Genomic DNA, 72,089 nt, shown 5'->3' on the forward strand with positions numbered 1-72,089 from the left:
ATGTCTCCACATAAATCACTCTGGTGGCAGTTTTGTACTAGAACTTACACAAGTATTTTCAATATTTGAGCAATAGCCACAGAAGGATATTTAGCCGAGAAGATGTGAATACCAAGATTCCTATATTTACTTTGTGCTGACAAATGGCAAAACATGAATGCCAAGCTTTAATTACTTGGAGAGGTTTTGGCACGTAACTTCCCTGCCACCTCTGCCGCCCAGGTTTAAAGTAGCCATTACATACTTTATCTCAATATGTTGCTATCGAATGTGTGTTTATATATGCTATGGGTTGAAATTCCTCTCATGCCTGCTTCCTTCTAGGTTTCTGAAAGACATATACACTGGTCACTAGTCAAATGGTCAGCAAGTATCCAAATTCCAAAAGTGTGGTAAAAGTGTATTACAGAACACTCCTTCTTCCTTCCTTCCAAGTTTAAAACCTGGGGGCCTCAGGCATCCATGCATTAAGGAAGTGAAAGAGAATGACTGATGGTACCATAGCAGGGAGCAGAAGAGGGGTTAGGGAGCATTTGCATGAGCTCCAAATTTGAACATGAGACCCTTTCCATGGGGTCCCATGTCCCCCCCAAGTACATGGTGCACACATTAGTAACTTCTCTGTAGGGGAGATAGAAGCACACAGGTATACAAGGTCAAAGGTGACCCTTCCAGCACCATGGGGAGAGGAGAAGAGCAAGTCCTTGAAAGAGAAACCTGTGCTTCCTCTTTGCTCAAGAAAAATCCCTAGGGAAAGGTGAAAAGTGGACTCTGAGTATTTGAGTACTTGTAGTCCAACTTATCAAGTCCAAGTTTCATGTATCACTTAGGATGAGACAATATCTTGACACATGGGCTCTGAAAAGACAAACCCTGCCTTGGCTTCCTGCAAGTTCTTAAAAAATATATACCCCCATTGAACAACAGCAAATCATCTTTCCTTGAGAGCAGATCTACTCTTTGATATTAGCAGTGGCTGTGGCCCCAGACCCCAACACTGTACTTGGATTGGCTGGAAGGAAGGTTACTTGGGCTAGTGTCAGGTTCTTGCTGACTGTCCAGAAATAAGGTGGGGTTCAGGCACCTCACAATGACAGCTGGGAGAGTCTGTGTCTTAGAAGAAAAACTGAGGGTGGAACTTCTTCCAGGTCCCTTTGCAAGTCATGAAACTTCCCTCAAAATTTCTATCCCTCAAAAACAACCAAGGTACTCTAAAAATGGGATACAAGTTGAAAACGGGGTTTGTTTGGGCAAGAACTGACTTAAGGAAAGGAGACAAAATGTGGGATATAGGAAAAAGTGAAGCTCTCTTCAGTTCCAAAACCATCTCAGTTTAAGCTGCCATCGGAAGATCAGTTAGTTCCAGGTCACAGAGTTCTTCTCTCTGCCCTTCCAAGATCTATAGTCACTTGCTTTCTTCTCCCTTTTTCCATCTCCATAAGGAGGCAAAAGATCATTAAAAGTGAGTCTTCCAGAAAGCTCTCCAACCATCCAAAAATTCTCAGTGGAAGAGAGGAACAGGTGCATGTGCCTGACAGGTCCTGATACCTTTGGCCCCTGGTATTAGGAGACCTCCTGAAAAATGAATGAAAAAAATTCTTATTGAGAAATTATATAGTGATGTGGAAAATCACTGGGCCTGATATTTCTTGTTCTCTCCCATGAACATAATCCCAAGAGACTCAAGGCCGTTCTTTCCCTTTTCCTTCAATACATGGATATTCGTTGGCATATAAAATAGGCAGCCATACTCATGAGTACTAGTGTTCGCATTGACAAGCACCCTCTGTGTGTGAGCATAGGCTTGTTGGGCCTCCTGTGCATGCATGGGTAACCAGATGCATACATGCTTGCATGTACGCCTTGCAAGTACTCAGCTACATGTATGCACATATGTGCATCAGTGATTGTGAGCATGAGCATGTAGGACTTTTGTGCTTATCTTGTATATGATTCTGCATGTGTACACATCCATGTGTGTTGAGCATGATCTGAAAAGCATGTCACATGTGTGCACAGGTACACATGTAAGCTCTATGTCTGCATGTTTGTATGAGTCTGGGTTCTCCAGCCCTACCACCAGGCTGTTTGCAGCCAATGTTGAGCCGCTAATGATTTTAATGAGAGTGCCTTCTGGATTCATATTTTTTTCATAAAATACATCACACTAAAACCAAATCAATGAGAAACATTAATTAGGGCCTTTGTAGATGCCTTCTGTGGTGGTGTTTTTCTTTTGAGAAGCACCAGACGAAGAATGCTGGGCTTTATTTAAGCTAAGTTGTTTGACATTTAGATGAGAGAAAAAAGGGGAAGAAACTAGCCAGCCCAGGAACCGTTTTTGACAGCTCTTTGTCATGCAAGGGAGAAAAAAGGCGCCGGCTGTGAGAGTCTACTTTGAAGCCCTGGAAATTTGTAATGAAAAATTTAAGATACAAGAGAGGCAGAAAGATGAGCTATTCACGGGGCTCTGCATATATTAACACTTGTAATGCAAACTAAAGGTTTGCTATGTGTTTTTATAATTTGGCCGCTAATAAATATCTTCCAGAAGTGCTTTGATTTTCTAAGCTTGGGTATAGAGTTCGAATCCATTAAAAAGTAAAAGAAACAATTGGCATTGGACTCTAGTCCCTGATTAGGGAATTGTGCACATCAATTATTACAGACAGACCACTGACTGATTTCAAAGGATGCTGGAAGCCCTTCACACTTGGAGGAAGACATGTATTTGTGGACAACTCCTCCATTGTGACCATCCTCCAGGTTGACCCAATCTGAGCACTTGATTCTTCCTCTTCCTTGACCTCCTGGACATAATTACTAACCATTCCCCAGATGCCAGGGATTCACTGCAGAAGTTCCCCCACTGCACCATCTTCACTATTGAAAGGGCAGTGTTTCTGTGATGTCAAAACAACTTGTGCAAATTTGTGATACTGAGGCAAATCAATTCCATTCTCATAGTTCCTTGTGAGGCTTGATCACGCTCCTCCTGCCAGCTCTACTAATTTACTGATCTGCCTGCCATACCAGCACAAGACATCTTCCTTTGCTTCCTACATTTCCCAATGTCTTCCTCTTCCCCATGCCTTTCTTCTGTGTGTCTGCGCTTGTATTCCCTGATTAACAAAAACCCAATATCTATATGCTCTCCTAAAATTCTCTCCTTTTTGTCCAATGATTAGACATGCTGCTTCTGTAGATGGAGGGCAGCTCCGCAGATACTGAGCTCAGCAGATACGTGTTCTTCTGCTTCTCTAAGTGACTTCAGATGAGACTTCTAAACTTTTTGACCCTCATTCTCTTCATTTGCATAAAATGAGAGTCCACTATCTCATGATTGTAGTCAAGATTAGAATTAGTATCTGTCCCAGTGACTTGGGAGGCTAAAGCAGGAGGATTGCAAGTTCAAGACCAGCCTTAGCAACTTAGAGAGGCCCTAAGAAACTTAGTAAGACCCTGTCTCAAAATAAAAAAAATAAAAGCGAGGTGACTCAGTGACTCAGTGGTTAAGAGCCCCTAGGTTTGATCCCCAGTATCAAAAAAAAAAAAAAAAAAAAAAAAAGAAACCAGTATCTGCAAATGTTTCACAGTATACATGCACAAAACAAACAGAAAGTGGTAGCAAGTATTAATATAACAGATACTTGGCCTTCCTGTGAGAAGACCACTTTCTCTACGACCTTTGAATTTAAGTTCTTTCTTCCACCTCACATATCTGTGTAGCCAGGAGGTGTTTAAACATTCCTCCAGATCCTCACAGACACAAATTACTCCACAATCTTCACACAAAACCCTGATGCCCTGGAGCTCATGCCATCAGACTACATTTCTGTCCCTTTGTCATTACCATTATCCATTAACCGCTTTGGCTCCTGGGTTGCCCAAGTGGCTCCAATGTCCCTGTGGCTTTCCAAGTCCAAGTCATAACTTCACAGCCTCTTGACTGCCTCAGTTACTCTTGCGCTTCAATAAGCCTTATCTCCACTCTTGTCAACTGCTTTGACTGTAATCATGCAGCCCTACAACTGCTCCCTCTCCTCAAAATACCTTAAAATACCAAAGTCTAGTTTTTTATCCCAATCTCCCTCCTTCCACTTCATGAGATGTTTGGACTCAGTTACTTCAGACTCTTGAATGCTCTACTTTCTCTCGGCCCCTTGGTGATGTTATAGCCACCATCGAACCAAACACACTGGGCCAGGCACTACCACTCCTTATAACATGGGAAATATAATTATCATGCCCTTTTTTCAAAATAGAAGACTGAGGCTCATTAAGGTTAAGGAATTTGCCAAAAGTCATTAAGGTAGTCTGTTAGAGAAATAGGAGTCCAAGAGTTTCTGAATCTGATACTCTTTCAACCTCTGAACTTGCTGCTTGCTTTGATACTTCTTTTTGTAGCTTGAACCTTGCAGATATTCATGTGAGCTGTTCTCTTTGCCTTCCTCCTTTCCTCCATACCTGCCTTACAAATCATCCTTTCTGGATAGTTTCCCCAAATAACAAGATCTCCCCTAAACCACCTTCATTTACAAGGTGGTATAAAGGCTTTAATGACGACCTATTTAAGTGATTACTGCATCATCTCTTTCACCAAGGGAAGAATAGATCATGTTCAGTTGGGAAAATACACCCTTTCCACAGGCAGAAGTGACGATGGAAGTTGTACCTGCCAGAAGCAGCCCAGCATCCTCTGGTAGGGCGAGCAACTTACATGTATAGTAAAGAGGGAAATTTTGCCTTCAAGAAATCCAAGGAAGCTGTCAAAGCCACCTACATGATAAGAAATTGCCTTCATGGCAATCCTTCCCTCCCTTAAGGGCCATTATGATTGTCTAACTACAAAGCACCTATCAATTTCCCACTCGTTCCAGAAAATGTCTGGCTACAGAAAATTCCCCCATTCCTAACATCAAATGATCCTTCCTCTTTTGAAATATCCCCCAAATCTTTGCTTTCCCTCTTTCAGCCAACCAAAGACAGCTAAATGTACCTAAAGATGAATTAGAAGATCTTCATTGCTTTCAAAATTTCCATTTTAATAGGATGCTTACCAATCAGAGACCATCTCAGCCTTTCTTTTTACTCTGTGAGACTTACTTTCCTTTCTAACACTAACCCTGTGCTGAAATTAAAATTACCATAAATGAACTCCTTTCCCACAAGTATATAAACATCCTTGACTCACTTTTGTCTTTGACAATGGATAAGAAAGGTATGCTTCTAGGTAACCCTGCAGGAAAAGACTAATGATTTTTGGTGAAGATGCAGAAAATTATTGTTATCCTGGGGGCTAAGTCCAAGATATCTACAGTTCCAGAAACGGTAAGCCAGTCTTGTTCATCCTCATGAGAAAGGACATATGAAATTTGCAGAGAGACACTCTCACTTCTTATGTGCAATGTGTCCACAACAGCTGGCAATAAGAAGCAGATCCAAACTATGAGTCTAATAGGTGCCTCCTTCCCCAATCCAAATGCTTTCATCTTCTAAAACACAAATAAATAAAAATGAAGGATCCGGTGCATAGAAACCAAGGGGTATGGGAGGAGCAGACAGCAGGTTCCAACTGGGCTCTAAGCTTTGGTCCCCACACCAATGCAGCTCTGGGTACCATTGGCATTCAATGACCAGGGCCTCAGGTCTGAGGTTCAGTGCCACTCCCGTGTACTCCTTCTGGCCTCTCTTAGGAAAATGTCCACCTTGAATACCTGAAGTCCCTGAACATTACAGATCAATTCCAGAAGATACTCCCATAGATTTCTTCTGATCCCTCAGGCAAAAACAACACACTGTCAGGGTTTCTCAACCTCTGCTGTATTTATATTTAGGGTCAGATGTTTCTTTGCAGCAAGGGACTCTCCAGTGCATTGTATGATGTTGGGCAGCATCCCTGGTCTCTTCCCCATGGATGCCAATGCCATAGCTACCAGGTTGGGTCAATCAAAAATGTCTCCAGACATTGCCATTTATCCCAATACCATTGAGAAAACTGAACTAGATAATTCTCTGAACACTTGTGAGAAAAAAATGCAAGTGAAATTCTTCATAGAATTGCATAAAATGTGAGTTACTATGATTCTCCCTAATTTGATTAGCTAATTAAGACTTAAAAATCAGGCACTGGTATTCTAGCCTCACAACTCTAAATGCTCAAGGGGTGCCCATCTCCAGAAGATCAGTAGGTATGGGGGCCTCCTCTCTATGTATGACATTGGCTAACTTTTTTCATCTTGCCAAAATGTACACCACCAAGTGAATGGCAGGCCCAACTGACTCTTCCCATGAGACCCAATGTGGGGGACCAGGCAATGTCCCTCCTAACCTTAGTCATGGTTTGTGAGGCTGAAGAGAAACTCCCACAGGGGATAAACTGGAAAGAGGTGTCTGTCAGGGACCTGGAAGCAAGGCAAGCAAAATTGAACTGGCAATTTAAGGAGAGTTTAACAAAATAACTACTTAAAAGGATATGAGTGGTTCTTTTGTTCTTTAACAAAAGGTTTAAGGAAAGAAGATAAAGGAATTCTCTAGGCCTAAGAAGAGCTGAGCTTTACTATTCACCCCAGGCCAGAAAGGGAAGGGAGAGATTAATCAGCAAGTATGGCTGTGGGAGAGAAGATTAGGAGAAGAGCTATGAAAAGCAGCCAGCCCATAGCTATCCAAAGGGAGTGAGCAAGGAATAAATCCCCTGATCCCACTCTTTTCTGGACTCCATTCATTCTCCCAGAGCAGAGTGGGGGAGAAGTGGGTAGGTCGAGAGGTCACCAAAAAATCTCAGTGCAGGTGAAAAGAAGAAGAGGAAAGGTGTCCAACAGATGATTTCTGGGCTGCTACTATGGCCAGGGCACAATCAAGCACATAGAAGAACAATGAGAGGCAATGTCCAGAGCCATAGAGGACAGGGATGAGGAACCAGCCAGGTGAGCAGTAAAAAGTGACCTGGGCAAATTTAAAAATTTGAAAATGGTAGTTTTGTACTGACTGCAAAGCTCTGTTCTGAAAGGATAAGTTTGGTTCAAGAAGTCAGAATAGAGGAAGGACACATCCAATCAAAATTCCTGGACTGTTGACTCACTTTTCTGATACTATTTTATAACTCAGGCCCAAACAGCATTTCCTTAGGTTATGCACCACTTCAGGACAGATATCTCTTCTCATTTGTCTAGGTAGCTTCTTCAGTGCCTAACATGGGGCAATTAAATGAACTTCTGTGTGTAAATCTGAATCTGTGAGCTCTGGGGTTCTCTTATCTGCTGTACATAGTCCTGTGATGCCCAAGTATGAAAAGAGATCCCAAGAATCACTGTCAAAGGGTCTTATATTCTTTTACTCCAGCAGAGGCGAGAATCCTTCCCACAAAGTGTGCTTGGTTTAAGCAAAGCCTCAGCTACCTACCCAACCATCAGCTGGTACACAGGGCCCCTGGGAGGAGAGCAGTGAGCACAAACTTGGGGTTACATTGCTTCTTATCCCCCAAGCTGGACAGACTTTCACCCAAGCCCTGGTCAGGAAAAGTCACTCTGCAGAAGCAGGTCTAAGAATCTTCATTGATTCAGCTGGTAGAATGGTAGACACAGATGTCCCTCCACGTGGTTACAGCCCCTCAATTCTCAAACACATAGCCAGCTCTATGCTACAAGTCACTCAACTGTCAGAGAGTAACAAACATCCTACAAGCCTGACCCAACTACCCCAGTCTCCTGGGTGGGACGCTTGCAAGTGGTCCCGAGACCACTGCCTCAGGATTCCCCTCTCCATGTTTTCTTTTCCTCGGCAGGCAGCTAGGGCTCTAGTATGAATTGCCTCTACAAAATCTTTGGGTGTGTCTGGAATCCTAGATTAAATAAGCTTCTACCCTGAGCTTGTATGATGTTGGTCACTGAGAAGCCTTAGAAACAATGCATCACTCCAAAAGAATTATAGTCCAGCAGGATTGTTTTTTAAGCATTTAAGTTGATCCAAAGTAGACAGGAATCAATGTTGATAGTGCAGAAGAGAGACATCCCTTGCTGCAATGACATGAAGGGTGATGTGGGCAGATCGGGGAAGGACGTAGGGAAGGGGCCACTTAAGCTATCATTGCCTTACAAGTGGAGGCTAGTGCATCAGCTGGGATGGCCACATCTTTTTAGTCCTTTCTAATGTGTAAGAGTTTCCTCACTTTCTTCTTGCTGTCTCTCCTTCTATTTGTAATCACTGGAACAATTTTAGGAAGGAGAAGATGTTCTGGCAATGTTGGTTAAATAACTCTGTCTCTGTTTCTCTGTTTGAAGCCAACTTCTTAATTATGCACCATTTCCTGGACATAAATGCATTTATGTATATTAATTTTTGCTCCACTTAGCAGAGTGGTCACTTAATTAAATGTCTTCAGTTGTTTTATTGGGGAAAAAAATAACCCATCCTCCGCCCCCCCCCCACCCAGCGTCCCTCCTTCCCACTTAGCTCCTCTGTTGTGCTGTGATTTTAAACATACTGTTTGTTGCTTTCGACTCCATCCATTTGTAACCCCAATGCCACTGCATTTATAGGAACTGATATTAAAAAGTAATATCCAAGACTAAAGTCGCTAGACTGTTTAGTAGATTTTTAAATTGAAACCAAAATTATACAGATTTTTCATTCTGATAATTCCACCAATTCACTAATTCTTTAATCTTTACAGGTCATTGAACAGTTCCACATTAATGAGATGTAGTTAAGAACAAATTTTACACTTTTTCCTTTTTTTTCTTGAAAAATGTTTCCTATCATTTGTAAATTAGAAAGAACTTGTTCCATTTATGGTCCATTTATTTAAAATAATCGAATGCATGGGATCTGACTGAACACTGTGTGTAATGATGCTTTTAAACAAATTACCATTTATTTATAAGCAAGAAATAGACTTTTAAAAAGCACCCAGACTTGGTTGCATTATTAATGGTATTCTCCAGGCCCAACAGCTCTGGGGTGTGTGTGTGTTCAGCGCTAGTGTGCATATGCATACACACATGCAGATGTGGATTTAATTCCAGCAAGAAAGTTGAGAATCTGGGAGTAGAACAAAAAATGCTTCTTGGAAAGCAGCATATTTTCCATTTTCAGAGTTTCAAATGGAAGTGAAATCTAGTCATGATGAGCCATCCATCCCTAAATCTCCACTGTCAATACACGGCTCTGCCATCACCAAGCACCCCAAGCTAAAAGCAGTCAGCTCTAACACAGTCTGCTTCACGTGTCAGGCTGAAGACATGAAACAAACAGAAAGAGTCCATCCCAGCTTCAGCAGAAACACGTGCAAGCGTGCAAAGCCCACCTCTTCCACCAGCCGCCCTGAGTTCCTACTTAGAGAATAATTGCATTTTCATGAAATGCTGGAGAGTTAATTGCTTGGATTCAAGTATTGTAAATTACTATTATTCTTACCACACTCTACCGCAGGGAGGAAAATGTTTATCCTGTTAAGTGTTTTTTAAAGAGCATGAGTGTAGAGGACCAAGGGGGATGGCTGACTATGCTAGAAATTAACAGTGAGAGATTATTCTAGCTTCATCAGCTTTGGTTCTGTCCATTTATAAAACAGTCCCCATTGTCTTTCTCCTGTCCCTTTGACCCACTGAAGAATATTTTGTAAGTGCTGCTTGGACTTCCAATATTCAAGCCCAGTCCCATGGCCCTCCATTTCCAAAAAGTGTCAATCCTCAGCCATCACTTCCAACACCAGAAAAGTCAAATGAATTCATTCTGCTCACCCATTTATTTATTTTTCTTTGAGAATGGACTCTCCAAGCCTGGAAGGAATTAATGAAGGGAGAAAAATAGAGAGAAAGGAGAAAGGATGAAAGAGGTAGAAAGTGATGGGAGCAAAATAAAGCTCTAATGCCACAGGAATCAAATCTCCTAATCTGAGTAGTGAGTAAGTCTCCAGACCTGACCGAAAAGAATATGTGTTACACTAGGACTCAATGTAACTAGTGTGGCATGGGTCACAGAGTTGGGAGTCGTGTGTACATACATGCTGCTCAAATACAAAGCAAGTGATTAGTTGGAGGAACGGACACTCTTTTCAACTTTTTCATTTTCCACCTTAGTTAGTACATTTCTATGTAATAATAAATACAATCAAATACCAGATCATATAAGAATCTCATACAGCAATTCATATTTCACCAAAATCAAAGATAAGCAAAATCTCAGGAAAAAGATCATTTTACTTTAACTGACAAGTAAAAATTATATATGCTTATGCTTTCTAACATGGTATCTTGATAAATGTATATTTAGTGGAATAACTAAATTGAGCTATTCAATATATGTGTTACCTCTCAGATTTATCATTTTTGGTAAAAACTTAAAATGTAGTCTTAGCAATTTTCAAGTATAAATACACTGTTATTAACTGCCTTGATGTACAATAGATCTATTGAACTTATTCCTCCTATCTGAAATTTGGGGTTCTTTGACCAAAATCTTCCCAATTCTCCTGCTCTCAGACTCTGGTAATCACTATTTTATTCTGTTTCTATAAGTTAAAAGTTTTTAGATTCCATGTATGAGAGAGATCATGCATTATTTGTGTTTCTGTGCCTTGCTTATTTCATTAAGCATAATGTCCTTCAAATTAATTCATGTTATCTTAAAAGACAAGATTTCTTTCTTTTTTAAGGCTTAATGGTACTCCATTAAGTGTGTGTGTGTGTGTGTGTGTGTGCGCGTGCACGCGCGCGCACATATACATACTCGATTTTCTATCCATTCATCTGTTGATGGAAATTTAGTCTGATCCCTTATCTTGGTTATTATGAATAACACTACAATGAATGTGGAACACAGATATCTGACATACTGATTTCAAAACCTTTGGCTATATGCCTAATGATGGCATTGCTGGATAATTTAGTAATTTCATTTTTAATTATTTTGGGAACATCAATCCTGTTTCCATAATGGCTATATCAATTTACACTACCACAACACTATTATTTTTGATAATAGGCATTGCAACAGATAAAAGGTGATTGCTCATTGTGGTTTTCATTTGCATTTCCCAGATTAATGATGCTGAGCATTTTTTCATATACCTGTTGGCCATCTTTATGTCTATTGACAAATGCCTATCCAGGTCTTGGAAGATAATATTTTTTATTAAATAACTTTCCATTAAGAAGAATACTTTTCCCACTTTTCTAATTTTGTCAAGAGGTAGAAACTCCCTCATAGCCAACACTAGTATCCAGACTACTGGGACAGGCAATATTAATCAGGGTATCAAGGCCACTCAGCAGTGTCATTCATGAAGCTACAATAAAAATGACAGGCCATCCAGAAAAGATAAGTCTTGTTTTTACAGGGGTTCCCCCTCTGCTGACACCAAATCAGGTTTTACAAAATTCTTTCCTTCAATTTATTTATTTATTTACTTACTTACTTACTTATTATTTAATGTTTCAGTCTTCAACAAAGAAAAGAATTAATTTCATGCCTTGTCAGACATTTAGAACAAAGAATGGTGTAAGTCAGAAAAAAAATACAAATGTAAAATGGAAATATTTTATAAAAATTATTGACAGATAATCCCAACATTTAACCCTGTACAATTTATTAAAAAAACTACTCGTCCATGACTAGGAAAGTCATTCTTATATACTAAATTATTCTATATGCTTAGATGTATATCTGGAATTCTATTCGATCTACTTAAAACTACATAAGAATAAAACCATTGAAATTATTATGACATTATAACACTTATTAATGGTTGGAAATGAAAGTCCACCATTGTCATTCACGCTTTGCAAAATCTTCCAAATGAACTATAAATTAATTTGGTCAAGTTTCTGAAAGAAAACCCTTCCTTTTTGTATTTTAATTGAAACTACTTTAAACTTACAGATGAATTTGGAAAGAGTTGGCATTTTTTCCTATTAAATCTTCCCATCTAGGAACTAGATCTTTCACTTCCATGTACTCCAGCCTTCTTACATGTAGCTCCTCAATAATGTTTTGTAGTTTTATTCACAACATCTGCAAAATTATTTTTGTTAATATTAGTCTTTGGCTTTTCAAGATGTTCTTGATCTTCTGAACAATATTTCTTTTCACTACATTTTTATCTGGCATATAAGAAACCCATTTTTATTGTTTTATATCTAGTCTTTTATTGAAACTTTGTATTGAATAGGTTTGTTTTAGTTGATTCACATGAGTTTTCCAAGAATGTGCATTTTCAATTATTTGTTAATATTTATATTCATTTTTCTTCTCATACTCCATCAGCTAGAACAATGTGGAATAAGAGTGATGGGAATGGAGGTTATTTTAGCATCTCTAATTCATTGGGATAATTGCAGTGTTTCTCGGTCATTAGGCATAACCCTTAGGAGGCTGTGTAACAAACCCCTTGGGTGAGGGACATGGAACTATCTCTCTCTCTCTCTCTCTCTCTCTCTCTCTCTCTCTCTCTCTCTCTCTCTCTCTCTCTCTCTCTCTCTTTCTCTGATTTTGATAAGCTCCTCTCAAAGCTCTGTCACTTAGTGTCATTACATACATGTTCCACTATCAGTAAGTTTTGTTGTATTCTTCAAGGTGTATCTGAACAGAAAGAAAATGTGAGAAGATAAAAAATTTGTATCGATACTTCACAGTCCATGTGATGTTTGATGTTCATTTAGGGTAAACACTCTGTAGAAAGGTATCATTGCATACCTATATTACTAAGAGGACTTTATCTTAGCTTGAAATGGATATGAATTTTCATGCAATGTGTGTTGGAAATCTAATACAAATGTACAATAAATTTCCAAATGTTTAAAGAGAAGGTAATATCTTCACTCTGCTATTGATCACCAATTGCCAACATTTTCTTCAGATGTTTTGTAGCTTTATTCACCTTTACACCCTTATCACCAGTCCCTTCTTGTATCCTAAGCTTCCATCAATCCGACCTGGAATTTACCTGCTTTTCAATCTCTGTGCCTTGACTCATGCTTCCTGTCATTTCTTCCTTCTTCATTTCCACACACCTAAACCCAAGTCAAATGCCACTTCTTCCATGAAGCCTGCCTGATATGATCTCCTCCCCCTTCTTACCTTTCCTTGTTTCTGCACATCCCTAATGACCCTGATTCTGTTATCAATGTCAATTCCTCTTACCTCTGCTGCTAGATGGCAATCTTCTTGAAGGCTCTATGCCAGATTCACCTTTGTATTCCCTTCTTATTTTAAGATGGTGTAGATAAGTGCCCTGTGAGAACCTGGACTCAGGAATCAGGTTACCTGGCCTCCCTCCCCACTTGTCCATTTCTAGCCAGGTGAGCTTGGGAATATCATTTAACTTTCCTTATCTTCAGTTTCCTCTTTAACATGGAGGTGTCAAGTCTGCCTACCATGGGGCAGAGAGTCGTGAAGATAATGAGGAAATTTATGCAAAGCACTTGGATTGTGGCTCACACAAACTTAGCCCCCAATATGTTTATTTCTTATAACTACTAGAATATAAGCTTCCTGTGGGCATGTGCTTCCTCTGTCTTGTCACCTGCTGATTCTTATCATTTAGCACATGGTAAGCACTAATAAGGATTAAATGAATGAATAGATGCAAGGATCAAATGAGCCCAGGGGGTTGAGTTCTCAAGTTGGTTTTAGCTTCCTAATACTTCACACAGAGAAAATAGATCCCATGTGTCACAGAACCCACAAAGCTCCAACCCGGAATTTCCCTTTCCCTGAAAGCTAGATGCTTGCCTGATATAAATATGCAACTGGGACAGGAGAAAGGAGTGGGGGAGCAAAGCTGGGACCTGCCTTCCAGCTGACAAACTGCAACAGCTTTTATAATGGAGGTCACCAGGAATAAATTCCCTTATTTTAAAGTATTATGTGGTCTAGGTTTGTTTGTTTATTTGTTCGTTTTGCTTTCTTTGAAGGATAAAAGTAAAGGCACAGAAGTAATAAGTCAAATACCAGGAACAGAACATAACCCACTAATAGTAAGGTAGTGATTAGGAAGAACCTTTCATCAGAGACCATCTTACTAGTCTGAACAGCTATGTCATGAGTTATTTCAGAATACCAGCACATAGAGTTGCTCAAAAAATACTTAATTATACAAATGGTAAATCCAAAATTCAGAGAGTTCAAGTAACACATCTAATAACACAATAATTAGAATGGGTAGTACTTGGTTTATTGGGGTATAAAAGCTTTTTAAATGGTATCTTTATATATTCCTTTCCCTAAAAATATTGATTCTCCTCTATCACAGAAGGTCACTGCTGTGGGTCATAAGAGTGGGTTTGAAAAGGATGTACCCAGAATGGGAAGACAGGGACTCACTGAGTTGCTTAGCACCTCAATTTTACTGAGGTGCTATGATTTGATTCTATTTTCTTGTTTCTGTATTTCCATGTTAGAATTAAAACAACAGTCACTAAAATCAGATTATCCTTAGATCAAATCACAGGTAATCTTAGAAGAGTAACTTCAACCCTATGAGCTTCAGTTTCCTCATAGAATTATTGAAGTGATAAGATTAATCCAATCCTGGCCCAGACTTAGGCACACAACAGGTGTTCCCTAAATGGCAAACATCACTCGTTTCCACCACTGTCACATTTTACCTGAGTGGCATATATGTGTGTTTCATGAATTTCCTTTCTATTGCTGAACAAGAAAAAGAAAAGAAAATAGGGAAGGAAAAAAAACCACACTTAATGCCTACCTCTTACCAAACACAAAATGTTGACGTGAAATGAATTGTAGTTATAAACGTTAAAACTGTAAAACTTTTAAAAGAAAAACTGCAAGAAACATTTGTAACCTTGGGGTTCTAAGACACAAAAAGGACAAAACATAAGAAGAAATGATAAATTATATTTCATCAACTTTAAAAACGTTTGCTTTCAAGAGGCAGTATAAAAAAAGTTAAAATGTAATTCACTTCACAGACTTAGAGAAAACAAGTCCACATCATATATCTTGATAAAGGACTTAGATAAAGAACCCTCAAAGGTAATAATAAGGAACTAGCAATCTATAAAATAATGGGCAAAATATTTGAACAGACACTTTGCCAGAGAAGATACATGAGTGGCAAAGAAAGACATGAAGATGCGCACAAAGTCGTTAGGGAAATGTAAACTAAAAGAGAAATGACACACAAGTTATGTCCACTAGCTTGACTAAAGTTAGAAAGACATTCTAAGCATCAGTTGTCACAAATATAACTCTCACAACTGGCAGGAATGCTAAAAGATACAGATACTTAGGGAAAAAATTGGCAGCTTCTTTTCAAACTAAACATACAATGTTCAGCAATACTACTTCTTGTATTTCTCAGAGAAATGAAAATATAGGTCCACACAAAAACTTGACCATTAATGCCCATAGAAGCTTTATTCAAAATAGCCTGAAATAGCCCTAAAATCATCAACTGTAAACAGCTAAGCAAATTGTAGGATATCCATACAATGACACACTTCTCAGCAATAAAAAGAGCTAACAGCTCATAATACACCAATATGGGTGAATCTCAAGTTTACCATGCTATGTGGAAAAAGTCATGCACAAAGACTGTTTCATATGATTTAATTTATGTGAAATTCTAGAAAAGGTAAAATTACAGTTATTTAAGGTAGATCTGTGGTTGCTTGAGCCTAGGAGTGGGATCAAGGATTGATTGCAAAAGAGGCAAAAGGAAGTTTTGTGAGGTATTGAAAATATTCTACATATTGATCATGTTGGTGTTCACAACCATATATATCAAAGTTTCTCATACTGTTATACTTAAAATGGGTGAGTTTTATAAAATATTAAAGCTGATTATCAATTAATCACTAATTATAAGTTAGTTCATATCCACATGCTCAAAGTCCTCCAGTATCTTTCCATTATGCTTACAAAAAATTTTTTTAAATCCTCCTTATAGCCTACATTGCTGCCCATAACCTGCACAGGATCTGGCTCTTACATACCTCGCCAGCCTTCTCCTGCTACTCCCACTAAATCTTTTCTGCTCACACTGTCCTCCTGGGGACCCTAGAACACACCAATGTGTGTCCTGTATCATGTGTGTTCCTGTGTCAGATCATATGTGCATGCCAAATCCTTTGCCTGGGACATTTCTTCCTCCCATGTGAATTTCTCACCTCTGCATTGTCATTTAACTCCCAGGTTACCCAAAAGACCTTTCCTCAACACCCTTTATATCCACCTTTTCTCCATCACTCTTCCTCTTCTGCTTTATTTTCTTCACAGCCCTAGCACTACCTGGCATCATTTTATTGACCTACTCATTTTCTTTTCCCTATTGGAATTAACTCCATGGAGGTAGAAGTTTCTAGGGGCCATTTCTCCAACCATGAGTACAGTGTGTGGCACATAGTAGCCCTCAATAAATATAGATTATTCAATGACAGAACAATGCACATAGAAAGACTCAGTCATAAGAATGTATTATTAAGTAAGAGTGAAACAAAATGAATTAAGCACTGAATTGAAGAAATTAAAAACAAAATAAAATAATCCTAAGGAAACCAGAGTGAATGAATTAATAAAATAAAAACAGAAAGCAATAAATTAGAAAATAGACTAGAAATTGAAGTAACAAATAAACCCAAGAGCTATTTCCTTAGGGAAAAATAATAAAATGGGTAAACTACTGACTTATTTACTCCTAAATAAAAGGAATAAGACAGATCATATAAATACACAAAATTAGAAATGAAAATCAGGGAACTTAGAATATCTAGAAGTGAATTGTTTAATTATAAGAAAAAGATTTCCTCCATAGCATGCAAACATATTTAAAAACATAATTTCTTGCATCCCCAAACCTTAACTTGGTTTCGTTTTCTTCAGACCCTTTTCTAATGACTGCCCCTCAGTGACTTCATCCATCATGGTCCCTGGGCCGTCTCTGCAATATGACCCTTGGGAGAGCAGGAAAGCAGTTGCCCTTGGTTAGGGATGCCTGATCTGAGGATGCCAGTATAGCAAAGTGGTTCAGAGTTCAGACTCTTCATTCAGACCATCCAAATTAAGAACCACCAAAGGAAGAAGGAGCTTAATTGCAAATTAGGAACCATCAGAGGTAGAAGGAACTTTTGGAAGCATCTCTCTCAGGCTCCTTATTTTATTCCAAGAAGGCTAGGGCCAGAGGAAGGACCTCTGCGAGGTGTCCTGTAGGTCAGAGACAGAACCAGAATGAAAAAGTAGCTGTTCCCATCCTAGAATGGCTCTTTCCAACTGCACCACACCACAGGCCTGCATCGACAGCTCAAAAGCTGCAAATTGTGAATTCAAATTATCCGAATCCCTTGGGAACTTGTGGGTACCACATGTTTTTGCTTGTGTCCAAATGTGTTCAACTTGTTAGAGGAAGGACTCAGGAGATTTGGTGATAAAGTGCCTTTTAGGTGAAAGGAATGTGAACTGGGTGGATTTGATAGTCTATGAATTTCAGAAGGTTATTTTCGTGGAGAAGTCAGGCAGTTGCTAGGTTGCCTCCAACTTTTTCTTACTTCCCTGTCGCCACCTCCCTGATGACAGCCACTGTCATCTAGTCTTGGTTTCTTATGGATACCCCACAACCCTTCTCCCTAGACTTTCTACAGTTGATTTCTAATACAGTAATCAGAGTAGTTCTTTTCTAATATAACCAATTTATACCTTCTCTGGTCATGTATTCTGGCAGTGAACATGCACCCTTGCTGGGTTTTATAGCACCTAATTCCATTCCCTTTTATATTGACAGTTTGTGTATAAACTCCAGAGGTCTTCTTAGCCTGGACTGGTGGATTCATCTCCTTCACCTTTCCTCATGATCATTACCTGATGTCTAAGCAGCCCAGACAGAGGCTACCTTCACAGAGTTGAATGGAAATGGAAAGACTGGGATCTTTGCTTTTACAACGACTGGAACCCATGACACCTACAGAATGTGGAACAGGGTGGAGGGACATTCAGATACACCAAACCCATAGCTTATCTTCTGCCTAAAAATCTAGGATAACTTATGAAGCTCCACTGCCTCAGTGCAGAGAATCAGAAAGAGAAACCCAGGCCCACACTCAAGCCCACTTTGAGTGTGAGTGGAAGGGAGGGAAGAGCAGAGACATTCTTAAGGTAAAAACAGGCATTTTTCAGGAGGGCCACCAAAAAGAGCAGATATACTTGAAATTCCAATGTTGCATGAATCTGTGCAACAGAACAATTCGGAAGAAGGCTAGCCACCACAACTGGGAACTGTAATCTGGATATAAATCAGGTTCTTGAAGGGAAAAGAACTGAGAATGATCTACATTAATAGTCATTTCTGCTACAATGAAACAACAAATCCAGGCTGTTTAGTAGAAGACTTAGAACAGGAAGGGGCTTTAAGAGAGGCAGGTAAAAGTAGAGGGCACATGTGGTGACAGAGCAGGGTTATGTTACTTTACCCACAATTTGGTTCCATCAATCCATAAAGAGGAGGGACTGATGGCAAAACCTGAACTGCTTTAAACTTCAGTAGCTCCTTAATAAGCCATGGTCCTTCAACCTTAAAGTTCCACTGGAGATATAGGATGAAATGTAGTTTCTAGATTCTGACCATTCCAACCAAATCAGTGCGTCTACTACAATCTGTATTGTTACCAAATAAACCAGGTGTTTCAGAGGAAGTTGGGCTACATGTCACTAGAAGACCTTACCTTGAACACCTTGGCCCTTTCATATGTAGTCTGATAGACAAACAATGTGACCCTGCGTATTAATATACAGGCTTTCATCAATAATTGCTTTGGGGAAAATAACCACCAAATTCAGTGGTTGACATTGGGAAGATGGGATTATGGGTGAAGTGGGAAATGGCAGCACTTTAATGATTTCTGCTTAATTTAGCTTTTCCAACTTTATTTATATGTAACTTATATGGGGGTAGTAAGGGATACTGAACAGGGAACTTAAGGACTCATTGTTTTGTTTTCTCTTTATACTTTAAAAATGCAACTTTTAGATGTAATATTCATTCATTCAGAAATATTCATTGAGTGTCCATATGTGCCAGGCATTGTTCTTAGTTGGTATTCAGTGTTTGTAGAACAAATATACAATTGGATCTAGACTATCTGTTTTGTAAATCAAATGTAATTCAACCTTCATACCTGATCAGTTGTCAATGGTTTTACTTTCTTTATAGGGTTCCAAGTTTGAAGAACTCCTCTAGGTATGTCAATTAAGTCATTAGGCTGGAGTGAGGTCAATCGACAAGTATAATCATGACCAATGAGCCAAAGATACTCAGTCCAGGTGTGAGACAACTTTTCCCACACTGCCTTAAACAGTGAGGTATGAATAGGGCTTGTTCTTTCCTGCTGTGCAGCACGTTATTTATATAATAGAATCATGCCTGAAGAATAGGAGTTCTTGACTTTCAGCATTGAAACTTACTGAACAAGATAAAGGTAAAAAGAGGGTAAAAAAGTGAAATTGAGATGAAATACTAAGCAAGTAGCTTGAGGTGCAAGAGTCTAAATTTTTCTTCTTTCTGCTCCAGGTTAGGGATCAGTCATTTAATTTTCTTCAGGGAGAAGAACCAGTGATAGAAGGTGAATGGAAAAGTTCCTATTTGCAAAAGTTCCCCTCTCCCCAGGAGCACACCCATCTTCAAAATCATGTATCAAATTCCTCTAAACAAGTTGATTTTGTAATGTATGTATTAAAATTTAAAGAGTCTGCTTCAATAATGCTATACTGTGTCCCCCACAAATGTTTTAAATTAAAATATGAATTAATAGAGCTCCCAGAAATATTCTTTATTACTATCACTAATAATATTACAATTAACATTTAAGTGTTAAACATGTGCAAGGTGTTATAATAAGTGCATATAGCAAGTTATTCAACCCTTTAAATATTAAAAGTATTATCATTCTCATCTTTTAGTGAAGGAAACTGAAACAGAAGTTCAATCTAAGACTACACAAGATACTCATTATCAACCCAACTACTTACCTCCAAAATCTGCCTTCTTACCCACTCACCCTCTGAACCAAATATCCTCTGTTGTAATGAATCTAAACCATCCATTAATGTATGTACCATTGGCAAAAAAGAGAGGTGATGAGGTTAGGCACAGTGGCACATGCCTGTAATTCGAGCAGGGCAGGAGGCTAAGGCAGGAGGATCGTGAGTTCAAAGCCAGCCTCAGCAATTTAGCAAGGCCCTAAGCAACTTAGCAAGATCCTGTCTCTAAATAAAATATTTTAAAAAGGGCTGGTGATCTGGTTCAGTGGTTAAGTGTCCCTAGGTTCAATCCCCAGTTATATATATATATATATATATATATATATACACACACATACATATTGAGAGAGAGAGAGGTTATTACCCTACAAAAAGAGAGGAAAGATCCAACCATCAACATCTCCTGTTCACAGCCAATTGAGCAGAGAAAGTTTTCAAGCAAGCCTTTACAAGACAAAGACCCTCTGTGGACAAATACCATCATTAGGTTCCATAAGAAGCTTTCAGCTGTCAGTCATCTGCTAGCATAGTAAATTGACACATTTTCCATTTCAACTGGTTATATTTTTCTCTCTCTCTTCTCCTGTCTCTTTTTCTCTTTCTCTCCCTTTCTCCCCCTCTACTCTCTTCCATCTTCTCCATTCTTCTTGTATTCAAGGGTCAAAGAATATAAGTAACAAAAAATGTTATAGGTCTCGGAGTCCGCCATTCTCTGGATCCACTTGTGGCTTTTCCTCCTGCCCCAGGTTTCTGTGGGACATGGGGAAGGAGAGACTCACAGGGAGAAGGTGGGGCAGAGTAAAGACCAGGAATGGTTCAATTCATGAATGCCATGATGTAGTATTGTGGAAAATGAAACTTTCTACCACCACAAGGAGTAGATGATATTTTTCCCAACTAATGAGCAGACAACATACTATATATAAGTCATGTCACAAGAATGCATTGAGGAGATCCAAGATGGCGGACCAGAGGGAGGCTGCATTCCTTGTCGCTCCGTAACTTCGATTTCAAGCAGAGGATATCTGTTTCTTGGTGAGGCAGTTTTTGATGCTTAGCAATCCCCTGCTGTTTACCCCATTTGTCTGCTGTGCTCACCTGCACAGCAGTCTGCAGTCTGCCAGCATATCAACACCTATTTTGGGTGCAGATTGCTCACTGTCAGGCACCTATCATCTGCCATTTGCCTGTCTCTCACCTGTGCATCGCCTGCCTTACACCTATCCATCACCCAACACACATGGTTCACCTCCCAATCGTCCCACAACAGTCAACAAACTGATCGCCGACTGCCAGTAGAGCACCAGCTGCCTGCTGTTGCCTGGAAGTTCACTGTTACACTACCTGCAGGTTTGATTACATGTGGCTGCCACCATTTTGAGACAACAGCCAGGTCCCGTAGGACCCCTGACCGGACTGACTGAGCCCCATCTCCAGGATCCCTCACCCCAACCAATCACTCCCTGCCTCTGGGACCCTCACATCGACTGACTGCTCCCTGCTGTCAGGACCCCCAGACCAACTGACTGCGCCCTATCGCTGGGACCCCAGACCAACTGCACCCAGCCTCCAGGATCCCGCAACCACACCAAACACACCTAACCTCCAGTACCCCTGCCTGACCAACTGCACCCTGCCTCCAGGACCTCCAGCTGACCACGTCCACACCCTGAGCTGCAGCTCCCCATTTGCCAACACATTTGGAAGCCAGAGCAGCCATCTTGGATAATCCTGGAAGCTGTACCTCCAATCATTAAGTGGGGCAAATCCCACCCTGAGACGCCTGCTGAAGACTTGAAGCTCAATGTCAGGTACCTCTCATGCATCAGGCAACTGACCACTGGGAGGTTTCATTACTATATGACTGTTATACTGTCGATTTTCTTTTTACTCCTCACTGAAAAATTTTAAGTTTTTGTTTCTTTACTTTTCTTGCTCTATTTTCCTTTGTGTATCTATTCCCTCAGAGTCTCCTTCTCCCTTTTTTGCATGCTAACATCCAATTTCTTTTGATTACACTCTCACATTTTCTATTATCTAGAACTTCCGTATATTCTTTTCTTATCCCATTAACAGCCACATTCTACATCCCTCTGCATCCTCTTTGTCCTCCATTAGAAACTGCAGACCTTATTACAACTCTGTTTTACTGAAGATAATATTTGAACTCATTCTGTTTATTATGACAATTTTTTTATTGTCCTCATAGGAGCTATTTGGTCTAGAATTGCATAGTGTCTGAATTGAGAACTGCTAATATTGATCTCCCCTTAAAGAAAAGGTTTTGGAAACCTATAGGGCCACTATAAGCCTATAGGGGGAAATCTGCAATACCCCAGATCTGCACTGCTAGAGGGGTAGATACATGAACAACATGGAAAAACAATGGAAGAAAATGATCCAAACAAATCTAGATTCTATATTAATAGAATCCAATGACAGTATGTTAGAAGAAATGTAAGAAAAGGACTTCAGATTACACATGATTAAGATGATTTGTGAAGCAAAGGATGAGATAAGAGAACAAATGCCGGCAATGAATGATAATGCCAATAAGGTGACAGAGCAACTTCAGGAAGCAAAAGATCATTTCAACAAATTAGATAGAGATTCTCAAAAAAAAAAAAAAAAAAAAAAACAAATGGAAATCCTTGAAATGACAGAAACAATAAGCCAAATAAAAGCTCACTGGAAAGCATCACCAAAAGACTAGACCACTTGGAAGACAGAACCTCAGACAATGAAGGCAAAATATTTAATCTTGAAAATAAAGTCGCCCAAACAGAGAAGATGGTAAGAAATCATGAACAGAATCTCCAAGAACTATGGGACATCATGAAAAGACCAAATTTAAGAATTATTGGGATTGAGGAAGGCACAGAGATACAAACCAAAGGAATGAACAACCTATTCAATGAAATCATATCAGAAAATTTCCCAAACCTGAAGAATGAAATGGAAAATCAAATACAAGAGGCTTACAGAACACCAAATGCACAGAATCACAACAGATCCACACCAAGGCACATTATAATGAAAATGCCTAAAATTCAAAATAAAGATAGGATTTTGAAGGCCGCAAGAGAAAAGCATAAGATTACATATGGGGGGGGGGGACCAATACGGATAGCAGCCGACTTCCCAACCCAGACTCTAAAAGCTAGAAGGGCCTAGAACAACATATTTCAAGCTCTGAAAGAACATGGTTGCCAACCAAGAATCCTATACCCAGCAAAACTAACCTTCAGATTTGAAGATGAAGTAAAATCCTTCCATGATAAACAAAAGGTAAAAGAATTTACAAATAGAAAGCCTGCACTACAGAATGTTCTCAACAAAATATTCCATGAGGAGGAAATGAAAAACAACAATGGAGGTCAGTAAAGAGAGGAACTACCTTAGAGAAAAAACCACTCAAAGGAGAAAACAAGCCAAATTAAAAACCAAAAATAAGCCCAAAAGACTGGGAATACAAATCATATCTCGATAATAACCCTGAATGTTAATGGCCTAAACTCATCAATCAAAAGACATAAACTGGCAGAATGGATTAAAAAGAAAGACCCAACAATATGCTGCCTGCAAGAGACTCATCTCATAGAAAAAGACACCCACAGACTAAAGGTGAAAGGATGGGAAAAAACCTACCACGCACATGAACTCAGTAAAAATGCAGGGGTTTCCATCCTTATTTCAGATAAAGCGGACTTCAAGCCAAAGTTAGTCAGAAGGGATAAAGAAGGACATTTCATACTGCTTAAGGGAACCATAAATCAGGAAGACATAATGATTGTAAATATTTATGCCCCAAACAATGGTGCATCCCTGTACATCAAACAAATCCTTCTCAATTTCATGAATCACATAGACCACAACACAATAATTCTGGATGACTTAAACACACCACTGTCACCACTAATAGATCTTCCAAACAAAAATCAACCAAAGAAACCATAGAACCTAATAACACAATCAATAATGGATTCTCAGCTGGATTCTACAAGACTTAATAGACATATATAGAATATTCCATCCATCAAAGAGTGGATTCACTTTCTTCTCAGCAGCACATGGAACCTTCTCAAAAATAGACCATGTTTTATGCCACAAAGCAGCCCTTATGAAATGCAAAAAAATAGAGATACTGCCTTGTGTTCTATCAGATCATAATGGACTGAGAGTAGAAATCAATGATGAAATAAAATACAGAAATTAATCCAACACCTGGATACTAAATAATATGCTATTGAATGAAATGGATAACAGAAAACATCAGGGAGGAGATAAAAAAATTCTTAGAGGTCAGTGAGAATGATGATACAACATATCAAAATCTCTGAGACACTATGAACACGATACTAAGAGGAAAATTCATTGCATGGAGCACATTCCTGAAAAGAATGAAAAGTAAACAACTAAATGACCTAACATTAAAGCTCAAAGCCCTAGAAAAACAAGAAGAGAATAACACCAAAAGTACTAGAAGACAGGATATAATTAAAATCAGAGCTGAAATGAATGAAATTGAAACAAAAGAAACAATTCAAAAAATTGACAAAACAAAAAGCTCGTTCTTTGAGAAAGTCAACAAAATAGACAAACCCTTAGCCACCCTAACAAAGAGAAGGAGAGAGAAAAATCAAATTACTAAAATCATGATGAAAAAAAAAAATATCACAACAGACACCACTGAGATACATAACATAATGAGAACCTACTTCAAAAATCTGTATTCCAGCAAAATAGAAACTACCGAAGACATTGACAAATTTCTAGAGACATATGCTCCTCCCAAATTGAACCAGGAGGACATACACAATTTAAACAGATCAATATCAAGCTATGAAATAGAAGAAGCCATTAAAAACCTACCATCCAAGAAAAGCCCAGAACCAGACGGATTCTCAGCCGAGTTCTACAAGACCTTCAGAGAAGAACTCATTCCAATACTTCTCAAAGTATTCCAGGAAATAGAAAAGGAAGGTACCCTACCAAATTCATTCTGTGAAGCTAATATCACCCTCATACCCAAACCAGGAAAAGACACGTCAAGGAAAGAAAATTTTAGACCAATATCCTTGATGAATATAGATGCAAAGATCCTTAACAAAATATTGGCAAACTGTATCCATAAACATATTAAGAAAATTGTGCACCACGATCAAGTGTTCACCCCTGCAATGCAAGGATAGTTTAACATCCGTAAATCAATAAATGTAATCCATCATGTCAATAGACTTAAGGATAAGAATCATATGGTTATTTCAATTGACGCAGAAAAAGCGTTTGACAAAATACAACACCCCTTCATGCTCAAAACACTAGAAAAAATAGGGATAGTAAGAATATACCCGAACATTGTACAGGCTATTTATGCTAAGCCCATGGCCAACATTTTTTTTTTTTTTTTTTTTTTTTTTTTTTTTTTTTTTTTATTTATTTATTTTTTTATTTTTTTTTTTTATTGTAAACAAATGGGATACATGTTGTTTCTCTGTTTGTACATGGCGTAAAGGCATACCATTTGTGTAATCATACATTTACATAGAGCAATGTTGTTTGATTCATTCTGTTATTTTTTTCCCTTCCCCCACCCCTCCCACCCCTCTTTACCCTCTATACAGTAGTTCCTTCCTCCATACTTGCCCCCCTCCCTAACCCTAACTCTAACCCTTCCCTCCCCCCCATTATGTGTCAACCTCCACTTATTAGCGATATCATTCGTCCTTTGGCTTTTTGAGATTGGCTTATCTCACTTAGCATGATATTCTCCAATTTCATCCATTTGCCTGCAAATGTCATAATTTTATCATTCTTTATGGCTGAGTAATATTCCATAGTATATATATACCACAGTTTCTTTATCCACTCATCAATTGAAGGGCATCTAGGTTGGTTCCACAGTCTGGCTATTGTGAATTGAGCAGCTATGAACATTGATGTGGCTGTATTTCTGTAGTATGCAGATTTTAAGTCCTTTGGGTATAGGCCAAGGAGTGGGATAGCTGGGTCAAATGGTGGTTCCATTCCAAGTTTTCTAAGGAATCTCCACACTGCTTTCCATAGCGGCTGCACTAATTTGCAGCCCCACCAGCAGTGTATGAGTGTACCTTTCTCCCCACATCCTCGCCAACACCTGTTGTTGCTCGTCTTCTTGATAATCGCCATTCTAATTGGGGTGAGATGGAACCTTAGGGTGGTTTTGATTTGCATTTCTCTTATTACTAGAGATGTTGAACATTTTTCCATATGTTTGTTGATTGCTTATAGATCTTCTTCTGTGAAGTGTCTATTCATTTCCTTATCCCATTTGTTGACTGGACTGTTTGAATTCTTGGAGTAGAGTTTTTTGAGTTCTTTATAGATTCTGGAGATTAGTGCTCTATCTGAAGTATGATTGGCAAAGATATTCTCCCACTCTGTAGGCTCTTTCTTAGCTTTGCTGATAGTTTCCTTTGCTGAGAGAAAGCTTTTTAGTTTGAATCTATCCCAGTGGTTGATTCTAGCTTTTATTTCTTGTGCTATGGGAGTCCTGTTAAGGAAGTCTGGTCCTAGACCAACAAGATGAAGATTTGGACCTACTTTTTCTTCTATAATCTGCAGGGTCTCTGGTCTGATTCCGAGGTCCTTAATCCATTTTGAGTTTAGTTTCGTGCATGGTGAGAGATATGGGTTTAGTTTCATTCTGTTGCATATGGATTTCCAATTCTCCCAGCACCATTTGTTGAAGAGGCTATCTTTTCTCCATTGCATATTTTTGGCCCCTTTGTCTAGTATGAGAAAATTGTATTTATTTGGGTTTGTGTCCGTGTCCTCTATTCTGTACCATTGATCTACCTTTCTATTTTGGTACCAATACCATGCCGTTTTTGTTACTATTGCTTTGTAGTAGAGTTGAAGATCTGGTATTGCAATACCCCCTGTTTCACTCTTCCTGCTAAGGATTGCTTTAGCTATTCTGGGTTTCTTATTCTTCCAGATGAATTTCATAATTGCCTGCTCTATTTCTGTAAGGTACGTCATTGGGAGTTTAATTGGAATTGCATTGAATTTGTATAGCACTTTAGGTAGTATGGCCATTTTGACAATATTAATTCTTCCTATCCAAGAACATGGAAGATCTTTCCATCTTCTAAGGTGTTCTTTAATTTCTTTCTTTAGTGTTGTATAGTTCTCATTGTAGAGGTCTTTCACCTCTTTTGTGAGATTGATTCCCAAGTATTTTATTTTTTTCGAGGCTATTGTGAATGGGGTAGTTTTCCTAATTTCTCTTTCTGAAGATTCATCACTTACGTATAAAAATGCGTTGGATTTATGGGCATTGATCTTGTAACCTGCTACTTTACTGAAATCACTTATGAGTTCTAAGAGTTTTCTGGTGGAATTTCCAGGTTCCTCTAAATATATAATCATGTCATCAGCGAACAGGGATAGTTTGAGTTCTTCTTTTCCAATTCGTATCCCTTTAATTTCTTTGGTTTGTCTAATTGCTCTGGCCAGAGTCTCAAGAACGATGTTGAATAGAAGTGGTGAAAGAGGGCATCCCTGCCTTGTTCCAGTTTTTAGGGGGAATGCTTTCAGTTTTTCACCATTTAGAATGATATTAGCCATGGGCTTAGCATAAATGGCCTTTACAATATTAAGGAATGTTCCCACTATCCCTATTTTTTCTAGTGTTTTGAGCATGAAGGGGTGCTGTATTTTATCAAATGCTTTTTCTGCATCTATTGAAATAATCATGTGATTCTTGACTTTAAGTCTATTAATATGGTGAATTACGTTTATTGATTTCCTGATGTTGAACCAACCTTGCATCCCTGGGATGAAACCCACTTGATCATGGTGCACTATCTTTTTAATATGTTTTTGTATGCGATTTGCTAAAATTTTGTTGAGAATTTTTGCGTCGATGTTCATTAAGGATATTGGTCTGAAATTTTCTTTCCTTGATGAGTCTCTGTCTGGTTTAGGTATCAGTGTGATATTGGCTTCATAGAATGAGTTTGGGAGGGTTCCCTCCTCTTCTATTTTATGGAATACTTTGAGAAGTATTGGAATGAGCTCTTCCTTAAAGGTTTTGTAGAACTCGGCTGAGAACCCATCTGGTCCCGGACTTTTCTTTGTTGGTAGGCTTTTGATGACTTCTTCTATTTCAGTACTTGAAATTGGTCTATTTAAATTGTTTATGTCCTCCTCATTCAGTTTAGGCAATTCATATGTCTCTAGAAACCTGTTGATGTCTTCGAAATTTTCTATTTTGTTGGAGTATAGATTTTCAAAATAGCTTCTAATTATGTTTTGTATTTCCATCCTGTCTGTAATGATATTTCCTTGTTCATTCCGAATTTTAGTGATTTGGGTTTTCTCTCGTCTTCTCTTTGTTAGTGTGGCTAAAGGTTTATCAATTTTGTTTATTTTTTCGAAGAACCAACTATTTATTTTGTCAATTTTTTGTATTGTTTCTTTTGTTTCAATTTCATTGATTTCAGCTCTGAGTTTAACAATTTCCTGTCTTCTACTACTTTTGGTGCTGTTCTGTTCTTCTTTTTCTAAGGCTTTGAGCTGTAGTGTTAGGTTGTTTATTTGTTGAGTTTTACTTCTTTTATTAAATGCGCTCCATGAAATAAATTTCCCTCTAAGTACTGCTTTCATAGTGTCCCAGAGGTTTTGATATGATGTTTCTTTGTTCTCATTTACCTCTAAGAATTTTTTAGTTTCCTTCCTAATATCTTCTGTTATCCATTCATCATATAATAGCATATTGTTTAATCTCCAGATGTTGGAATAGTTTCTGTGTTTTACTCTTTCATTTATTTCCAACTTCAATCCATTATGATCTGATAGAATACATGCTAGTGTCTCTATCTTCTTGTATTTGCTAACATTAGCTTTGTGGCATAATATATGGTCTATTTTAGAGAAGGATCCATGTGCTGCTGAGAAGAAAGTGTATTCACTCTTGGTTGGATGGAATATTCTATAAATGTCCGTTAAGTCTAAATTATTGATTGTGTTGTTGAGATCTATGGTTTCTTTGCTCAATTTTTGTCTGGAAGATCTGTCCAGTGGTGAGAGCGGCGTGTTAAAATCAGCAGATTTTTCAATCCAGACCCTAAAAGCTAGAAGGGCCTGGAACAACATTTTTCAAGCCCTGAAAGAAAATGGATGCCAACCAAGAATCTTATACCCAGCAAAACTTACCTTCAAATTTGACGATGAAATAAAATCCTTCCATGATAAACAAAAGCTAAAAGAATTTACAAAAAGAAAGCCAGCATTACAGAACATTCTCAACAAAATATTCCATGAGGAAGAGATGAAAAACAAAGAAGCAAATCAGCAAAGGGAGGAATTATCCTAAAGGAATTGTCAAATAAAGGAGGAAACAAGTTGTGTCAAACAAATAAATAAACAAAATTTTAAAAATGAACCAAATGACCGGGAAACCAAATCATTTCTCTATAATAACCCTGAACGTTAATGGCCTGAATTCATCAATCAAAAGACATAGACTGGCAGACTGGATTAAAAAGAAAGATCCAACAATATGTTGCCTGCAAGAGACTCACCTCATAGAAAAAGATACCCATAGATTAAAGGTGAAAGGATGGGGAAAAACATACCATGCACATGGACTCAGCAAAAAAGCTGGAGTATCCATCCTCATTTCCGATAATGTGGACTTCAAGCCAAAGTTAGTCAGAAGGGATAAAGAAGGTCATTTCATACTGCTTAAGGGAAGCATAAATCAGCAAGATATAACAATCATAAACATCTATGCCCCAAACAGTGGCTCATCTATGTATGTCAAACAAATCCTTCTCAATTTCAGAAACCAAATAGACCACAACCCAACATCATTCTTAATGGAGAAAAACTGAAACCATTCCCTTTAAAAACGGGAACAAGATAGGGATGTCCTCTTTCACCACTTCTATTCAACATTGTCCCCGAAACTCTAGCCAGAGCAATTTGGCAGACTAAAGAAATTAAAGGGATATGAATAGGAAAAGAGGAACTTAAGCTGTCACTATTTGCTGATGACATGATTCTATATTTAGAGGATCCAAAAAACTCCTCCAGAAAACTTCTAGACCTCATCAATGAATTCAGCAAAAAAGCAGGCTATAAAATCAACATGCATAAATCTAAAGCATTTTTATACGCAAGTGATGAAACATCTGAAAGGGAAATGAGGAAAACAACTCCATTTGCAATAGCCTAAAAAAAAATAAATAAAATACTTGGGAATCAATCTAACCAAACAGGTAAAAGATCTCTACAATGAAAACTACAAAACATTGAAGAAAGAAATTCAGGAAGACCTTAGAAGATGGAAAGATCTCCCATGTTTTTGGATAGGCAGAATTAATATTGTCAAAATGGCCATACTACCAAAAGTGCTATACAGATTCAATGCAATTCCAATTAAAATCCCAATGATGTACCTTACAGAAATAGAGCAAGCAATTATGAAATTCATCTGGAAGAATAAGAAACTCAGAATAGCTAAAGCAATCCTTAGCAGGAAGAATGAAACAGGGGTTATTGCAATACCAGAACTTCAACTATACTACAAAGCAATAGTAACAAAAACAGCATGGTATTGGCACCAAAATAGAAAGGTAGATCAATGTTACAGAATAGAGGACACGGGCACAAACCCAAATAAGTACAATTTTCTCATACTAGACAAAGGTGCCAAAAATATGCAATGGAGAAAAGATAGCCTCTTCAACAAATGGTGCTGGGAAAACTGGAAATCCATATGCAACAGAATGAAACTAAACCCCTATCTCTCACCCTGCACAACAATCAACTCAAAATGGATCAAGGACCTCGAAATCAGACCAGAGGCCTTGCATCTTATAGAAGAGAAAGTAGGTCCAAATCTTCAACTTGTTGGCTTTGGATCAGACTTCCTTAACAGGACTCCCATAGTACAAGAAACAAAAGCAAGAATCAATAACTGGGATAGATTCAAACTAAATAGCTTTCTCTCAGCAAAGGAAACTATCAGCAATGCAAAGAGGGAGCCTACAGAGTGGGAGAAAATCTTTGCCAATCATACTTCAGATAAAGCACTAATTTCCAGAATATATAAAGAACTCAAAAAACTCTACACCAAGAATACAAATAACCCAATCAACAAATGGGCTAAGGATATGAACAGACGCTTCACAGAAGAAGATCTATAAGCAATCAACAAACATATGAAAAAATGTTCAACCTCTTTAGTAATAAGAGAAATGCAAATCAAAACTACACTAAGATTCCATCTCACCCCAATTAGAATGGTGATTATCAAGAATACAAGCAACAATAGGTGTTGGAGAGGGTGTGGGGAAAAAGGTACACTCATACATTGCTGGTGGGGCTACAAATTAGTGCAGCCACTCTTGAAAGCAGTGTGGAGATTCCTTAGAAAACTTGTAATGGACCCACCATTTGACCCAGCTATCCCACTCCTTGGCCTATACCCAAAGGACTTAAAAGTATGGCATTTGCAGGCAAATGGATGAAATTGGAGAATATCATGCTAAGTGAGATAAGCCAATCTCAAAAAACCAAAGGACGAATGATCTCGCTGATAAGCAGATGATGACACATAATGCGGGGTGGGAGGGGGGCAAGAATGGAGGAAGGAAGGACTGTATAGAGGGAAAAGAGGGGTGGGAGGGGTGGGGGTGAAGGAAAAAATAACGGAATGAGTCAAACATCATTACCCTACATAAACGTATGATTACGCAAATGGTATGCTGTTACTCCATGTACAAACAGAAACAACATGCATCCCATTTGTTTACAATAAAAATAAATTTTTAAAAAAGTTATAAAGGAACTTAAGTGGCAGATTTAACGTTTTCAGGTGAAGAATACCATCAGCATTCCTTTTTGCTTAAGAATTTTTACACATTCTCTTAATTTAATTACTACTTCCCAAACTATCTTTTATAGATCATCATTCTAACAGACATGAATAGATACATCATGGGGTGACCCATGGTCAAATAACTTTGAGAAGAAAAGATGCCATTTACAGTGGTTACTAATATCTCACTCAAAAGTAAATATATTGGTGTACCTATGTGCTAGCCTGTTTTTAGATGCTGGAGATGCAGTGGTAAATAAGACAAGCACCCCCCAACACTTATTTTTTTTTTATTTTTATACAGAGCTTCTATTACAGTCAATGTAACTCAATAGTGTACTAAACATTGTGACAGTACCTTAGAAAGTATGTCCCTTAGGTCACCTGTTTTGGAAAAGCCTTTCTACACATGTGTATGAGTTATGTAATTTGAGTTTTACTTTTTTGTGGTAATGCTTATATGGAGAAGGGTATCCATATATAAAAGAAATATTTTTGGTCCTGGACATTTCCAGGAGATTTTTTTCTGTGCTTATTAAAGGTAATGTATTTCACAAAATGCAAAATTTACAAAAGGAAAACAACATCTAATAGGACCTCAATGAAGAAAAATCTTCAAATTAAGGATTATAAAAAAAATGACATTGGCAGACTTTTTTGTCTTTCCTAATAACTCCCCCCTCAGATATTATAGAGGCATCTTACATAAACCAAAGTTTCTCTTTGGAGTAAGACATAACATCGTGTTTTTACACTACGATTGCTACAGTCTTCCTGAGATCAATAACATTTCCTAAGAACCTTGGGATTTTTTTGACTTCAGTCTATATCTCTGTCACCCTTATCTGGAAAGGTCTTCAGTTTCTAGGTTGAATAGCAGTGGAACACTTTTCTCTCTGTTCTGATTGGTGAGAAGAGGTCAATCTGGGGCTTTGATCAGGGGAAGGTGAGTGCAGTGCAGTTAATTGTCTTTGGCAGTCAGAAATAAAAGAAGGTCACTGTTCAGAAGGATAGCCATGAAGGACGAGAAGTTGACCAAAGGGGCAGCACGTGCCCTTTTTCACCTACCTGATAGTAACACCTGTGCAATCTCCACAGCCCAAGGCTGATGTTCCCATGTTCTCCAACCAGGGCTAAACAGGAGTTTTTCACCATTGCACATGCTTTCAAGAAAGACCTCAGGCTCTCCTTCAGGAAAAGGTTAATGCAGCACAGTGGAAGTAGAGTGAAGAGAGGCAGGAGTATTTTAGAGAAACAATTAGAGGGCTGATGTGCTAAAGGGGACTGTGAGGACAACCCCTATGCCCGTGGCAATCATTCATTCAGTTTTATACTGACATAAAACTGGCGACTGTCCCATGAGTATCTCTTTCAATAAAGTCCCTGAAATCCCAGTCTCCAACTTGAGGATGAGATAACTCTGTGTGTGTTTGTGTGTGTGTGTGTCTGCGCGTGCACACATGTACACCTGCACACTAGAGAACGAATCCAGGTCTTCACACATGGCAAGCAAACGATCTGCCATTGTATAATTCAGCTTCCTGACTTGAAAATGCTACTGACCAGATCCATTCTGTCCTTGCTGGAGTCTGGTTTCCAAGCTGGGCAGCATTTCGTCTCACTTGATGAGCCAGTTGTTAGCTTCACCTGAAGTTTTATGAGAATCCCCAAAGAAAAACTAGAGTAGGAAGAGCACAGGAGCTGGAGGTGGCAGCTGAGCTCTATATCCAGTCATTCAGTCACAGTCATTCAAAGACGGGAGCAGGGTAGAGCCCAGTGCCCTGCAGAGGCTGGAAAACAGTGGTGGAAGAGGTTCCTGAGACCCTTCTGTCCGATAGCTTACCGTGAGGGAAGACCGACATTTAGCCAATGAACTAACAAGACAGTTTGGGAGGGTGATTAATACTTTGATGAAAATCTAAGAAGCAAAAGTGAGACTGTGAGTTGCTGGGTGGCTTCTGAAAGGAGGGCACATGTGTAGGCAGCAGGCCCACTAGGCGCAAGAGCTCTAAGAAAGCAGGGCTCTGTGCTTGGGACCAGGAGGGCAGTGAGCCTGCAGAGATGAGGCGGCTTAAGACGGGCCACATCCCGTAGGGCCTGGCTAGGGCCATGGTGAGGCTCAGGTTTAATATTCATTCTAAGTACAGCGGATGTCATCATCGGATTTTTAAAGAAAGATATGATGTAATCTGTTTTACATTTTAAAAATACCACTCTGGTTGCTTTGAGGACAGGGGATAGTAGTAAGGGTATAAATGTAAGAAAAGTCAGAAGTTCAATTTTTTAATTCTCTAAGATTCTGTAACAAGATGGAGGTTGCCCTGAAAGTGAAATTTTTAATAATAATATTAATGATAAGACTTTCAAAACACATACATTTCACACACAAACAACATAACGCAACTCTCATAATATACCCTTAAAGGGAAGAAAATCTCTATTTGCTCCAAAGTGTGTTTTCTTGTGTATCTGTAGAGCTGACAAAAGGCGTCATTAATCTACCTTTTCCCCTAGGATCTTTCATGAATACTTCACTGGTAATTGCTTAGGTCCCTTCTCAACAGGAAGAGGATTACCCAGCATGATATCCATTGCTGACAGGAACACACAAATTGCTGATATTGAAGAGATAAATGGGGTAAAAATTACTCCCACCACCTCCTGCTCTGAGGGCTGGCTGGACTGCCCAATGGTGAGGGCAAAGATAGGAGGTCGAAACACCCTGGCCTTCAGGAGAGCCTTAAGAACTCTAGGCCATGGTAGGGGGGCCAGAGCTTTGAGCTCCCATATTTCACTGACCACACCTAATATTGGGGATCCTATTCTGTACTCCAGGCACAACTGGAATCACAGAGGCTGGTAAGACAAACGTAATATTATTTCTTCCACGATCTTTGAGGAACTTCAGACTAGGATAACCAAAGCTTGCCTGGCATAGGTCCTTTGAAAGCCCGTTTTAATGAATAGAGATTACATCTAATATGTTCACTAATTGGATTTAATTATTTCCTCTCTCTTTTAAAACAAGAATTTAAGGTGGCTTACAGTATTTTGTTTGTTTAAATGAAAAAGCACCTTTGAAAATGGCAGGATTGAATCATCTTAATGTGACTCACATGTTTCTTGACTCTTTTTACTGTCTTTAATTCATTTGGCCAGTCTTCAGAAACCATCCATATGCAAAATTCTGCATGATTATAGGGTAAGTTCATCCTCATCCTGAACTTTTAAATCCAAATTAATAAGGCATGCCAATAGTTACACTGGTATTGTTACATAGATATCCCATAGATGAAGGGTCAGAATTGCTGGAATGTTTATTAAGCATTAATTTAAGTGTAATGAGGCTGACATACAATCCAGAAGGAAGACCTTCCCAAATCCTTGAGGGACCAATGCCCAGTGAGGAGGACTTTGATCCTCAGAAAGTCAGAAAGGGAAACATGCCCATGTTCCATGGTGCTCTTGGTTACCTTTCTCCCTCACAGAGTCAAGAGGAAACTCAAACATCATAAAATCCAAAGTTGGTCTCTTAGAATTTGAGAATAGAATGAGGGTTGGGTAGGGGAGGAGGGATGGGGAAAGGATGATCCATGTGCACTAAATTATATTTAGCTAGGAGAAGGAAGTGCAGGTATTCTGTTGGACACAGGCATAGGGACACAATTAGTTCTATAACCAGGGTCTCTTGACCCTGGGGACATTTCATGGCACTGCCTTTTCTTCGTAGTTCTTCAGGTTTCACACCCTGGCTCTGCCTAAAACTGTCCCATCTTACAGAAGTTAGAACCCTCTAGGGATCCTTTGAGCAGAGGTGACAAGAGATAACTACAGACCGAAAGCACATGGGAGGCCCTAGCAGAGAACCTGAGATAGAAAGTTTGATACGTCCCAACCCACAGATTCACATGGAACTCCCCTGAGTTCTAGTCACTCCCTATTGCCCTTCATGAAGGCTCACTGTGGGTGCAATTCTGCCCTGAGTACTTCTTTTTGTTTAACATATTTTTTAATTTGTTCTAATTAGTTATACATGATAGCAGAATGTACTTTTATAAATCATTACGTCATATATAGATGGAGTATAATTTCTCATTCTTCTGGTTGTATATGATGTAGAATCCCACAGATCATATAGTTATATATGTACGTAGGGTAATAATGTCTGATTCATTCTCCTGTTCTTCCTACACCATACCCCCTCCCCTCCATTCACTCCCTTCTACCTAATCTAAAGTAACTCTATTCTTCCCTAGCTCCCCACCATCTGCTTATTGTGAATCAGCACCTGCATATCTGAGAAAACATTCAGCCTTTGGTTTTTTTTTGGAATTGGCTTATTGCCCTTAGCTGGGTAATAACCCATCATGTAACAAAATGAAATTAAACCCCTATCTCTTACCCTGTGTGAAACTCAACTCACAGTATATACATATATATACATCACATTTTTCTTTATCCATTTATCTGTTGAAGGGTACTTAGGCTGGTTCCATAGTCAGCTATTGTGAGTTGAGCTGCTATAAACATTAATGTGTCTGTATCACTGTAATATGTTGATTTTAAGTCCTTTGGGTATAACAAGGGGTAGGGTTCATCCCAGGGATTCAAGATCGTCTCAACATATGGAAATCAATCAACATAATTCATCACATCAATAGAATTAAAAGCAAGAATCATATGATCATCTCAATAGATGCAGAAATAACATTTGACAAAATACAGTGCCCCTTCATGTTCAAAACACTAGAAAAACTAGGGATAGTAGGAATATACCTCAACATCTTAAAAACTATATATGCTAAACCCAAGACCAACATAATTCTAAATGGAGAAAAATTGAAAGCATTCCCCACTAAAAACTGGATCAAGACAAGGATACCCTCTTTTACCACTTCTGTTCAACATTGTCCTTGAAATCTAGCCAGAGTAATTGGACAGGAGAAAGAAATTAAAGGAACACGGATAGGAAAAGAAGAACCCAGACTATCACTATTTGCCGATGACATGATTCTATATTTAGAAGGTCAAAAAAATTCCACCAGAAAACTTCTAGAGCTAATAAATGAATTCAGCAAAGTAGCAGGTTATAAAATCAACACCCATAAATCAAACCTGTTCCTATATACATCAGTGATGAATCTACTGAAAGAGAAATTAGAAAAGCTACCCATTCACAATAGACTCAAAAAATAAAAAGTACTTGGGAATCAATCTAATAAAAGTGGTGAAAAGTCTGTATAATGAAAACTGCAGAACACTAAAGAAAGAGATTGAAGAAGACCTTAAAAGATGGAAAGATCTCCCATGCTCCTGGATAGGCAGAGTTAATATTGTCAAAATGGCCATACTACCAAAAGTGTTATACAGATTTAATGCAATTCCTATTGAAAACCCAATAACATTCTTCATAGAACTAGAAAAAGCAATCATGAAATTCATTTGGAAAAATAAGAGGCCCAGAATAGCTAAAGTAATCCTTAGCAAGAAAAGTGAAGCAGGAGGCATCACAATACCAGACCTTAAACTATAACTACAGAGTAATATAGCAACAAAAAGAGCATGGTATTGGCACCAAAACAGACACATAGACCAATGGTACAGAATAGAAGACAGAGACAAACCCACATAAATATAGTTATCTCATACTAGACAAAGTTGACAAAAACATTCCCTGTAGAAAAGATAGCCTATTCAACAAAAAGTGCTGGGAATATTGGAAATCCACATGTAACAAAATGAAATTAAACCCCTATCTCTTACCCTGAATGAAACTCAACTCACAGTGAATCAAAGACCTGGGCACTGGAACAGAGGTCCTGTACCTACTAGAAGAAAAAGTAGGCCCAAATCTTCACCATGTGGGCCTAGGGTCTGACTTCCTTAACAGGACCCCTAAAGTGCAAGAAGTAAAATCAACAATCAAAATGAGATGGATTCAAACTCAAAAGCTGCTTCTCAGCAAAGGAAACAATCAATAATGTGAAGACAGCCTGTAGAATGGGAGAAAGTCTTTACCACATGCACTTCAGATAGAGCACTAATCACCAGGATATATAAAGAACTCAAAAAACTTCACACACACACACACACACACACACACACACACACACACACACACACACACAGAATAACCCAATCAATAAATGGGCTAAGGAACTGAACAGACACTTCACAGAAGAAATACAATTGATCAACAAATATATGAAAAAAAATGTTCTTTAGCAATTAGAGAGATACAAAACTAAGATTTCATCTCACCCCAGTCAGAATAGCAATTATCGAGAATACATATAACAATAAATGTTGGCGAAGATGTGGAGGAAAAGGTACACTCACACATTGCTGGTGGAAATGCAAATTTGTACAACCATTATGGAAAGCAGTATGGAGATTCCTCAGAAAACCTGGAATGGAACCACCATTTGACACAACTATCCCACCCTTCCGTTTATGCCCCAAGTACTTTTGATACAGTATCTAGCTAAAACTTCATAGAGCTCCTACCAAGTCAGGTGGGCAATTACTGGAGTGGTTAAGAGGTGAGCTCCAGAGCCAGCCAGCTTGCATTTGAACTCCATCTGCCCTGCTTAATAGCTCTATGAACTTATCTCCTCCATGTCTCAGTTTCCTTTCTGTAAAATGGGAACAATACAGCTAATCCAAAGGGTTATTATGACAATGTATGTGAGTTCATGTGAAGTACTGAGAAAAGTGCCTGTCACAATGGTAAGTGCTCAATAAATGCTACAGTTATTATGACCTGTTTTAGAGATGAAAAATAAGACCAATGGAGAGCAACGGAACTTTAGATTACATAGAGGGAAATGGATTAATAGTGGGTTTGAAAAATGGTGGAATGAGACAGACATCATTACCCCATGCACATGTATGATTATACAAATGGTATGAATCATGCACAACCACAGAAACAAAGTGATGTACCACATTTGTGTACAATGAATCAAAATGTAGTCTGTAAAAAACAAAATAATAATAATTAAACTTCAAAAAAAATCACATAGCATGTGGAAGAGTTGCATCTGCATGCACTCTCAACCATCTTTTTTTGTGGTGCTGGGGATTGAACCCAGGACCTTGTACATGCTAGGTAAGCACTCTACCAACTGAGCTATATCCCCAGCCCCTGAATGCACTCTCTTTAATACCAAAACCCGGGTTATTGGCCACGCTTCTAGGCCAGCTTCCCTTTGGAGACATGAATATAATTTTTCTCTGGATCTGTAGTTGGCACTCTATAGCAACCAGCAAGAATGGATCTGGAGGGGATTCCAGGGCACTGGAACTGCCCTCCTTATCTTGCTCAACCCATATTCCCAATTTTTCCTCATGGTAGTGCCCAGCCTTGGTCAAAAGGCAATGACTGTGCCTTTCTCTCAGGGGATTCCCTCTGCCTGGAATTCATTATCCACTTTCTCCACATATGAAACCTCTCATTTATCCCACTTCCTCTTACAAGCTGCATCTGTACCCTCTCCACTCTGAACAGAATTAGTCACCCGCTAAGCACAGACAGATTGGCAATAAGAAGACAGTTCCTGGGATCAGCAAGACCAAGGTTCAAGCCCCATTTCTGATACTTCCAAGGTTGGTAATTTAAGAAAAGCAACTCTCTTCTCATAGATACAGTTGTAGCATTTATAAAGTGGCATCTTCCTGGCTAAATTCAGTGGAGATTAACCAATATAATACACACAAAACTGCCCAGAATATGATCGTTTCTCAAGAAGTAAAAAGCATTGTGGTCATGTGTCCTGTGGAATCTTGTCCAAATGTCTATTAGAGATTTAACATGCAGTTCAATTATGTCTTCACACCTGTTTCACACACTAGATGGAACTTCTGAAGGTCAGGTTAATGGCACCTCCAGGACGTAGCACATGCCTGGCATAGAATGGATACTCCATACATGTTAATTAAATTGATTTATACCATCACCTGGTTCATTCATAGAACAAGATTATAAGAAAAGTAATCCCAGTGATTTAGGGGGCTGAGGTAGGAGGATCATGTATTCAAAGTCAGCCTCAGTCAAAGAAAGACACTAAGCAACTCAGTGAGACGCTGTGTCTAAATAAAGTATAAAATAGTGCTGGGAATGTGGCTCAGTGGTTGAGTGCCCCCGAGTTCAATCCCCAGTACCCACCCCCCCACAAAGAAAACACAGGTAATGGTTGCAATGAGACTTGTTTGCCTATAAAAAATTAGAGTGGACATGCAGTTATTTATTAAGTATTCCCTTACCTCAGTGGTTTTTGAACTTTAGCAGATATCAAAATCCCCTGCAGGGTTTGTTAGAGTTTCTGATTCAGTGGGTCTAGAATGGGGCTTAAAATTTAAATTTCTAACAAGTTCCCGGGTGATGTGACTGGTCTAGGGACCACACTGTGTGAACCACTGCCTGGTTGGCACATCCAGTGACATCCTTAAGCATCATCTGACAAAAGCAATTCAGTTCAGCTCAATTGAACCAAGTTTCCCTGAGAACCTAAAACACGCAGGCAGGATGCAAAAGGCAGCCTTCAAGATTTTACTAGTCCAGTAAGAAGAGTGAGTCAATTTTTATTTGCATTTCCCTAATTGCTAATGATGTTAAACATATTTTCATGTATTTGTTGGCCATATGTATTTCTTCTTTTGAGAAGTATCTGTTTAGGTCATTTGCCCATTTATAGCAGCACAATTCTCACTAACCAAATTATGAAACCAGCCAAGGTGTCCAGCAAGGATGAATGGATTTTTTAAATGTGGTATATAGGCATAATGGAGTTTTATTCAGCCACAAAGAGAAATGAAAGTATGGCATTTGCAGAAAAATGGATGGAACCAGAGACCATTATGTTAAGCGAAATAAGTCAAACTCAGAAGGTCGAGGGTCACATGTTTTCTCTCATATGCAGAAGCTAGAAAGGAAAAAGGAAAAGAAAGGTGGAGGTGGATCTCCTTAAAATCCAAGGGAGATCAGTAGAGGACAGGGACCAAGGAGAGGGAGGCAGGGAGGGAAAGGGGAAGTACTGGGGAGTTATATTGGCCAAATTACATTGTTATATTGTGGGCATGTACAAATATGTAACAACAAATCCCATCCGTATGTGCAACTATAAAGCACCAATAAAAAATGAGAAAATAAAATAGACGTCAAAACATAAATGATGTTAACACCATAATTTCCAAAGGCCCTTCTTGAAATTAAAGATCACAGTTCAAACACTACCCTGGTAATAACTGCTGCAGGCAAGATCCACTGATAAATGCTAAAATTAGTGGAAGAAACATTGAGTATCTCCTCCAAATATTTATTTATTGTTGGTTTTTTTTTGGTTTGTTTGTTTCTTCTGCACTGCTGGGGACTGAATTGAGGGCCTTGTACACCCTTGGCAAGCCCTCTAACACTGAGCTACACCACCAACCCCTCTGGGGTGGTTTTAAAATTTGTTCAGAAATTGTTTGATAACCCTACTTCTAGGAAGTGGGGTTAATTTCCCTCCCCCAAGTATGATCTGAACTTGACAAGTCACTTTTAACAAATGGCATATAAGAAAGGAAACAAGAGTAACTTCATATTGGAGAAATGTGGAAAAACCTGATCCACTCTAATCAAGATATCAAGACAAGAAGAGAGAGTGACAAGTTAGGTTGGGATCATGTACCTCCTGGTATGATGTGATGAGGGCACTTTACCTCTGGGGAGTCCTTTCTGAAGAATCCATAAATGCAGTGTGATCAAGAGAGAATATAAAAACCAACCCAATTTGAGGGAAGTTCTATAAAATAACTTGCCAGGACCCTCTAAAATTTCAAGATCCAGGACAAAAGAAGACAAAGAAAATATCACAAATTAGAAACAGGAAAATATGACAACTAAATGTGATGTGATATCCTGGATTGAATTCTGGCATAGAAAAGGGACATTAGTAGAAAAACTGATAAAATCCAAAGAGTCTATAACTTAGTTAATAGTACTTGTTCCAAAGTTAATTCCCTAGTTTTGATAATTGACTATGGTCTTGTAAGATGTTAGCATTAGGGCAGAATTGACTAAAATTATAAAGATTTCAAGATGGTAACAATAGAGAATAAACCAAGTGCAGACCCTTCCAAGCATGAGGCCCAGTGAAACCACACAGGTACATGGTTATGAAGTTGGTCCTGCATTTGGGGAAGCTGGATTAACGGAGTAGAGCTGAGCTGGGAGACAGAGCTGTTGTAAGCTGTCGGCTATTGAAGTAACCAATTAAAGTAACAAACCACAAATAAAAATAGCCAAGAATTTGTCTTAGCAGCTATGGCTATAACAAAATACCTGAAGATGGGTAATGTATAAGCAAAAGAAATTCACATTTCTGGAGGTCCAATAGCATGACACCAGTTTCTTCTTGGCTCTGGTGAGGACTGTGTGGCCCATGAAATGACAGTGGTAGGAACACATGTGGAAGAGAACATTTGGTGATGTAGAAAGCCAAAGATTTATTAGCCAGGCTTAACCTTTTATAACAACCCACTCTATCTCTTCTATCCTTTAGAACCGGTGTTCCCTATGCCCTAACCCCTCTCTCGGCCCCATCTCTTAAATGTTGCACCAATTTAACACATCACCTCACTAGGGACCAAGCTTCCAACACACAAGCCCTTGGAGGCACACTCAAACATATCCAGACCAGAGCAATTTTAAATCACTTACTGGGGTGGTGAAAGCAAAGACTGAAACTAGAGAAAATAGTTATTGCCCCAGAGTCCTGTCCCACCACTGCAAATGGGCAAGAGTCAAGTGGAGCAGCACAGAGGCGGGATCTTCTCCCTGTTGAGGGAGCCCTCAATGGTTGTATGCCCTCTGGGGTCCAGGGGAGGATGAAACAAATAGGAGCGGAAGAGTCCTGGGTATTGGGGAAGTGTCTAAGTCTCCCTTACCACATAAACAGATTTAACAGAGGTGCCTGAAGACCTTGGTGGAAAGCCTCAGATAGAGACGTAGGAATTCCTCATATCTGGGCTAGGAATGTGAATGAGTGGAAGATTAGACCAAAGGGGGCTGGAGGCCTTGACTAAAGCTCCTTGCAGAGACTACAATGCAGTCTACACATTAGATTGGCTGAACACCAAGTCTGGTAGGCAGTTCCTTATGGAGTCTGCCAGGTAGAGCTTTGTAATAACCTGTCGTCGGGCCAGCAGTCCACACACAGGTTTTTAACCAAGAGCTGGACTCTGCAGTATATGGAAACTTTTGTACTTCTGCAATTCTTCTATAAATCTAAATTTAGGTCAAAATTAAAAGGTTAAAAATAAGAAAAAATTCTTCTCCCCATTCCCTCATTCTTCATCTCTCAGGCCTACAAACACTGCTGCTAATAACTGAGCCTCATAAACCAGTATCTTTGTCCCTCTTTTCGTAGGTCTTGGACATGAATGCCTGGGTCTACACCAGGGACCTTGGCAGACTTTGCCCTGTCTCCCTAAAGGCAGACTCCTTTCCCAAATGCGGACTCCAGAGTCCCTGCTTTTAACCACTGTGCCATCTGACAAATGTGACGTATGCATTTGTGGAGATTGTATCAAGTATTATGAAATATAAAATTTTGGTTTCTGCTAAGATAGTTGCCTCAATTTCCTCTCCTTCCATCAAAATCAACACTGAAAAACCTGTGGAAGAGGAAAACATGGATTAGTTCTCAGAGATAATGACAACATGTGAGCCCCCTGAGGACAATGCCTGGCATGTGTCAGGAAGAGGGGGGCTGCACAGAGCTCAGCCACTGGAGATGGTAGCAGCCAAGGTGTGGGAGAGAAGCTCCGACGTTCTGTTCTCCCCTTGCTGTATGCTACCTTGGACACACCATCACCTGCCCCTCCGAAGTCTGGCCAGACCAACACCAGGCAAAGGGAAAGCTGTGCGGGGAAGGAATTGATGAAAACAGGTTGGATCTGCTCCAACGTCTTAGGCTCTCACACCTCCACCCCGGCCCTTCCCAAGCCCAGGGCTGATGGGCACAACCTAAGGGAACACCACCTCCCCAACTTCACCCTGCAAGTTTAAATGTGAAACACCAACTAATGGATCTGGGGCCTTGGACTTTCTCCCTTGGGGCTTGATCCCCTTTCTCTATCAATCAGTGAGGATAGGCACCTGACCTTGACCTTTGCCCCATTACACATTATCAAAGTAGTTGATTGATAGCCTCAGGGAAACACCACTTCATAAACCCAAATAGCTAGCTTTGAGTATATAATTACTGTAAAGAGAGATAACAAATAGAACAACTCCCTGAAGTAGAATTACTGAAAGAAATGATCCAAAAATGTAAAATAAACATGCAGAATACATTTAAGAAGAATACACTTAAGAATTGTTAGCAATATGAACTAAGTACAAGAAATCAATAAACAATGCTAAGTGGAAATATTACAGGTAAAATTATAAACAGTCAAAGTAAATGTCACAATCAATGAAATCAATAATAAGATAAATTTGATGGAAGAAAAATGAATTAGTAGGTTGGACTGAGGAAATGATAGAAAATATAAAGAAAAACTAAGATATTAAAGATAGAATTTAGTAGAAAAGTACTGTGTGGGTTTGAAGAAGAGAGTCTCTGACTCCAGAAAATCAAAAAAGAAATAAATAAATAAAGTTCTTTTTTTGTACCAGGAATTGAACCCGGGGGTGCTTAACCACTGAGTCATCCCCACCCCTTTTTATTTTGAGACAGGGTCTTGCTAAGTTGCTCAGAGCCTCACTAAGTTGGTGAGGCTGGCTTTGAACTTGCAAGCCTCCTGCCTCAGCCTCAGAGGCAGCTGGGACAGGCATGTGCCACTGCACCTAGCTAAAGCTAAGTCTTGATCAGGGACACAGATAGTAGGGGCTTGCCAGGTGGCTATGGAAAGGAAACACATTTCAAAGAGAGGAAACTGATCCATGCATATGCATAGAAGCATGAATAAAAATGACAACTGGGATCTGAGAACGCCGCAGAGTTTCAGGTGTCTGGGGCAAAGGCTCTGAGAAGGAAATTCATACAGGTTAATGTAGAAAGGCAAACAAAGTTCAGATGAGGACATATCTTGGGAGGAATGTAGTATCATTTCCCCCATTTTAAATATAGGGAAACTAAGTCAAGCTCAGACAGTTAAATGAGCTACTCAGGACAGGGCTTCCCATAAGACAGCTCTGACTCTTTCCTGCACCCCTTCTCTTCCCAGTCAATGTTGCTCTATGGTTACTTAGCTTGGAGGTCTTGGTGTTTGGCAAAGTCAAAATTTTTTAAAGTAAATGAATTCAAGATCAGGTGGGTTTTTCTGAAGCAGAGTCAGGGGTCATCTAGTTGGCAATTGGTAGTTCAAGGTTAAAATAAAGAAGAACACAGCTAAAGATAGAAATGTAGGAACCATCAGTATATAGGGGTAGGTACAGTCATGGGCTTGTGATAGTACCTACCCCTCACCCCCTGCTGCCATATAACATTGAAAAACATTTTCCTAGGATAGAAACCCAAATCAAGAGGAGGTACCTTAAATTCCAGGTACCCAAAGAAGAGTCCTTTTATCCAGGAGGTAGCTGTTATCAAACCTTACAGACCTTAAGTGACTTATCCAAGGTCACATAGGTAGTAAAGCCCGGAACTGGAATTCACAGGAAAATTAGGTTGGCTCCAGAGCATAGGAGATGGAATGCTGAGTACCCAGCAATGATTTTCACTCCTGCTTTCTCAAAGCTTAGTATTCAGAGTGGTTTGGCAGATGAAATCCATGTTCTTGGTCCTAAGAAGCAAGAGACTGGAACTGAGCATTTGATGGGGAACAGCAATCCTGGACTTCAAGTCAGAAAAACTAAGTCCCTGCCTGAGTTTTGTCACACTTGCTACATGACTGGGAAGGAATCCTTTCCCCTCCAAGGTCTCCATCCTTTCTGCACATGGGGGACTCTGGGATCCAGATCTCTATGCCTCTCAGGGGGGCTTCCCGTAGACCTCAAGCTCCACCCACCAGAGCTGGAAGCATCCATTTCTCTCCTCTCGATGCCTTTCCTCCCCTGCATTCATACCAGCCATTCCAACTTGGGCTTCCCAGCTGAGGGCCGGGTGTGGATTGTTTGAAAAGACATATGGCATCCCAGTGCAGCCGAGAGTCCAATCTCGAGGGGAAACCATTGTTCATTCATCTGGACCAAGTGACATTCTTTATGCAAGAATAACTCTTGATTAAAGGGTGAGTTTTAATGGAAACTAATTAGGCAAACTCTTTAGCCTGGGCATAATGATCAAATGAGCTGTCACACCATACCTGATACAATGATCTCACTCGCTACAAGATTTTATTCCTTAGCAATTACACTCCCACATGGCACTGCGTGCCGTTATTGCCTGGAGCACACATGTCAAATTAAAGAGCAACTTATGCACCTGATATTTAATTATTGCCTAGTACTACAGACACCCGGGGAATGTCAAAGTGAGCAGTCCTGCTTGGGAGAGACGAAAACTGAAATCTTCTTCTGCAAGGGAATGAAAAAAATAGGGATAAAATATGTATAGGCAACTATAGTTTCTTATTCAGCCATCTTACAATTCACGGTTACAAAACCTCCTCTCCCCAACCTTGAATAATTCACCATTTTTTTTTTTCTTCATCCAGAAAAGTCAGCAGAAGGAGAGATGCAGGTGAAGGCGCTGGGGCCCTACTGGTATTTGTTTACTTCCGTGATTGATGTGCTCTGGATCTGGTCAAACTGAGCTCTTTGTGCAAGTGATTCTTTGCCTAACAGGGTCTGACAGGAAAGAGGGTGCCATGTAGCCTCGTTAGCCCAGAGGGAAATGTTTGCCCTCAAGGCTGAGTGCTCAGAAAGCCCCATCTTGTGTGCTTCAGGCGTACTTGGCAACAAATTTAAAAGTTGACCAAAGTTTCTCTCCAAGGCACTGTCCAAAAGCTGAGAAGGTAGGAAGCCATCGAGATGTCAGGATAAATCTCAACTTCGGCTATGAAGTTAAATTATCTGGAAAACTTTTCAAACACACTGATGTTTGGAGTACTATTGCAAATTAAGTAAGCTACAGTCTGGCAGCAGGGGGAGTCTAGGTAATTTTTAAAAGCTTCTCAGGTGGTTCCATTGTTCATGTGTTGTTGAGAACCACTGGTCTGGATAGCAACAAGTCACAGAGGGTTGCCTAGTGTCATGGGAACTGCTTTATGTCCTCCAAATGACAGACTTCTGTGCCTCTGTGCCTTTGTACATGCTATTCTGTCCCCTGGAATGCACTTCCCCATCCCTCTTTCTACCTGGAAAAACTCCATCTGTCCTCCAACATCAGTGTTGCTTTCCCTAGAGTGTCTCCCCTGATTTCCTCAGGAAGACTTCCTTCAGCATTGATTAGGAGCCAAATCCAAGGCTTGCTGCTCCAAGGACCATCAAACCAAAGTGCCCTCCTCTGTGGGAGTTCAGGAAGGGAATCCCTGTGTCTCTAGCAACCATCTGTGTCCCCCAGCTGAGCAAATTCTAAGACTGTCTTGGTCCCTTTTGCTCCAGATAAAGAAATTCAATTACCAGTTATCAGAATTGCACCGCCTAATACTAAAAGGCCTTAATAAGAGTGCTTTGTATTTAGTAAACTGCACAGCTTGTGAAAACCCCCTCCAAACATCTGGCAGGAGGCCCAGCAGAGGTAAGGCTGGAACCTCTAATGATGGCAACATGTAAACAAGTGTTTTGTTTCAACTGATAGTCATTAACTTCCAGTGTCAGCCTTATCCCCAGAGGTCTGACTCCTCAGTCTTTCAAAGAAAGGTTTCTGGGAAACAACAGGGGTGGGGCCTGTGTACACCCAAGGGTGGGGAGGGAAGGTGAGGCAGGATGCATCTGATGAAGGACAGAAATCTACACTCCTTTCAGGCACTTTGATGCTGGGTGAGGGTTTATTCTCCATGCCTCTGGCTGGTTGAGTGACCTGGGGCAGCAAGCCTTAGTTTCTCTGTCTGTCAAATGGAGTCCACAAAGTTTTCTATTTCCCAGGCAGCTGTGAGAAACTGCCCCAGCAAGCCTTCTGACATAGCTTTGCTTCACAGAAGGCCCTCAACAGAGGAAATTTCTTTCTCCATTCTGCCCTTCACATGTTCCTAACTGGGACCTGGACCAGTTAGAGGATAACTTTGGCTGGCTCGTGTGTGGAATCTCCTGGACCCCGTGCTTCCCAGGCTGAAGTTTGTGGTGTTTGTGCAGATGAACGCTTCAAGGAAAACCCACAGGGAACAGCTGGGTCTTCATTCTCTCTGACCACTAACAAACACTGACCCAGACATACTGTCCCATACTCAAACTCAAATTCAAAAGCAATCCATTCCTTAAGCACTAACTGACTATGTGTTGTGTCACACTAATGTACTGTGCACACTAGGATGATCTAGAAGCATGTCTGCAGATTGAGTGCCCCGGAAGAAGACACTGGAGCAGACGTTAGTGGAAGCACATTAGTAAAGAGTATGTTTAGGATCCACACCTGTGAACAGGAGAGGTTATAGACAGATCTGTGTTTCCCCCAAAATCATATATCAAAGCCCTAACTCCCCAAGGCATCTATTCAGAGACATAAACTTTAAGGATATAAATAAGCTCAAAAAATCTCATATAGGTGGGACCTTAATCCCATAGGACCTGTGTCCTTATAAACAGAGGGTGAGATATCAGAGATCTCTCTCTCCACAGAGACACAGAGGAAAGGCCATATGAGGATACAGCAAGAAGGCTGCCATCTGCAAGCTAGGAAGAGGGGCCTCACCAGAAACCAACCCTGCTAGTATCTTGATCTTGGACTTTCATCATCCAGAACTATGAGAAAACAAATTGCTCTTATTTAATCCCTACTCAGTGATACTCCATTGTGACAGCCCAAGCAATCAAGTATAGGAGACGAAGGAAGTGGGAAGGGGCAGAGCACAGGGAACTATGATTTGGACTCATTGAAGACCTCAGCAGACTCCAGGGGAGCCATTCAAAGCACTTCCAGTTGGAGTGAGGGGCTGGTTGGGCCTGTAGGCCCCCTGGACCCTTAGATGCTGGCTGCAGGTTGCCCTGGAAAGAGGAACAACCCTGGAAGGGCAGCATTCCTTAGCAAGGCAACCCCAGTGAGGTGGACAAGACTCTGTACCACAGCAGTCCAGGGCCCGCCAGAGATAACCAGTGCTATCCTTTCGCCAGCACCCGCCATGTGCCAGAGTACTGCTCGTCATCTTATTTGATAACTGCACTACTCCAATGAGATGATATGTATTTCACAAATTTAAGTAATTTGTCCCAAAGACACAGAGCTGACAAAGCAGAGACTGAAGAAGGCCTCTTTTTCCTAGTGACCTACTTTCATCTTGACATTGCTGCCCTCCTACAGGAAATTTTGAAGGCTTCTTGCAAGAAGGACTCTGTCCTCCCTCAGCAGTTCATTGTCCCCAGGGCACTGTGCACCTCTCTCCTCAAGGCTTATGCCAGTTTTCCTTATAACAATTCTATCTGTGGACACTTATGTATCCCCCACCTGTCCCATGCACTGTTCTAGTTCTTTTCATGCATCATTAACTTAATCTTTCCAATTGTCCTCAGAGATATCATTTGTTTTCTGTTTGAGATGGGGACTCACTGTTTTGCCCAGGTTGGTCTTGAGCTCCTAGGTGCAAGTGATGCTCCTGCCTTAACCTCCCAAGTAGCTGGGACTACAGGCAGATGCCACTGCAACTGACTCTTTAGAATATTGTTTTTTAAGAGCCTAAGATGCATGGTGGCAAACTTCTTTTCCATTTCCTATCCCTATGATACAGCAGACACCTATTACATTTCTGTGGGTCACAGGCTTCCCCAGGTCCTGGAGATCTGGTCCAAATCACATCCCAGGAGTCTTACTATGGCAATGTCTTTCTGGGAATCCTATAACCAACTCTAAAAGGAAAAGATCAAAACTCCTCTCACCACCCTCCCTGAGGTGACATTTGAAAGGAGAACTGAATAACAAGAAGTAGCTGACCTCATGACACATTGGAGAACAGCGTTTCAGGCATGGGTGGCAAGTAGGTGCAAAGGTGCTGGATGGGACTAAGTTTGACCATATTCCCAGAGAAAAAGGCCAGCGTGGTTGCACAGATGAGTGTAAGTCAAGATGGAGGAGTACAAGAAAATGGTAAGACCTGAGGAATGGGAGGGAGAAGGTAGAGCATCCAAGTCCTTACAGGACCTGGTAAGTAAATTTTACTTTATTTCCTGGATAATGGGGAACTACTGGAAGGCTTTAAGCAAGAAGGAAATGCACATGTGATCTAAGGCTTCTGAGTGAAGAATGAATTGTAGGTAATAAAATTGAGAGCAGGAAGACTCAGTTCCCTTTCTACCAGATGCCTGGCCTAGTGATTTGACTTTTGTTCCCAACCCCCAAAGTTTCTGCTTAGCAGTTCAGATTCCCTAGTTCCTTCCACCCATACCCCAGTCTCCCAAGACTCCACCTGTCCTGCTGTAAGCCACTTCAGCCAGCCTCCCAGCTGCCCAGCTAGATCTGCACAAGTGGAAAGCAGATGGGTCTTCCAGATCCTCAAAAGGCAGTGGTTTGGTTTATAAAATGTCACATGTAAAACCCAGAAGCTTTTGCAAGATTCATGAAAGCACATCAAAAGTTGATAGTGTTCATCAAGTCCTGCAGAATAGGCGCTCTGAAGATAGTGTTTGAGTGGATGAATAGATTTGATGTGCTAAATGCTATTGTCAGACAGAGACAGAAGGAGTTTCTACTGATGGGAGCATCATGGGAGAAGTTGCAAAGAAGCTGCAGCCCAACAAACATCACCTTGTTTTCCGGTTTCCATACTGGCCAGGGTGAAACTGCTCAGGGTCCCCTTCCTGGATCAGATGGAACCCATTGCCTGCCAGACTGGTTCATTAGTGGCCTGACATCACACATCTGCAATTGGATAATTTCTGTGTTAACTACTGCCTCCCAGCCATAATGAGTGCTCATAACTATGTTTTATATAAAGCGGGTTATACATTGGCACACAGCTCACAAAGGGGAAGCAATTATTAACTGTGCTGGGGAGTCCATGATACACCCGACACAGCTCCAGTGTTCACGTGGGATGTATCTGAACTGACAAAGGATGAGTAAATTCAGAGGGGACGGACTGTGGGCACAGGACTCCCAACAGACCAGGAAGAATTTCTGGGACATGTCCCTCTCCTAAAGCATCCTAGTATCAACCTATTCAAGGCAGACTCAGCTTCACAAAAACATTAGGTCTAAGGGAAAGTCATTTTTGAAGCCCCTTTACGTTTTCTTAATTTCTTACTCTTTCATATTTACATATAAATGTGTAATATTTGATTCTACTTTTATTTAAAAACATTTTAATGCCACCCTTCATGCCTGAGCTTGGTAATGGGACAATAAAGGGTTTTAGAGGATTGGCATGAGGTCTCAATCTATAGACTTGGGTTCTGGATCATACCCACCAATTACTAGCAATGTTACCCTGAATCATTTAGTGTTTATCATTGATAAAATGGGAGCACCATACCACCCATTTGGGGCAGGGACAGAGGACTAAAAACTAAAGCACAACAATAATAACAAATATTGAGACTGAGTTTCAGGCACTTTGTGTTTAAACCTCTCAACAACCCTCCATGGGCGTGGGCACTAGTGACATCTCATGTCCTAATGAAGAGACTAAGAGGTTAACGGTTTGGCTCGCTTCATAGAGATGGTTAGTGAAGGAGCCAGCATTCCAGCCTGAGCTCAGAGCTAAAGAACCGGCCCAGTACTGGGGACAGAGAGAACTAGAAGAAAAAGTAGTGACCCTCATCATTTTACTAGCTGCAGGCCAGCTCTGTACTCAAATCTTTGTTACCATCACCAGACCTTGAGTACGAACTGGGTATTAAAGGGCATAGAGATGACACTGAGGGCTTTGGTAAAGGGAAGTCAGTGCTTGGTGACCCCAGAAGCTGTATCCCTAGGTTACTGAGGTGGGGAGAATAAGACTGAAGCAAGAATGGCAGGAAAGTGGCACAAGGAGGAAGACCAGAGACCTGGACTCTAGTTCCCAAATGTCACCTGCCTACTACAGGACCCTGAGCAAGGGCTGCCCTCTGGGGCATGCCAAGGCCAGTCAGGGCGAGTGCTGGGATTCTGATGTAATGAGTGGAACACAGGGAGAGAAGCCTGGAAGCCGGCGCCCAAATGTGACTTAGACCAAACCAGTGATCTTGGACCCCATTTTGCCCAGATTCTCTTCCTAGAGGTCACTGCCACGTTCCGTTGGCCCACCTTCCTGTCCTAAGGGCAGCCCCAGGCTGAACACAGAGACTTTGGTAGACAGGGTCTGGGGGCCACAGCTGTGGCCTGGCCCCCGTAGGTATTGGGAATATCCCCCAGCCCAGTTAGAGCCCCCTTTTGGTCTTAGTTATCCCCATGTGTAAAAATAAAGATGTCGACTGAACAAATTTTAATGCCTTTAACATCTTGAAAATTCCACATCCCTGAGCCTCACTTCACCTACAGCCACAGACTAATCTCCTCAGGGCAGAGAGATTTCATTTAGGTCAAATGATTCCCTGCACATAAACAAGAGTGAAACAAAGGCCCCCATTCTCTGAGTTGTTAGCTCTCTCTCTCTCTCTCTCTCTCTCTCTCACACACACACACACACACACACACACACTAGTGCACCCTTATAATGCTTATACAGCCCACCCCCCATCCCCAGTCATGCATAAAGGCGCGCGCGCGTGCGCGCACATACACACACATACACACACACACACACACAGGCACGCAGAAGCACAAACACCTGGACTCTCTAAGCTGCTCCTTCCCCCACCCCCACTTTTGCACAATCCCCACCCCCAGTTCCCCTGCTGGGAAGCAGAGGGAGCCTTGATTTCCACTGTCGGTTACCTAACCTGATGGGCTGGTGCCACCCAATGGTCAGGATCAGAAGTGCAACCTTGGTTCCATGTCCCAAAGGGGATTGGACAGAGTCCAGGGTCATTCAATCCATCCCTCTCCCTCTAATGAGGCTGAATCCAAAGCTGCCCTAGATGGATCAGTCTGTCTGTGGTCTTAAAAACCTTTCAAACAAGGGTTTCCTTACATGATGCTCATAGCTCTTTCCAAAGGTCAGGGGATTGCCACTGACACTCAAGGCAGCCTTGGGCTAGGCTAGAGCCCAAAAATATTGGGTGCAAACTGTGTGCTCAGCACCATTCTAGAAGCACTATCTGCAATATCTGTTTGATCCTCACACCTGCTGTCTTTGCGGGGTATGGATTACTGTTTTTAGTTTAAAGAGCTACAACCAAGAAGAATGACTAAGACCTGACTTGTGCTCTGCTGTTTTCAACAGCCAATTGGCCACCCTGGACTTCAGTTTTGTCATTGTACATGATTGGTTCTAATCATTCATTTAGTCACTCACTCCTTCTGTGAGCACCTGTAATGGACCAGGATCTGTGTTAAGGGCTGAGAAACAGTGTCTGGGTAAATCCCCTGCTTTAAATAGCTCCAAGACTTCTGGAATCAGTCACCTTCATGTCCTCCTAGGCCCCTGACTCTATGACCTTAGTGGATCTTCTTTGTCAAGTTGGATAAAGGCTTTGAGGAGAGACCAAAGGAGGAAAAGTGAACAAGCTCCAGCCCAGAGTGACAAAGCACCCAGCCCACAGAGGAGGAGGGCAGCAGGTGTTCTTGTCCAAGCAATCCCCCAGCCCATCCACACCCTGCTCATTTGGAACTACCTCACTCTAGGGTCCAGACACACTCAAGAAGGAAGTGGAGGGAAACTGGGTTATCCAGCTTTAGAGCAGTGCCGCTGTGCCACATCGGGGAGGTCAGAAGCAGGAGTAGAGAAGCATGTCAAGATCTGGAAGGTGAAGTGATGGAACAAAGCTTCAGCTATAACTGTACAGCCTGTCATTCTGACATTCACAGCCTCTGTAACCTGACTGCGGCCTCTGTTCCTAGTCTTCTGTCTCTTGGGATTTTCACACACAGATTCACAGCACCCTGTAGTCACCTCCTATGCCCCAAACACCCCACAGACTACCAGTTCTTAATCTTTGTTCTTTTTCTTACTAACTAATGAATAAAGAAATAAAATAGTGAAATCCTGGGATGTCAAGCACTGGAAGAGATTACCTAGTTTAAACTTTATGGTTGATGAAAATAGGCCCAGGGAGGAATAAGGACTTGTCCAAGGTCGCACAGCAGGCACGTGGGATGCTATACCCAAAGGAATAACTGGGTCTAGAATTCAGGTACCTCTTTCTCTGTGAGGACCTTTTCCTACTTTTCTTTTCCATGTGCTACTTTAATTATGAAACATACTTCTATCCTTTCTCTCCTCTCTAATTTCCTAGTTCAAGCTCCATGAGAGCACAAGCCATTTGAAAATAGAGAATATCCTTACTGTTTCTGAAGTCTTAATTCTGGCACAATTTTTAGAGCATGTAAATGCTTAAGATTGAATGGATGCATAGACGGATAGACCGAAGGAGGGATAGATGGATGGATGGATGGATGGATGGATGGATGGATGGATGGATGGATGGATGTGTGAAGTCTTCTACACTGGATGTTTGTACTTAAAACTAGTCTTCCTATCTCCCCTTATGTCACAACCTGGCCTATCCTGTCTAATGGTATCAGAGTGACCCTCTTAAAAAATGAAACTTAGTCCCTCTTTTTTCATTGTGTGAAAGCATTTGCCAACTTTCCTATCATGTAATTAGCAAGTTAAGACAGTATCATACAACTAAGTGGATATTTTGCCTACCATAACAGCCTCAAATGCTACTAACCATTTAAACCCACACATATGTACACCCTAAACTTCGAGAAAACCTGCCAACTTGTCATTCCCTGAAGAATGTATACAACTCCTCATCTCCAGGACTTTCTTGTGCCATCTCCATATCATCAGATTCCTTTACTGGCAGCACCAGAGTCAGTTAAAATCCCAGTCATCCATCATATCATGATTTAAATAGCCCCTCCACAAAGTCTTCCTATTTCCCCTGGTGACATTGCTATACTCAGAGCATGTAGTCCTTCAGGTTTTGATAACCTCATTCTGCACCTCCAGACTGATCTTTCAAGACCTTTGCCTGGGCATCATAGCTGATAATTTCCTGTCCATCTCCAAACAGACTTTTGGCCACAGATCTGACACACAACAGCATTTGTTGAGTGGGTATTCTTATTACACCATATGTTCCTCTTGCCCCTGAGGGTTCAGTTATATTTCATTCTAAAACCACTTAAGTTATGTCCTAGATCATTATAAGCAGGAGCTGGACACAGTGTCTCCAAAGAGCTGCAGCACTAGACAGGGGCCAGACGGAATTGAGTTGAAAATGGTGTGTAAGCAAAAGGACCTCTATTAGGTGCAAAGAGGGTCCAGGAAAAAGAACTGAATCCATGAATGGGAAACTCAAGAAGGCAAATTTTGAATCAAAATAAAGATCTTTTTCAGGCTTAGAGCTGTATAGCAATGGATTAGTCTACCAGGGGGTAGTGAGATCTCTGGTCCTCAGGCTTCTATGTCATGGCTATTAACAACTACTGAGGAGAAATCTGAGGCTATGGGATAGTGTATAGGGGACAGCAGCAATGGTCAAACCATGATTTGTAAGGTCCTCTCAGGCACTGAGAATCTGTGATTTCATCAAACCTCCAGGAGTAGCCCAGGCAAAATTATCAAAAATTAGAGTTATCCTAGTCTTAGTGCTTCTCCCACCCTGCCACCATAGAGTTGCTGGAAGTAGAAGATGTTCTTGTTGACCACTTCCGGTCCCCTGAACCCACACTAAAGATTTCCTGTGTCTTGGTGGACACTTCTCAGAAGCACCAACTTCCCAGAAGTCCAGTGGGATGGAGACCCAGGTGTCTAGCTGAAGCCCTCTTGCTATAATGCAACTATTATTAACTTCCCTCCTTGCCTTGTTCCCTTACCCACTATCTACTGCTTCCTGGAATCACTTTCCAAATAACTTTCTTATACCCAAATTTTTGTCTCAGGTCTGCATTGGAGGCTGTCTTTGTCTCAGAGTCTGCATCAGAGCATTTTCCACAGTAAGGGACTAAAGTACAAACTTTGCCATTATTCAGCCCTGGCTAGGAAAACCCAGTTTAATCTTGAGCAAGGTAATAAGCCTCTTCTGGTGTGTAAATCAATGATAAAAGACCAACCTCTCAGATTTCACAGCATTGTGACACAGCTCTCTATAGTAATTAACTTAATAATCTCAAAATGAGAACAACCTGAATTACACAGGTAGACCCTAAGTCAAAGTCAAATGTCCTTATGAAAGCAGAATAGAAGACTAAGAGAAGGCTGTAGGAAGGAGCAGACAGAGGTGGGAGCTTTGCTGTCCTAAGTCAAAGAATATCTAGAGCCCCCAGGAGCTTGAAGAGGCAAGGAAAGGCTCTCCCCTGAAGCCTTTACCTGACAACACCTTGATTTCAGATTTAGGGCCTCTGCGGCTGAGGGAATGCATTTCTGCTGTTTCAAACTCCCAAATCTGTGGTCACTTCTTATGGCTTCCCTGGGAAACTAACACAAAGGTGTTATTGTCCTTGTCTTACATACATGGCAACCAGGCTTACACAGAAGTGAGCTACCCAGTATCACTGTCAGAATATGACAGAACTTGGACTCAAACCCAGATCTGCCCAACAGCATATTCTTAACAACTCTATCAAGCAAACTAAGTGGGGCGATGAGCCCAGCACATGATAGATGCCCAGAGAGGGTTAATTCACTCACTCTCTCTAAACTTTTCCTTCCTGGTGCTCATTCTATATGCTGATCATTGTTGGGTGGTCAGGAGTTAATCAGAGAACCCTGTTCCCGATGCAGGGCCTCTCCTGAAGTGGGCTTCCACCTGAGACACAGTGACGCACGTCTAGAAGGTCCTTCAGAATCGACTTCTCTGGTAAGTGTTTCAGCACCATGGCAGCTGGTGGAAAAGATAGATTGGGGCCTGTGCCTTGAGTTAATGTCAGTCTGAATTGAAGATGCGCCAGCCTCATCAGGACAGATTCTTTAATTAACCTGCTAATCCTGTCAGGGATTGGGTTCACTCTCTTTCTCCAGAAATGTGTTATGTGTCTCCTCTTTCACCACTTTGTCATTCGCTCTATTTCAGATTCAAGGTGTCCTTTCAGCTGTGCTGAAAAAGACTCCATCCTCCAAGTCAGCAGCTGTTGGAAAAGTGGCCCCTCAAACAGGATCTCAGTGCCTAACTGTCACAGCTTTGCTCACCCACAACAGGTAATCAGCGAGGTCAGCGGAACAGATACATACCAAGCCACCATTGTGTGCCGGGCCTCAGCCTATGCATCGTAAAGACAAATGGTAAAACCCAGCCTTGCCTTCAGGCACCTGCTTTAAGAAGGGCATGAAGTGAAGCAGGTGACCGTTGTGTTTTCCCGTCTTTCCGCTTTATGGTAAGCACACAATGTGACAATGATTTGAAAGAGAGAAAGGGATAAATTCGTAAGACTGCTTGTGGTCAGAGGCAATCGACCCAGGAGTTCCAGCTCCCCAGACCCCTCCAAGCCACCACACAGAGGAGGGAAACAAGCATCTACTACCTTAGTCCGTTTTCTGTTGCTATCACTGAATACACAGACTGAGTACTTGTTAACAAATAGAGAAATGCATTCACCTCATGGTTCTGAAGACTGGACAGTTCACAACCAGGCAGCCACATCTGGTAGGGTCCTTGCTGGGGGGACACTGCAGAGGTAACACAGGACTTCCCATGATAAGCAGTATGTCCTGTCTCAGGCCTTTCCTCTTCTTTATAAAGTCACAGTCCTGTTAGATTAAGGCCCCATCCTTAGGGCCTCATTTAGCCTTAATTACCTCCCAAAGGTCCCACCTCCAAATACCAAAGTGAGATTAAGCTTCCACCCTCTTCATGACTCACCATAGGGATTTAATTTCCTCAGGAGTTTTGATGGGGACATTCAGACTCCAGCACCTCACACACTAGTAATCCATTTACTTCTTATCAGTTGGAAAAACTATGCTACAGAAAACCATAGTTCCTAGCTTTCCTCTTAGCAGGCATTTCTGTTCCACAAATGGATTCTGCAGCTAAAATCTAACATGCCAGTACTTTTCCCACTTGTAGAACATACTAAGTGAATGAGGAATACTTTTTTAAGGCCAACCTTTTTTTCCCCACAACTTTTTCTTTAAAACTTCAGACCTAGCTGCTCCTGGACTGCAAGACCAGGTTCACAGGAAACCAAAGGAATGGACCGGGAACAAGGTATTAACAGGAAAGCTCAGAGGTAACTGATAATGTTTAATTCAACAACTTGTTCACTTATTTTACGTGAGGACTTAGGGAAGGGGAAGGTTTACAGTTGATTTTCAGTTCTTTTCCTTTAGAGACAGAATCTTTCAAAAATCCATAAAGAGGGTCCAGATTTCCAGAACCTGAGCATTCTACAGCCAGAACAGTTTTTAAACAAAGCAAAAGTTAATTAATCTGTCTTCCAAAAAGAACAAATTGATACCCTGGAGATCATAAAACTTCTGTGTGATGAATGAATGAAGGCACAAATTTTTCTTTCAAAAGTTATATCCTTAATTATACTAAATATTAATCTATTGTTTTTGTTTACCCAGAGAGTGTGATGGGGAGGGGAAGCAGTGAGGCAAGACCCAAGGAACCTCAGTGGTTCCCTGACAGAAATGCACAACATGATTCCAATCAGGAGAAACCGTTCCCACCAATGCAAAATGAGGCACAGTCTACAGAACAGATAACCTATATTCTTCAAAATATGTTGGTATCCCCAGACTAAGGAATCTCCCCAGATAAAAGGAGATTGGAGATTCATAAAAGTGTAGCATGATCCTAAATTGGATCCTGACCTGGGAGTGAAGGGAATGCTGTAAAAGACATTATCAAGATAGTTGGTGAAATTTAAATAATGTCTATCAGTTAATATCAGTACTGAATTTCTCGATTTTGATCGCTGTATTGAAGTTACGTAAGGAAATATTCTTAGAGAACACGCTGACATGTTGGAAGAAAGGAGCATCGGTAGAGGTGACAAAAGAAATGTGACAGGATGTGAACCTAGATAAAAGGATGTGAAAGAGCTTTCACTATTTTGAACTTCTTCTATGAGATAAAAATTAAGAAGTTAAAGAAATCTAAGGACTGCTCGGTAAATCACGACGAATCACGCCTTGCTTCCCGCGTTGCTTCCCTCTTTCTGTGTACTTTGCTCCCTTCCCTTCTTGCCTTCACAACTTCCACCAAAAGAAAGCAAAAATCACCCCTCCCGCCCCCAAAGAAAAGTTAATTCTGACATCCCCAGAGACAACAAGGGCGAGTAACAAAGTTGGACAAGTTCACAGATGCTCTGCAAATTTGTTGGCAGAGGGACAAGCAGAGATGCATATAGTAGGTTGACTTCTTTTTGCCACATTTCCTTTATCATTATTTATGTGTTTTGTTCTTTCTAAACATTCCCTAAACATTCCTAAACATTTACCTTTAGGGAATGTTTTTCAAGAAGGAATTACACATGGAGATCATGTGATTTCCCCAATATACTCTCTAGCACTGAGTTTTTTTCATATTTAATCAAGCCAGGTCTAAAGCACCTACACCCTTGCCAACCAAGGGCCCTGGGTACTGGTCCAGATTTCAACCTCAGTTTACCTACTGTATTAGTTTTATAGGGCTACTATAACAAAGTACAACATGCCGGTTGGCTTAAACAATGGCAATTTACAGTCTCAAAGTTCTGGAGGCTGGAAGGCTATAAAGTCAAGGCATTACAAAGTTAGTTTTTTCTAACTTTGTAAGGGAAGGATCTGTGCCAGCTCTCTCTCCTTGGCTTGTAGATGGCCACTTTCCCTGTGTCTTTCAACATCACCTACACTCTTTGCTTATCTCTGGGTCCAAATTTCCCCTTTTTATATTGGATTAGGACTCACTGGTCTTTTTGGATTAGGGCTCACCCTCATGATCTCATTTTAACTTCATGACCTCTGTGAAAACTTTATTCCCAAATAAGGTCACATTCTGAGGTACTGGGGCTCAGGACTTCATAGAACTTCAAACCATTGAAACAAAACAGAACCTAATTAATCTGTTCTCCAAAAGGAACAGATTTGGGGAGGATGTATACTACTACCCATAATACAATCTGTGAATCTGGAGTTCTGGGCTTCATTATCTCTAAGGATTCTTCTAGAATTAATCCTAAGGAATTCAAGATGCCCAATATCTAATCAGTATTCAACCAGCCAAAACTCAGATCCAATCTATTCCAAAGATATGGAATTTCACTTTCCCACAGCTTCTCACAGAAGATGAACAAAACCTTAGAGAAATAACATTAGTAGCCCAGTCCTACTGTCTTGTGAGTTGTCAAGGTTGTTAGATGGAGATGTTTAAAGAGACCCTTAGGGCCTGATAGACACCAGAGTCTTTCTGATTACATATCTCATGTGGCTGAAGCATGAAGAATTAGCAAATTATTTTAAATCATTCTTTTCATGAATATTTACTGAGCGCTTACTATGTGTCAGGAGCAGTATTAATGCTGACACAGAGGTGAACAAGACCAGCATCTTAGTGGAGCTTCTATCACATGGGAGCAGAAGAGGTCATGCTTATTGTGAACCAGATCCTTCTATTTACAAAGGAATGAATGGGGATGATAGGAAAAGTGAGTTAATTACTCAAACGTGGGGTATTCCATTCACAATTAGGGTGCACCCTGGAAGAGCCTGAAATGGGATATTGCTGTGAATCTGCTGCTCTCTCCCTCAGCTGGCTCAGTCCCCACAGGCCTTTCATTATGGAACTTCTCAACTCTCTTAGCGTGGTTCTATGGGATTCTCAAAGGTTGTTTTGATTCCGAGATTTTTGCCTTGCACTTTGGAACCATATACACACTCCCCAAGGTGAAATCAATTGACATGAACCGGTTGATGGATTCATGATCCATCCCAACCTACGTGGTTAAGGGTGAGAGGGAAAATGAACAGTCTTCAAGAACGAAATTGCAAACTAACAAATTCTCTTTCCATTCCTTGATTCCCTAGACTAATGTTTGCCTGTTTAGGGAAGCACAGAACTGTGTTCTGACTAGAGGCTCCAGCTGTTTATGGTGCTGAAGGACTTGACATTCTCTAGTATAAATTACAAGGTGTAGCAAATGTAATCCTAACTGAAGGTCATACAAAATTTGGACTAAAATGAAATCCCATCTTTTATCTAAAAGGTATCAGGCTCTACCCCAGTCCCAAGTCCATAATAAGCCCTCGATTACAATCTGTTGGTTGGGGAAAAAAAAAAAAAAAAAAAAAAAAACAAAAACCTACTTTTCATTATGATGCATGTCCTCATTTTTCTTCCATATTGAGAGTGACAATTTCCATTTGTGATGATCAGCCACAACATAGATGCAAATGTGCTAAGTAAAATTAGGTGTATCAGAGCAACTGTCTTATAAAAAGACCATTCTACATCCTAACCCAGCAAGCGGGGAATTACTCCTGCTCTATGTACTATATGCAAATGCTCAGATTATAGCTAATTATATTGTTGCAAAGCAGAGCCAAGAAACTGCTACAATACTCCTAGTTTCCTTGGGGAGCATGCCATGAAAAGAACTTTTTTTTCCTCCTTTGTAAATTACACTATGATATAATTGGGTCTCGCTGTTCATGTAACACTCCGCTCAGGGATAGCGCAAAAGAAATGAACAATGTCTTACTAAGTCCCTGTTAAGATCATTAAATGAAGATCACAACACACTAGCAGGCGCCCAAATCTTAACGTGTCACAGTAACAAAACCGGGAAAGGAAAAAAGTGACAGGTTGCGTCATATTATTTTTCTCCTACAATGGAGTTTAAGGTAATAAAGTGTTAATGAATTCGGCCCCATGTAGTTGGCATTGTGAAGGAACTTTTTTAAAAAATTTTTAGTACATTGTAGGAAAAATTGTCATATTCTGTTAGGCAGCTGTTTGGAGAAAAGCTTTGACAGTGTATAATGGACTCTATTTTTCCTGCATTTTCATATGGCATTGTTAGGGTTATGTACTGTACTGAGTTCTGCTTTTCAGTTTTACATACTAAGAAAATTTTTCCTTAGACCATTTTCCCTGGGGGATCAACTAGCACCCAGCTACATAGTTAATAGGGTCACACAGCCCCAACTTCTCCCCTTGGACACCTTGCTGGGAGTTATTTGAATTATTGTCGGGATGCTTTCAGCTAGAAGGGACCTCTAAGATCAATCCCCTCATCCTACAGATGAAGGAAGATGTATTTCTGAAATTATACACATAGAGCCTATTCCTAAGCTCTTGCGTGTTTTAAACTTTAGTTTTATTTTCTTTGATTCAAATCCATGTCTAAACTATCCCACATTTGTATTATTCTTTCCCCGACTTCTGATTGTAAAGATGTGATATTGTCCGCTGATTGAAAAGAGCAGTCACAGTGGAACTGTTTAACAGCCAGTGTGACAGGGGAGTTACCCATCAGAAAAGACAATGACCACATACAGCCTGTGCAAGCCAGCATGTGCTGGCTGAACATCAGCTACCGGTTTAAGACCATTGCCTTTCGAAGTCAGAGAGGTTTGTAGTTTAGTCTTGGCTGCATCACATATTGTCCAGTGACCTCTAGTCAGCTAACCTCTTGGAGTCATTTCAAGTGATACCAACATCGTAGGGTATTAGGAAGATTAAATGAGAATATGCATTTATAAAGCACTTAGCAATATGCCCCCCACACCCTATGTATTCAATAAGTGATTGCTAAAGCTGTTATGATCCACAATGGACAAGGTCCCAGTGCATTAATTTTTTTTTAATAAAAAAGAGGCATTAATACTCTTTTCTTGACAAACTATAAATTGATTCTCTGACTCTCCACCCCATCTCCATTTGTGCACATTCCCCTTGTCTATTCATATTTTTCTGTGAACTTGCGGTTACTGCTAAATGAGTAGTGCAAAATGAAACTCAATTTATTTTAAAATGTGTGTGTCAATGTCACAATGCAAAAAATGTACCATCTCTCGGGCCATCGTTTCCCATCACATACATCCACAGGAAAAATGCACAGCATGTATCTGGATTAGCCTATAGATCTTAAAGAAAAGAATGCTTCTATTTCTCAGTAGAGAGGTGATCATGTGTGTAAGTAAACTGATTATTTTTATAATAGTGATATTGATAGCTGCAACTTGCATATAGCACTGTTACATGCTCTTTATATAACTTAATGGATTTATCCCTCACTGAAGTCCTACAGATAGACAGTATTAGGATTTCTGCTTTATAGATGAAAAGGCCGAGACCAGAGAGGTTAAGTACTTGCCCAAGATGAAGAAAGTAGAGGGCTGAGCTGGATTCACACCCAAGAGGCTTCAGAGAATATACTTTTATTGTTCTCTTATGATCTAATAACATCTACCATTTATGGACCATTACTTGTGAGTTGGGCAAGCTGTGTTTGTGATATTTCATTTACCCAACTTTACTTGATATCCTGGAGTTTATGTGAATTATAAAGAATGGAGGTACTACAGGAAAATATTTGAACAACCTTTGTACCCCAAATTCTCACCTTCTGTTCATGCTCTGTTGATCTCTTCAGGAAGACAGAACCTTGTCACTTTGCATCAATGGCAAAACTCAGCAGCAGAGACAATGCCATCCTCAGAATAACTTCTAATGAAACAAGTACAAAGTCAGGAGTCACCACGGATTCAGGTTTTTGTTTTTACTACAGGACTCAACAAACCAGTGCATGATGATGTGACTTTAACTTCTGGATTGGATAATAGTCTTATTCAATTTTCTCTTAAAAGTCCTACAGTCACACCAATTACCTTGGCACTGGTTCTCATTATTCTTCTAAGTGGTCTTCCTGTCTCAGTCTGTGACTTCTTCCTTCCACTCTGAGGCAAGAAGGAAAGGCTGCTTGATCACCAGATTTATTTCCTTTCACTTCTGGGCACATAGATAATATTTGCCATTTGGTGGGGTCCTATATCTACGTTCTGACCACTGAATCATAGGCCATCCTCATGCATGTCACTTTCAGGGTGATCCATAAAAATTCCTCACTTGTGATCATTTATTCTCCTCCTATTTGACAGTGCCCACATTTCAATGTTGAGAAAGAAACACAAAATGGAAAAGCACAGGTTCCTGAGTCACCAATTGGTAGAGAGCTGCCTGACCCTCATTGAACTGTGAGGAAAAGAGAAAAATCTTATTGGATTAGGTCACTGATCCTTTGGGGTTGTTCGTTACAGCAGTGGGTGGTTAACTTACTTAAATTCTCTCTCCATGTTAGCAAATCGGAGCTCCAATCTTATCACTTCCAGAATGTACCAGGTCTTTCCTATCCCCACAGCAGAGTGTTCTGGCCAGGGACAATGCCTTGTTCATCTCTGAATCCCCAATATTTATCACAAAGCCTGACCCCAAGAAATCAACCAGTAAACCTCTTTATTCAGAAAATATTGGAGCACCTTTACGGTACCTGACATTTTCTTGTAGCTGAGACCAGGTGAACCCAGATGAATTCCATGATTTTCTGGAGCTTATATCCTAGTAGGTAAGTTAATGTGTGACATATAAACAAATACTTTAATAGAATTTCAGATATTTATGAGTAGTGTGAAAGAAATGAAATTTTTAAAAAATGGAACAGAGACTGACTTGGGATGGGGTACTACTATCCATAGGATGATTAGAAGACAACTTCTCCAGCAGATTACGCTTAAATTAAGACTGAAATTTTTCTACTTACTAATTATACACGATATTTCTTGAGCAAATTATATGTGTTACTGTGCTAAGAACAAGATGCTTGCTGAGTAAACTAATACATTTATCCTGAAATTCCATTCTTTTGCTTGGTATTTATGATCTACCTTCAAATTACCTTCAGAGAAAGAAGGATTAAGACAGAGAAGTGAGAAGAAGAGATAAAACGTCAGTCTCAGTCTGTGAAGTCTTCTATAACAAAATGGAAAATGCTGTAGAAAGGATATTTTATAAACAAAAAAAAAAAATATTATTCACAGTTGTGAAAACTAGGAAGTCCAAGATCAAGGTGCCAGAAGATTCAGTGTCTGGTGAGGACTCCCTCTCTGCTTTAAAGATGTCACTTTCTTACTAAGTCCTCACATGGCTGAAGAGCAAATAAACTCCCTCAGGCTTCCTTCAGAAGGTCACTATTCCCATTCATGAGGGTGGAACTCCTCCCTAGTGTCCTCCCTAAGGTTCCACCTCTGAATGTCATCACTTTGGGGATTATGTTTCAACATATGATTTGAGGTGAGATAAATTCAGATCATAGCATCTACTTCTAGCTCCCCAAATTCATATCCATTTAACATGCAAAATAAATTTTGGTCACTGTCTTTCCCAACCCCATAATTGCATAGTGCCCCAGCTCCTTGACAGAATTTACCCAATTGTTTTCATTTCTGTATCTCTGACATCTACTTACCAAGAACTGTCTCCTATGTGTACAGATGCATGTGGGATGTCAGCAGGGCTATATTTGCTGAGTATGTGGCATCCACATGCCATTCTAAAACTCTGAAAGCAAGGACTCTGTTCATCAGTGAATTCCTCAAGGTCTTAACACAGATTAGGAAGGAAGGAAGGAAGGAAGGAAGGAAGGAAGGAAGGAAGGAAGGAAGGAAGGAAGGAAGGAAGGATGGGGGGGAGGGGGGGAGGGAGGGGGGGGGGAGGGAGGGGAGGGAGGCGAGGGGGAAGGAGGGAGGGAGGGAGGGAGGGAAGGAGAAAGGGAGTGAAGGAGGGAGGAAGAAATAGATAAAGTAGTATTCTAGGTGCTTCACATATGTGTTTCATTTACTCCTCATGGAAAACCCATGGGCCAGGTATGACTGCTTCTAGTAAATCAGCTGAGAAAAACTGGATCTCAGAGTGAACATCACTTGATACTGCATCAGACAAGTAAGAAATGAAATACCAAGGTCCAAACTTGGGTCTAATTGACTCCAAATTCCATATTTGAATTATTTGTCAAGTGAATTGAGCAGAAATGCACCATCCAGATGATGATAATTGGCTATCCTGACAAGATTGGAGGACCCCAGTGATTCCAGGGACTTTCTATACAGAAGTCCTGCTGGGTTTAAAGGTACTTCAAAGACACCCCTGGGATATAAAGACTCTTTTCTGAAGTATGTTTTCCTCTCTAGGCTGAAACTAGGCTCAACCATCCAAATAGTGAAAATAGGGTGAAGGACAGGAGGGCACACTTAAAGAGAGCAGTCAGAAAACTTGATTTGTCTGGAGAAGAAGACAAGATAGGGAGGGAGCTTGGAATGAGGTCAGAGGGAGCAGAACTGAAGCTGAAGATTCTGGAAAAGACATGGCTTCTATACTGCAACCTCCACAGGCCACCCCGTGAAAGGTTTGGGCTTTGTATTGTCCCAAGAGGCTCACACAGGTTGAGGGTCAGTACTAATGAAGAGTCTTTGTGGCCAGCACTGAGGAAGAAGGAAGGATGGAGAAAGAAAAGAAAGGAAGGAGGGATGGAGGAGGGGAAGAGTGGAGGACACAGCTGACTTGGGCAGGCCTTTATTTCCCATAACCTTTCAAGTCCCAGGACAATGATTTCCTGTGAGGCTGGTAGATGCGCAACACAGAGTAGCTATTATTATAGTTATTGTTGGAACATCTGATCTGTAAAGTCCCTTCAGCCCCAGGAGTCCCTGATTCTCACACAGAAAGCACCCAAGTGTGATGCTTCCCTTCTTTGTAGTGATCTTGCCATCTCGCCTCCACTGCCCTTCACTGCTGTCTCTTCGATCTTTCCACCTCACCAATTCAAAATACTGTCCTAACACATGACAATAAAGTGCAAATAGCAAAAATCAAGTCCCAAGTTTCTGTCAAACCACCTAATCATAAAACTGCTAAACTCAAATGCAGAAAGCGTGTTGATTAAAATTCCTCATTACAACAAAGAACGATGAATACAAGGCTCTAGCCCATCGCTGGGAGTGATGTTGACCAACTTGACTCTGAACCTAGCTAGGCAGTCTTTTCAGAAATACCTTCTAAAACACTGATCTTTCCCAGGCCTCCACAGTGGCTGTTCCATCACCACCAGAGATTGACTAGGCAGGCCTGGGTTTTGGGGTGTTATTTTCCCTGTCAAGAGACAAAGGGTGGATGAAACCTAGCCAGATAGATGCCCAGAGGCAACCTGCAAACCAATGTGCAAGCCCTCTGGAAGGAATGAAAGTATGAAAATAATCCCCACCACAAGTTCAAGGACAGCCTGGAAATGTTGCAGCAGAATGTTATCATGCATAACTTAATTTCTTTCCCAATTGTTCTCCGTCACTGGTTGTGCAACAAATATGCATACACTCTGTTGTACTATAGTATACTCATTCAAGAAATATTTATTGTACACCTACTATGTGCCAGGAAGAGTCACATATGCGTATCATAAACCTACCTTTATGATTACTAGGACTTACATGGTATTTACTACATTTGTACTAGGATGTGTAGATACACACATTCCAAAAATGGAGCACATACCTGAATCCACACAAATACACATGCAAACACATGGCAGTGCAATATACACATGTATATAATCATACAAAAGCATGCATATTACATTAGAGTCTTGATGCAAGTAACAGAAACCCAAATTACATTGGCTTTACTTAAAAGGGGTTCTTATTTCTAACAGAATCAAGATAAGAGATAATGAAGATGGGGACAAAACAAGGATGAAGCTGGGCCTTAGGATCAACTAAACTCAGAACCATAGACTTTGTTAGTTTCACAATCCACTTTGGTCTCTGTTTCTCTGACCTCTATTTCTCTCTGTACTGGCTTCACATAAAAAGCTTGTATGTAGACAAATGTGGGAAACATCATCATTCTCTATGTATGGTAAACATAGCCACATATCCTGATTTTTAGCCATAGATTGTGACGGACAGAGATTACTACAGGTCCTTTCTTGTTGCAAGATCAGAAATCCAAAGGAAGGGATGAAAAATTTTAGTATCCACGTGTTTCAGTCAGCTCAAGATAAGTTATGCTGCAGTAATGAAAGAAATTAAAATCTCCATGACTTGCTCCTACAAGGTTTATTTCTCACTTCTGTTATGTGTTTATCATGGGTAGACTGTGGCTCTTCCCCATGCTATCTTCTTTCTGGTCCCCAGGATAACAGAAATGCCTTTATCTGAATATCATAAGTTTCATAGAAGAGGAAAAGAAGAAGAGTTGGCAACCCATGCAAAGACTCTCAGCTCAAGTGTGGCTTGTATCCATTGGCCAAAATAAGTTATTTGGCCTTACCTGACATCAATAAGATGGAGGCAATAAATACTTTGAAGCATCATACATCTATCACTCCATCTCCTGACCATCTGTGACCAGCTCAGTGGTCCTTGGCTAACTGGGTCAGGAAGCAGGATCTAGTTGTGTCACAATGGTGGCTCTGACAGTAATGTTGAGAATAAGGAAGAAGGGAGGTACAAAATGGGGGTTACTTGGCAGATACTATGGGTAGGTTATAGAGCTATCTCAAATAAACCACCATGCAAATGCATTTGGTCCAACAAACACACAGAGTACACACAAACATGTATTTGATGATTCCCACACAGAGCAACACAAATGCCGACATGTACACACATGTACACATGTGAATTTAGTGATGCATATGTGTGCACATACATGCACAATGCACACCTTGGCATCCAGTATACTCTCATTTACATGTTAACCCACACACACATGCCACCATCAGGCACACATACACACTCTAGCTCAGCAGGGAGTGGCTGCTTCTGCCGCTGGAGAGATCAAAGGCAGCTGCTCCCTCTGCATATTTAAGGAGCCCCTGCTGCTTCCCTGCAGCTCTTAGCTGAGCCCCCTGCCTGGCCTAAGCCCCACTCTGGGAAATGCCTCCCACCCCCAAACTCTACCTCAAGGGAAAGGCTTGGGGATCTAATCACTTCCTTCCCCAAGCCTTTTAGGAAGGACCCAGAGAGAGGCCCCAGGCAGGACTGGAGGAGTGACCTGGCCCCAGTTGCAGACAGAGCCCACTGCTGTAGCTAGGGCACAGGCAGAGTGAGCATCCCCACTGGGGCAACCAAGCTCAGTGCCAGGAAGGAAGGACTGACATTGACCACCAAGAATTTGTATTTCCTCTCAATGAACACTCATACTGCCCAGAGACTTGAAGTAGGATTTGAGTCATTGTAGAACAAGTTCCAAACAAAGACAAGCCCCAGGTTATATTTGTAGCTTTGCCATAAACTCTTTCAGACCAGTCACTTCCCCCTCTGAAACAGTTCCCTAGAACCATAGAGATTCAAAACTACTAGAAAACATTCAATCCAGGAATGGCCAACACCTGGCACATCTCTTATCCCAACCCATACCACACCTCGGCAGATATTACTAATCCACCAGATCACCCTTTCTAACCAACTCTAGATTCAGTAGTTTTGAACAAAATACTCTTTGTAGAGATACTAATTTATTAAAGTAGACACATGAAAGAAAATCTATCAACAGCCCTGATGTAATCCTATTACTTCTTTAATCAATGAGGAAAATGAGTTTCAGAAGAGGGAAGACACTTGTTAAAGTTCCAGAAGTAGGTTGGGAGGTTGAACTAGGTGAACTCTTAGAGCCCTTGCCTCCTCCCCACACCCAGTTTTCAACCAGAAGTAGTAAACAGGTTTTATTCTTATTTGGCGCCTCTCATCAATTGACAATGGCAACAGGAAGCATTGTATCAAGAAGAATCCAAACATGACCTCTGGGCTCAGTAGGAAAGAGCACCATGATCAATTACAAACATCTGCCATCAGCATGGGCATGCAGAGTGGGGTATCAGGCCCCATTCTAGGCCAAGCCACATTTATAGGGGGCAATCTAAAACTATGCACTTTCCTGTCCAAGCAAGTTCATAATCCTGCCCAGTTTACAAAGGGAAATAAGCTTTCCCCAGGAGTACAGATACTTTGAATTGAGCCTTAGCAAATGTATAGAAGTCTGTTTAAAATGCTACTGCCAAGGAGGAGAAAAGTCATAGGATCAGTAAGCAACTGTCATCCCTCACCACCCACAGGAGCCTACAAAGTCCTTTTCTATTGCTGATTCAATCTGCCAGCAGAAAACATGAGCATAGTATTCACACTCTGACTCTTCAAATGATAATAATACAAACAAAAACAATAATGATAATCTGTGGAGTGCCTACTACATGTCAGGTACTGTGCTTGACTACTTACACACAAATTCTCTCAACATTGCTGCAAACTAGATTGTATATCTATTCTTTATAGACAAGGAAATGTGTCCTCAGAGAAGTGAAGTGACTTGCTCAATAGCACTTGGTAAGAGGGTAGGATTGAAGCTGATACCCATTTGGTGCCAAACTCCTTTTTCCTTGTAATAAGTAATGCACAGATCTGTTTTGAATCACTAAACAAGAAACCCAGATGACTTTGGGGTGGGGTGGAAGGAATGAGATCTTTATGGTGTTTCACAAGCTGCTTACTTAACTTTTGCGTCTATCTTTCCATCAAACTTAAACTTGACTATATGTGTCAACCAGATTGCCAGTTTGGCAAACAGACCTTGTGAAAATGTATTTAAACTACTCAAGACAATTTAATATGACTCATTCTCCCTTTTGCTTAACCACAAAAGCATCATACCAACAATGAAGAAAATTTTGAAAAAGCAAATTAAACATACAGAAGAGAAAAGAAATACTCCTAATTTCCTAAAACCCTCTGCCAGAAATAGCCATTGTTAACTCTTTAATATACAACCTTCTGGAATTTTTCCTACATATGTTGTTCATATGGTGAATTAATACCACAATACAGCTTTTAGGACCTACATTTTCTTTTGATGTTATCTCATCCACAGCATCTTTCTAGCTCATTGGTTACCGCCCTTTGTGTGGTTATATCATGTTTATTGCATTGATAACCTATTGTTGGCATTTAGGTTGCTTTCAATTAAATGTCATCATCATAAAAATATTATAACTAATCCTTACACATCTTCCTGAAGTGGAATTTCCTTAGAATAAATTCCTAGAATTTGAGTTTTAAATCTAGAACTATCTTTTAGGGTTTCATTACTTCATTCAAATTGCTCTCCACAAAAAAACATGTGTCCATTTATTAATTCTATCATCTTCTCTAGATCTTTGCCCAAACAGGACATTTCATTTTTAAATCTTTGCTTCTTAACACTTGTGAACATGAAAACAGAGGGATGCACTTTGGAGGGTCCCCGGGGCACCCCACAAGGCATAGGCATGGACTGTGGAAATGGATGTGTTGATTTATTTAAGTGGACAAGTGTCAGCATCACTTGAAAAGAAGGTGCTGATACACCAGATCATGTGATGACAGACACGCACACCATGGTACAGCACGCTGTCCAACGGCTGCCTCTCCAGCCAGACAGCAAGCCCTGTGAGGGCAAGTGACACATCTGTCATATTTGTCTCTGAAATACACTGGGGCCTAGTGCAGGTCTCCAGTCACAAATAGCTCCCCACAAATATATTGTCTTCATCTCTCTCAGTGTTGAGACTTTTGGGGACTTAAGGTACCTGGCCAGTGGTCGTAATGAAAAACTGGAAAGAAAGATGGCCTGGCTCAGGAGCACTGTCACCAGATTTAGGTTTAGGCATTCTGAGCTCCAGTCCTGGCTCCTCTATTTATTTTGGGAAACTCCTTTAACCTCTTTGAACGTACTAGGATAGTAGAAAAAGGGATACTAATGTCAACTCCACAAAGCAAGGATAATTAAATAAGACAATCTGAGTAATAAAACCTGGCAAATAACAGACACTGTATTGGTGTTCTTTGGGCAACAGTTGTATGGTATATTCAAACACTTGGAATTATTTTATGGGTGCCCCTCACCTGGGGCAAAAGTGAAAACTCAGAATTCATCAAACATTTCTTCTTTTAAAGATTCCAAACAAATGATCAGAGTTAGGGTGTTCAAGTAAATAGATCTCAGTTTGAACCCCAGCTTTACCATTTACTAGCTTTGTGATCTTGGGTAACAATCTAAACATTTTGTCTTTTTGACTGAAAATGGCAGTAATAATAGTGGCTTCTA

This window comes from Sciurus vulgaris (assembly GCF_902686455.1).
Source record: "Sciurus vulgaris genome assembly, chromosome: 11".
In the NCBI taxonomy this organism is placed as follows: Eukaryota; Metazoa; Chordata; class Mammalia; order Rodentia; family Sciuridae; genus Sciurus; species Sciurus vulgaris.